Source organism: Danio aesculapii, chromosome 18 (assembly GCF_903798145.1).
Source record: "Danio aesculapii chromosome 18, fDanAes4.1, whole genome shotgun sequence".
Lineage (NCBI taxonomy): Eukaryota > Metazoa > Chordata > Actinopteri > Cypriniformes > Danionidae > Danio > Danio aesculapii.
Genome location: NC_079452.1, coordinates 10,909,179 through 10,981,267, shown reverse-complemented (window position 1 = coordinate 10,981,267; position 72,089 = coordinate 10,909,179). Strand labels below are relative to the sequence as shown.

The window sequence follows — 72,089 nt, the reverse complement described above, 5'->3', positions numbered from 1 at the left end:
ACACTGAAGACATCATTAGCCTACATATTTAATTTCCTTTGTTAAGCACAAAGATTTGTTTCAAAACTATTTCTTAACTCAGTTATAATTTCCAACAAACATATAAATGAACAATAATAATGAGGTGTGGTCAAAAAACGGAGTTATATCAAACACACATCATATACTTTTGCCCCATATGGTCCAAAAGCCGACAGGTGGACAAATCTAAACTAGTTTTTTTTTTTAAACAAATATAAATATGCTAATAATAAATAATACTACCAATAATAATATTATAATAATATAATATAATATATATAATTTGATTATAATTTTAATCCTTTAATTTTTTCATATGTAGAGATATTTGTGTATCGCTGTACATCCTGCGTGTATTAAGCAATGTGTAAGCTTTTGGACCCGCATAGGCGCATAACTAACATGCTCTGTGCTGGACTTTAGAACAGCTTTTAGTTGAACAATGGAGTGGCCTGTTTCAGTTTCTCAAAATAGCAACTTCTCAACAATGCGTCTCAATACACTTTTTTAAACCAGCACACCCATGAGTCCACAAAGTGGCACAAATGGATTCGCACCTTATTGCGCCTGTTGTATAATAGGGCCCATCGGTTTTAAAGTGATTTGTTGACTTTACCTTAAAAGTGAGCAAACATTGTCTTTAAAGCGATTAGTTGACCTTACTTTAAAAAAAGTGAGTAAATCCATTTGTTTTAAAATGATTAGTTCACTTAAAAAAGTAAGTAAAACATGTTTCTTCTAAAGCAATTAGTTGACTTCACTTTAAATAGTGAGTAAATTCATTGCTTTTAATGGGATGATTTGACATTACTTAAAGTTAAAGTTACATTGGCCTATAATCACTAGTGCCAAGTTTTGTGGTGTCATTGTAGTCATTTCCAGTCTATTTGTGAAATCTGAAACATATGTCAAGTGTCATTTAAACAAATAGAAAAGCTAACCGCTAACTCTCTCAGAGTTTTATAGACCTGTTTAGTCAGAATGTGACAATAAACTCTAAATACCAGTACATGACTGTTGGCTAACATTATTGTGTCTCCATTTGTGATCATGTTAGTGGAAAACAAATATCTGACCATTTGTTGAAAGTAAAAGAGTCCATTTTATCCGCCTGTTGACTTAACAACAAAAATCAATCTGTAATCAGTCCTAAAAAAGCAAGTAAACCCATTGCTTTTAAAGCTACTAGTTGATTTTACTTTAAGAAAGTGAGTAAAAATATTGCTTTTAAAGCGATTAGTTGACTTTTAAAAAGTGAGTAAACTTGTTGCTTTAATGGGATTAGTTGACTTTACTTAAAGTTAAAGTTACATTGGCCTATAGTCACTAGTGACAAGTTTTGTGGTGTCATTGAAGTCATTTGCAGGCTAGTAGTAAAATCTCAAACATATGTCAACCCAATTGAAAAAACTGGTCGACCAGCCTGGTTTTAGAGGGGTTTTGGCCATTTCCAGGCTGGTTTCTAGTCATTTCCAGCCTGGTCTTAGCTGGTCAGGCTGGAAAATGACCAGTTAAATTCAGCTAAAACCAGTCTGACCAGCCTGGTTTAAGCTGGACATAGCTGGTTTTGGCTGGTCAAGCTGGTCATCTCCCAGCCAAAACCCCTCTAAAACCAGGCTGGTCAACCAGCTAAAACCAGCTAACCACCCTAGGCTGGTTTAAGCTGGATTTTTAAGCAGGGAAGTGTGATTGAATTAAATAGAAATGCTAACCGCTAACTCTCTCCACGTTTTATAGACCTATTTAGTCAGAATGTGACAATACACTCTAAATACCAGCACATGACTATATTGTGTCCCTTTTTGTGTTCATGTCAGTGTCAAACAAATATCCGTCCGTGTGTTGAAAGTAAAAGAGTTCATTTTAACCACATATTGACTTAACAGCAAAAAATCTATCCGCAATCAGTCCTAAATCAATCATTAGAATTAGCATACTTGGGAATCAATAGATTGCTCTTGGCCACTTCATTGATAAATGGTTTATCAGTAATCCCAGGCATGTCCGGGTTTACTTTATCTAATCCCTCCACAACTGAATATTCATGCATTCTTTATAAATGTTTACTTTGCTCTCTGGCTAAGAAGAAACACAAGCACCGATTCAGCATTCTCTTTACTGAACATGTATTTACATCTGCTGAATAACCAACCTACTGACCGCACTGCTTATTATCAGAATTAGCATTTACTCTTTTATTATTGTCTGTCTGCTTCACATTATAAGCGTAGATGATATGCAGATGTGTTGTTGCTGGTCTTCAAACGGCATGTTAAATGTTGGTTAATCATGCAGAAGCGAAGCAGAGTGTGAAGCGTAGTTAACCGTTCTTTTGTTTATCCTTTTATAAATAGCGTGTCACAGCACATTAAACCAACGCTCATGTTTTCCCAGTATGGATTGCGGTGCGTTTTGTAATTAACTCTGTAAAAATCTCGCTGTCTTCTGTTCACTGCTATGAACAAGCGTACACACGCTGACTGGGCTGTACCGAGACTTGTTAGACAGCTATACATCCTGCCGAGACCCTAAGAAAGACAGACCCCCAGCAGGCTTTTAATAAACCTTACTCAGACCCCCTGCTCCAAGACACACATAACACAGAGTCTCTCCAGAAATGAGGAATAAACCTTTTATCACAGTCTTGTAGAGAAAAGAAAGGCTTAGACAAACAGGGCACATTTTAATAACCTTTCAGCTTTTTGTACAGCTCATTTCCTGTCCTGCACTCTGACTCATTGATTTTTAAAGTGGATATGTATTCAATTCTTTTTGCACTACTATTACTACTCATACTACCCACATGAAAAAATATTTTGTTTGTAAATGCGGTAGTGTTTTTGAACCATACTGTAATATCATACTGTATATAATATAGTATTTACAACACTTTGTTAATGAACGCTACAGCATTAACTACAGTGAACTGATGCTTTACTAGAAAACCTTAGGTTTTACAACAGTAAACTAAGGTGTGTGTATATACTGTACGTATATACAGTGCTCAGCAGATATGAGTAAACCTTACAAGTCTCTCTTTTACATTAAAATTGTCTATAGCATGCTTTAAAAAATACATTTGTGCATATATATATATATATATATATATATATAATATATATATATATATATATATATATATATATATATATACTGAAGTACTGAAGCCAAATCAGCTAATCTAACAAACTTATGATAAAAATTAGCATTACGGAAAAATATTAAATACAAATTTAATTTTAAAATTATTTTAAAAAGTTTGCAATATTTAGCATGAATTTTAATGCGTTACCTGTCTATTTGATGTATGATTACTAAAATATTATTTTAATAAATCTGTTTTATTTTTCTTCCAAATGCAACAACAAACAGCAAGGTTTCGGTACCAAATGTTAAATATTTTGGACTCAAGTGATCAAATACTTATTTGACATATTAATTTACAAATAAATTGTTAAAAAAATCATAAAATGTGATTTACTAATTTTTATTTTTAGATTCTGTCTTTCACAGTGGAAATGCACATATGCTGAAAATTGTAGACAACTCCATGATCTCTAAGTAGAAGATCAGTGGGTGATCAAATACCTATTGACCTCACTATATATATATTTATATATATATATATATATATATATATATATATATATATATATATATATATATATATATATATATATATATATATATATATATATATATATATATATACACACATTTACATATATAGTTAATACTTCCAGTATTAGGTTTTTTATTCTTTTTTTTTTACTAGAGATAATAATCTACCAGTGTAGAAGGATTGGAACATTACAAAGTTAGCTTTTAAGCTTGTGTCAAAAACGATCTTATTAAAGCACTTGATCTTGGTAAAAGCACGTGATCTATGAGCTAAGCTTCATAAGCGACTGCTTTTTGTATTTGTTTCGGGAACAGTGTGGTTTCTCCTAAACTAATGCTTAATTTCATTCATTCATTCATTCACGTTTTTTTTTTCGATTTCTTTAGTTTTGTATAGCAATAGACTTTTATAATTATAGTTAGACTAATCATTTAAATCTGAGGTTTGTCTCTTGTTTCAAATTTTTGTTCTGTAACAAAAATAATCACTTCTGCAGTGATTATGTAATAATAATAACACTAATGACAATAATAAAATATAATTGCATTTGCAACACAATTTCATATTACAATCACTTGTGAAACATGTTTCAAAATCAAATCCAGATTTGTTCATTTTTTTATATATAACCAACAACTTATCATGAATCCAACTACTAAAATAAAATATTTAAAATTAAACAAAATAAAATAAAATAATGCTTGATTGAATGATGTTCAGTTTTTTTAACAAAGTTTATAATAATGAAGTCTGTGCACATCAACCTGTGACGTGGCATTCTTTGAAATTTGTTTTTATTGTAATGTTTGTCCAAAAATGTCTCATAAAAGAGAAACATAAAAGAGTCTTTAATGTATTTATCAAGTTTTAAATGAAAGAAAATGAAACCCACAAGTTTTTTTGAATCTTTCAGAATGATTTTATATAATTATTGTAAAATCAAAGTACTCACTGAAACGGAATGTTGGTTGTATCGTCTTCTCCAAATCAATATAATACTGGATATGCGACAGAGCAAACAGATTGCATGCTGTGTTTGTATAAAATAATATAAAAGTAAATAATAAACTGTTTGCCAGAGTTTAAGACAGTGTGAAATGGCAACATGTACATTCTCAGCATTAATTTTTAACCATGGATAAATTAGACAGTTTAAAAACAATATAAAGTTTACCCAGGTTTGCTTGTTTACTAAAAGCCACTTTTGGCACCCAATCCACTGACTTTATTTGGTTATAGAGTCATGAAGATGGATTATTTTAATAAAAATGTATGTTTGTGGTTCACAAAGGGAAAAAAGTCCCATACAAATATATATTAACATTGCTTGTGTGAAATGTCCTTTTTCAAATGTGTCACTGTTTGATATACAGTTAGAGTCAGTTACAGTCAAAATTATTCGCCCTCCTGTGCATTTTAGTTTCTTTTTCAAATATTTTCCAGATTATGTTTAACAGAGCAAGGAATTATTTCCTATAATATTTTTTCTTCTGGAGAATGTCTTATTTGTTTTATTTCAGCTAGAATGAAAACAAATTAAATTAAAAGCCTTTTTAATATTACCCCCCTTAAGCTTTTTTTTAAATTGTCTACAGAACAAACCATCGTTATACAATGACTTGCCTAATTACCCTAATAATTAACCTAGTTAAGCTTTTAAATTGCTCTTCAAGCTAAATACTAGTATGTTGAAAAAAATTTGTAAAATATTATGTACTGTCATCTAGGCATGGGCCGGTATAACATTCTGACAGTATGATAACCTTGGATAAAAATACCACGGTTTCACAGTACGGTATTGTGATTGCTGCTCTAAAATATGTTCATTTTTTTAATTGTCTGGTTATTTATAAGTTTATATAAATAAGTTTTTAAAATAAGTTTTTCCCCATTGAACACAATATATTTTATTTTAAGAAACATTTTAAATATTTTGTAGCAGTAAACATGTCAGGCTAAATAATAAAAATAAATCATTGACTTCTGCTGTATTCATTAGTTTAAAAATCGCAGTTTTCCTGACAAGGCATCTTCGGATGTCTTGTTTTTTCTTTGGATATAAATTAAGCCACTGCACTGTTCAGGTCTATAGCATGTTTGAATGATGGTTTATAAGCTTTTTGTTTTTCAGATGTTTGCTGAGTTGTAGGCTGACCAGATGTGTATTTCCTTTTCTGCTTGAAATACTGTTAACAATTTCTGTAAATTACAGAGTATTTAACTGTAAAATGAACAGTATTTAACTGTAGGACAGTTGTGTAGAATGTCACTATATTTCAAAATGGCATTGTAGGAAATATCTTCTTTAATTTGCTGTAAATCGAAATACAGTAAAACAAATGAGAGCAAAACATAACCACACAATTACAGTAAGGGATTTTTTTCTGCCTAGAGAAAGAAAACAAGAAGCTTGCAGCTACAAGGTGTGTGCAAATGCTGTTATGTTTCTAAAAAGACTTTATATGTTCTTGGTTTAATTAATAAAAATAAATACATATAATAAGTAAATAAAAGGACATTTGTGCCTGTGCATCACTTGATGTGCGGTTAAAAGGCTAAAAAAACTAAATGAAGTAGTTGTTAAAAATTACATTACATACAGTTGAAGTCAGAATTATTACCCCCCCTTTGATTTCTTTTTTCTTTTTTAAATATTTTCCAAATGATGTTTAACAGAGCAAGGACATTTTTACAGTATGTCTGATAATATTTTTTCTTCTGGAGAAAGTCTTATTTGTTTTATTTCGGCTAGAATAAAAGCAGTTTTTAATTTTTATGAACCATTTTAAGGTCAAAATTATTAGCCCTTTTAAGCTTTTTTTTCCGACTGTCTACAGAACAAACCATCGTTATACAACAACTTTCCTAATTACCCTAACCTGCCTAGTTAACTTAATTAACCTAGTTAAGCCTTTAAATGTCACTTTAAGCTGTATAGAAGTGTCTTGAAAAATATCTAGTCACATATTATTTACTGTCATCATGGCAAAGATAAAATAAATCAGTTATTAGAAATGAGTTATTAAAACTATTATGTCTAGAAAATGTGTTGAAAAAAATCTTCTCTCCGTTAAACAGAAATTTGGGGAAAAAAATAAACAGGGGGGCTAATAATTTTGACTTCAACTGTATACCATAGGAACGGAATGACAGAAAAGTTTAGCGCTTTTAAAACCTTGACTGTTCCAAACTGCGGTAAACCTTGAAATCGGTTATCATTCCATGCCTACTGTCATCATGGCAAAGATAAAAGAACTCCGTTATTAGAAATGAGTTATTGAAACTATTATGTTTAAAAAAAAAAAATAAAAAAAAAAAAAAATATATATATATATATATATATATATATATATATATATATATATATATATATATATATATAGAACCGTTGAACAGAAATTGGGGGAAAAAATACTAATAACTCTGACTTCAACTGCACGTCATGTCAGCTGCCAAAATATATGATAATGAATGCATAGATGGAGTGTCTGAACCGCGTGGCTGATGCTGTAATTGAGTTTATTGGTCTGTAATCATATCCGCCAAGCCTTTGTTCAGTCTGGTCTGGCTCTGAGTGTGTTTTTATTGCTGTGTTTGCATGTTGCGATGGGAGTAACATGTTGTGACAGCGATCAGGTGCTCTTGTGTTGTCTGGCTGCTTTTTTTTGTGGTTGGGTTTTTCCGTGACCCTCCTCCTGACAGCTCACACACACACACACACTTTTTCTGCCCCAGGGAGCGATCCAGGTGAGACTGTGCCACAATGACGTATGTGTTTAGACCTCCTTTTGGGTCTGTGCAAGAAGTGAAGAATAAGCGTTTTTACTGTGCAGACGTGACATGAACACACACACACGGAAACTGTCCACACAGCTCAGCGAGAGTGAGTTTATGAAGTGTAAACTAGTGTGCTTTTAACACACACTTCATTTGTGTCATGATGTGTCACTGGTTTAAAGCGAGGGTGTCATAATCATCTCAGCGCCTGCTCTTTTAAAGTTAATCAAGCAATATATTCTGTTAAACTTTCTTTGGGAAATATTTGAAAATATATATATATGCATATATATTAGAGGTGTAAACCTACACTGGACTCATGGTTTGGTTCGGTTACAATTATCATGCCATTGATTTGGTTCAGCTCAATATCTCGGTCCATTACAATGCATTGACGATGCTTTCCATAAACAATTTGCTATTTTACTTCACAACACAACAATTCTTGTATTAAAATTTATAATTTATAAATATATTAATATCGATTTTGCAATACAATTTTGTTCTTTAATACAAGCAGTCAGATATACAATTGAAGTCAGAATTATTAGCCCCCCTGAATTATTTGCCCCCCAGTTTATTTATTTTTTTTCCCAAATTCTGTTTACGGAGAGATTTTTTTTCAACACATTTCTAAACATAATAGTTTTAATAAATCATTTCTAATAACTGATTTATTTTTTCTTTGCCATGATGACAGTAAATAATATTTGACTAGATATTTCAAGACACTTCTACGAAGCTTAAAGTGATATTTAAAGGCTTAACTGGGTTAATTAGGTTAACTAGGCAGGTTAGGGTAATTAAGCAAGTTATTGTATAACGATGGTTTGTTCTGTAGACTATTGGAAAAAAAAGTTAGCTTAAAGGGGCAAATAATGTTGACCTTGAAATGGTGTTTAAAAAATTAAAAACGGATTTTATTCTAGCCTAAAACTTTCTCCAGAAGAAAAAATATTATCAGACATACTGTGAAAATTTCCTTGCTCTGTTAAACATAATTTGGGAAATATTTAAAAAAGAAATCAGAAATCAAAGGGGGGCTAATAATTCTGACTTCTACTGTATGTAAACTGTATCTTTAATTTTACTTGCTCAAAGAAAGCACTCCTTTTGAATGTATGAAACAAAACTAAAGTACATGCACAGAACAACATGAGCATTTAGAGCAAATAAACAAATGTAAAATGAACAAATGCTTTTTGAGCGTTGTTGAGCAAGTTCTTAAACGCCTATGATTGATCACATGCTCAACAGAAAAGGCTATAATGCTCCGTTCACACCAGACGCTGAAGAAGTGTCAAGTGTGAGTGATTTACATGTTAAGTCAATGGAAAGACAGGAATAGACATCCTTTGGCACAATACACGAGAATGAGGCGGCGCGAATGACACGATTCATGCGAATGAAGCAGTGTGAGTTGAGCATTTTGCGAGATTGACGCGTTTGATGTCTGAATCGCTCAAGTTGGAAAATCTGAACTTCAGCGGGCATTCGCACCACGTTAACCAATCAGGAGCTTTCTCTTGTAGGGTAGTGATTATGACGTAGCACCTGTTGTTGGGGAAATCCCGAAGGGAAATCCTCCTGTCGACACCAGGCAAGAGTACATCAAACTGGGCTCGGCTCAGTCTGAAGCACCACTGAAAGCTTCCATGATATAGGTATAGTTTCTGGAGGAGTTGATGGGCTCACAGAGCTGGGTGCACCTCAGAATGGATTAGTGGACTCAGACACGGCTCCAAACAAATCAACACTGTTTTTCAGTCTTCCTAAAGTACATAAACACAGCTATTCTCTCAATAACATCCATGTTAGCCATTTAGCAACGAAGCTAGAAGCTATGGGCCGGTTTAAGACTCTGACGCTATGATAACCTTGGATATAAATATCACGGCATTGTAATTACTGCTCTAAAATATATTCTTTTTTTATGTCTGGGTAAAAAAACTAAAACTTTTTCCACATTTAAACCAATATATTTTATTTTTTTAAAGATTTATCATATTTTGTAGCAGGAAACGTCAGGCTAAATAATTCAGGAGAATCATTGACTTCTACTGTCTTCATTTGTTTCAAAAACACAGATTTATTTACAATTTAAAACGGCATCTTTGGATATTTTTTTGCTTGAGATACTGTTGTCCTAAAAAACAAACAAAATTTTTTTTTTATAAAACATCTTACACATACCTTAGGAATGGTATAACAGAAAAATTTTGGCGGTTTTAAAACCTTTACTTTTCCAAACCACGGTAGACTTTGAAAATGGTTATTGTTCCATGCCTACGCCCATGAAAATGAATCTGCATCTTTTGTGAAGTGAATTTGACGCGCAAATGAAGCGAGTAAACTCAAAATGTGATGCCGGGTCTGGTGTGAACACAGCATAATGGTCAGTGCGGCTCTTGCTCTGTTCAGCAAACAGTGACACAAACACTGATGTTTAATGGCCATGGCGATCAGCTGATCCATTATAGATGGCAACGCGGTGGAAAAAACTCGCTTTGCAAACATGTTTATGTCTGGATCCACAAGTAACGTTATTGTTGTGACAGCTGAAAGAGAAGACAAAACGTTACCTCCCGAACACGCCAGCAGGTCAAAGGGGCCACAGAGAGTGAGCGAGAGAGAGTTTACAGTTTTCATTTTTCCTAGCTGGGTTCTGTTGTGCTTCCCTGTCAGTGAAAGAATGTCCAGCAAACTCACAAGCAGTGAATTGTGCACAGCTATCTGCTTTTTAAGTAGATGGAGCATTTTCTTTACCCGCGGCCTCCTCCTTAGCCATAGTAAGCTACCGCCATATAACACATATGTGATAAATGATGTCAGTGCATAATAACTGGTTATGATTATTACTGAACCGATACAGAATTGTTCGCGCCTACATCTCGTAGGCCAGTCATGATATCAATTTTTTGTTGTACGATATATTGCACCAAAATATATTGCAATTAACAATTTTATTGTCATTTTAAGACAATAATATATGTATTTAATGCCAGAATGACATTATAATATCATCACAATGCAAGTACGCTCTTTCAAAGAACACATAAAATTTTAATATTTCGATTATTTCATTTAATTAAACACTTTAACACTTTAATAATTAGGGAAAACGAATATCCTCAGCTAAAAAGTTGCTAGAATTGTATTTTATATATGGGCGATATATATTGCATCACCAAAAATGACTAAGGTCATGTCCATGTGTTGTGCGATAAGTCGGTATATTGATTATTGTAACAGGCTTAGCATCGCGGTGCATGGATTTATATGTATATAATTTCACTCGAGGGCTAATAATTTTGACTTCAGCTTATATAAATTAAATACTCCAGAGTGTGTTTTCCACAATTTAGTGTTTGTAAGTTTATTAATGCAAGGAAATAGAACCCAAAGTCTTGTTTGACCACACAATGAGTCTTTTCATTTTGCTGACACTGAACTCATTTTTGTAAGCTGCAAAGTGTCAATTCAAAACTACTGACGTCCAAAATCCTCCAAAATGTGTTCCTACATCACTGTCAGCTTCATTTTGCAGCCTTGCGACACCAGTGTGAACTGCTGAGTTTGTTTCTTTAGCATCACATCACACATCACTGTGCTATCGCCATTCAGCGCCAGCAGTGCGCTTTCATTGAAAATGGAAAAGAAAACTTTATAATAAAGAAAACAAGGTACAACGTCTATCAATGAGATGGTGCCAGAATATACTTAATATGTTAATATTTCAGTCCAAGATAAGAAAAGTTATGCTTTTCATGTTTTGGTGTCTTCATGAAATGTAATTGACAAAAAACATGTTAATTTTTTAAGGCACAGTATGTAATTGTTACCACTAGAGGGTGCATGTTCATAACAAACAAAGATGTAGTTTAATGATGACATGACTGAGTGTGGAATCATGGGAGTTCTGGTCCTCATTACTGCTATGGCAACAATAATGCTCATGGAAGAGCTAAAGCATTCAAACATTATTAACATGGAAGCAAGACTTTTTTAAATCATACTTAATACATTTTAAGTTTCTGCTATAATGCTGCACATAAGTACACAAGTCAGCATAATATATAACACTGTTCTAGTGCTTTTTGGATATTTTTAATTACAAAATCTTACATACTGTGCCTTTAAACAAACTTTTATAAAAGTAAAATGCTAAAACATGAAAAGCAATGTACTATTTCTGTTTTATTTGTTAAAGGATGTAATAAAAGGCGCACAGCTACTTAATTGTACTTAAGAAAATAACTGCCATTTGGTTGTTAGAATTATAGTAGCAAAGTATTATGAATGGCAATTTATAATGATTTCAAATGACAATTAATTAGTATTTATGGACTTTACTGTAATCTTGAAATGATTTTTGTTCTGATTCCTGACAAGATTTTATTATATGAAGAGTTCAGATGCAAAAGCCGCTAAACGCCATTTCCGCCTAAAATGAGCTAATGACATTGAGTGAATACGTAGTACATTATCAACAAATAGATTTGCTTCAAATCATCTAAATCGCAGCGTCAGCCCATTCAGAAATAACAGTTTGTTTGCAAAAGCCTCTAAACGCCACTTGCCTTTGTCAGCAAAAGCCGCTATCTCCCGAGAACCAATCAGAAGGTGCGATTCGAATCATATGTTTTCAATATAGCAGCACGCTGATACGCCGGTTTTTATGAGGAGACTGTTTTATTCCGCTTCCGATTAAGATTTTTAAATGATGGAGTTTGATGAATTGGATGAGACTGTCCGACTGCCAATGAATGGCAAATGAAAACGTCCCTTACCTCAAAACTCTGTGTATTCATAACAATTTTTTTGCGCAGTGACCATAGAGTGTAAAATATATGGACGTAGTATCCGTGAAGTCACCCATAGGTTTCTGAACACTGCAAAAGAAGCTACAAGTAGGCGCGGCCAACCGTCACCATTTTGTTCGCGCGTCATCGCACCCACGGCGGGATACCAAACAAGGGCAAAGAGGCGGAGAGTGAGCGGAGCTACAGACAACTGCTGGCACTTTACTTAGACCTGGCTTAGACAGACTTTACTTTGGGAGAAACGCTTGATACTTTATTACCTGCGACTCGTTTGTGTTCTGACCACATGTGCTTGGCTGTACACTATATCAATAAAGTGTTTAGACTTTCAAAAACACTGTAGTAATACATTGAGCCACTAAACATTGCTTTATGATGTTTTTCTACAGGAGGAAAACGCGAATTACTTCCAAACACTTCAAATATAGTGTGTGTTAGTAAATGCAAGACTATTGATGAAATCCAGGCATAACACTGTATGATAACGCTTCAGATGACTGTTCTAGAGCAGCTAATCAATCTGTCACATTCTGGAGTGCTTTATGGGTCTAAAGAAAAATATTAATGATAAATGATCTTAAATAAAACAAATACACAGGGCCGGCCCAAGCCTTCAGGGGGCCCTAAGCAGGATTTTAGTTGGGGCCCCCTTGGTGCAAACAATGTGACAAATTGTCGTTGATCCTAGATTATTCGCACACTGTAAATTTAAAACATGCATTATCGATTTTATTTGCTGTAGTTGTGTTACTTAAATCATAAAATATGTTTAAAGACAATTCCAAATATTATACTGCAGAAACAACTGCCTATTGATCAACTGCCTATTGATCCCACTTTTTATATGACTACTTGCCACAAAACTAAACAATTAGACACAAAACATTAATCTAAGCTGTAATTAATGTTGACAGAAACAAAAACAGTTGGAAGTAGCCAATAGCATACTTATTATTATTATTATTATTATTATTATTATTATTAAGTCACAAAACGCTGCCAAACAGTTTAAAAAAATGGATTTAAAAAATGGATAAATGTTAACATAAATGCATTTTGTAGTTCAAATAGCTTAAAACTATTTACATCAAATTCAAATAAAATCAGGAAGCATTTTGTAGACATATTCGCATATAGCATATTACTAAATATCTAGAAAAAAAATTCAGTTTTCATAAATAACTATAAATTAAGTGAATTTTTTTTTTGTAAAGTGAACAAATTAATCTGCCAATGAGATAAGTAAAATAATCTTATTTAAAACCAAAAACAATATTCTTTTATTTACCCTAATTGGCAGATTATTGAGCTTTTTTTATGAAAAAAAAAAAAAAAAACGCACATAATTTTGACTAAAAATCTGTCTAGAAAATATTTCTTGGTTAAATTTTTTTTTTAGATATTTGGACTAGACAAAAAAAGAAGAAAGAAAATCATTTTTGCAGTGTATTTACCATCCATAGGTAATGGCTGTGTAATAAGAAATTTGAAACAAATGTATAAATCAGATGCTTATTTTTTATCACCAAGTTTATGAAGCGTTTTGCTGCTGTGCCGTGCACTGTTGCTTCAATCTAGATATCAGTGATTCTGCGATAAATCAACAGAAAACCAATCACAAATATATCATGAAAAAAATGCATCAAAAATGAAAAAAAAAATGTATAAAAAAATGCAAAAAGGAAAAAATGCATCAAAAGGTTGATTCATTTCTTTTAATGACAGCATGTTTCTAAAATTGCAACAATGTAAAACAAGCGCACAGCTGTCAAACAACTTAACAATGCTGATGTGCAAAGAGCAGTTTGTGATTGAAAATCACAATCATCTCTATCATAGCAGCAGAATCTCAATTTTGTGGAATATGCATTTAAGAAAACACTGTCAAAATAGTCAATTATTGCTTTCTAGTTGTCTGTAAACTTTAAACAACTTGATGAACCTATTTTATGAAAACATGGAAAGTTTTTATGCTTAGCTCTGGTTTATTTTGAATAAACAATCATGCAATAAATATTTGTAATATTTTTTATGCATTAATATTTTTTCCTTAACTGATCAGAATGCTCTGAGAGGTGAGAACAGACTCCTCTCATCGCGTATGAAGTTTTCAGCAGTGGAGAACATCAGTTATTTACTCATCTATTTAAAAAGATTTTTTAATTACCCTAATATTTTTAGCCAAAATACCATCTACAAGACTTTGCCAAAATCTGTAAGGGTTAAATAAACGCAAGGCCTTTTAAATTATATGTTCACCCCCTATTGATATCTTTATCTAATACATATTTTGGCGGAATTAAAATGTTTGAGCACATTTAAGTCACAGCACTGCCCGCGGGCACGCGCGAGCGATATAGCGAAGTGAAAGCGCGTCTGTGAGGAAAAAACTAGCGGAAAATTCGGGGTAGGTGGATGTCTGAAACACAAATACCTTGGTCCAGCTTGGACAGAAGAATGTCCGTATGCCTGAGATTTCCACCATTGCAATGGCTCACCTGTCAGTGGTTTACATGACGCCGGTGTGTCTCTGATGATCTGCTGTTATGGGAAGCGCCTGGTGGTGGCTGAGTGTACTGTATCTAAAGCGGTAATCTGTTGCAGTCAATGTGAAAGACTAATTAATTCATATATTTTGTAAATTTAGATTAGTATCGATACGTGGCGCCAGAATATGTATCGCGGCCGGAAATAACATGATAAATGGGCAAATGTTTTGTCCCACCCCTTATCCATAACCCAACAAACAAACATAAAATGAAAGTCACTTATTCATTTCGTGCACTCTTGGGGGCCCCCTGGTGGCCACGGGGCCCTAAGCAGCCAGCGAACGGCTCTGCAAATACATTTATAGAGATGGTATACAAGTATATAACTTTACTCACATGGGAAACGGAGGCCACGTGAATGGTTTGTGAGCACAATTAAATGCACACAGCATCCCATATCATCTGATAATTGTAATAAATAAGTTCAAAAGGCAGCTGACTGTGTAAAACCACATAAAACAACACAAAAATACGATGAATATGCCGAGATCAGTGGCTAATCTGCCGGATTCAGCTGAGGTGAAGTGACGGCGACCAGCGAGACCTAGCTGTCACTCAAGTGGCCACGCCCTTAATTATGCAAACTTAATATAACCTAATATAAAGGAAACGGATGAGTTATAAAAAAATTCACCCCCCTCACAGTTGTCATGGAGGCTAATAGTAGCTATATGAACCAAAATCGTTCTTTGTACCAGGCTGTAAACACCTTTTTTTCTGCTGTAAAGTTGGCCATTCTTACAGTGGACTCAATTGCAATTTGCTCTATTATGGAGCCAGGACTAGCGGAATTTTGATGAATTGCAGTTTCAGTTACTTCCGTATTGGCTTCCCGAGGGAGAGCGGGAGGTTGCCGCTTGGGAGTGACTTTGAATAAGTCCAATTTACTATACATTAACTGGCAACTCCATTTCACGAAAGACGAAGTTAAGATGCCGTTCGTTTCAGATGGATGCTATGAGGATAAACAAGAGACAAAAAAGAGACCAAGACATTGAGTGTAGTAAAAATGAACGAATGACAGCTTCTAAAAGTGTCTAAAAGACATCCCCTTTTTGCCCAGTAGGCCTATGCCTATACCAGCTATTTTTTTCAAAGATAACTATAATGTATAAAACTATATATTATTTAAACTACTTTATAATACCTATACATCTGATAAGCTTTTTATATTAATGGACAATGCACAGATAAGGATGTTTCATAATGTTTTACACTACATTATTTGAATCTAACAAGCTTATTTTACAATGTTTGCAATGTTTTCATTTTTCTACTTTAAATCTAAATCCCAAATATCAGAAATGACAACAGATTGCTAAGATTTAATTAATGTCAGCTTTAATGTTATTGATTAATGCACTTACTTGACAGATTTCATTCAATTATTTTCCTTCTGCTTTTTCTCTAGTTTTTCATAGTGGAATGAACCACCACTTGACAGATTTATGTGTTTTTATTACTTGGTGGTTTGTGTAATGTGTTTTATGTTTTATAAAATAATTTCTAATTGCATCTTTAGTGATTTTTCAACTAAACACACTGTCTTGTCCCAATAGGTGGATTTAGAGGTTTTTGCAAAAAAGCACAAGTGGATTTATAAAGTGAAAATTCTGAACCTAAACATAGGAGCATGAAGAACTCTCCATATACAAATTAGTTTTACACTGAATGGCATTTTAATTGATGTCTTAAAATGGTATAAATTAGGGCTGCACAATATATTGTTTCAGCATCGATATCGCAATGTGAACATCTGTAATAGTCACATCGCAAAGATATGCAATGTCCAATTACAGTTGACCAGGAGCTACAGAATTGCATTTAATGACTATATTTATATAGAATTTATATGATTTATGCAAAATACTATTCTTACTTTGAATTTCTGTCAGGGCGTCATGGTGATTGGCGGTTCATTCAGCTGTGGTGACCCCTGATTAATAAAGGGACTACGTCGAAAAGAAAATGAATGAATGAATTTTTGTCTTGTTTCTAGCGCAAATATGCACATTTCAAGGATTTAATCAAATATTAAAACAAGATTATTTCACTTACTGGCAGATAATTTACTTAAAAAAGCAAACAAACTGGTATTTTTCTCTTATTTCTTCTGACGATGAAAACTAAACAATATTTTTACTTGGTCTAAGAATATTTTTTTCAATATTTGGATTAGAAATGAGACAAAACAAAGTAAGAAAAGCATTTTTTTTTTGCATTTTGATTATTCAGCTTCTGTAACCTGTGGAAATATAAATTTATATAATCTAGTTTCAAACTGCTAAAAAAAACAAAGAATATATATTTTAAATTAACAATAATCTTTATATATCTGAAAAGTTATATTCCTTGCTTTTTATTAGCTCATTTCATTCAAAACTCCAACTAGGATGTGACATTAAACCTTTTGTTTTCTGATTACTGGCTGAGCCAAAGGCATGCAAATGCTATGGGCAGGGTCTCAACAACTCTTCCTTTGTCTTTGGGTGATACTTTCAAGCTGGTCAGGGCTGGTGAAACCTCAGGAAGACCCTAAAACAAGATCTTCAACTAAACTAGTCTTGCCCGTTTTCCATGTCTCCACCTAGCCACTCCCCTCCTCCCTAAAAACATATTATAGAGTCATTTAAGTCATTAGATAGAGACAAGATTAATTAAATATTACGTTTAACAACTATATTAAGGCGCGATCCAGCAGTATATCCTTGATAAACTGTCCGGCGTGCTCTGCTCTCTGGGGTTTAGTGCTCAAAGTGAGTGTGTGTTTTTCGCGAGCAGGTTGCTGCTGCGATGAGGGTTGGGTGGAGGATCGTGATGCCGGCTCAGGATGCTGGCTCTGTGATGGCAGTTATAGCATCATCTATCGACCCAACCCTAATGATTTTTGCTACTTGTTCTAACTAATTAATTTAATTGAACTGAATCAACATAATTATTTTATTTTATAGTTTTTTAGACAATTGTTTTATCTTCAAACAACTTAAATTTGTAAAAACAATTAAGTTAACTTAATTGATTTATGTTGGGACAACATGAATGATTTGTGTGGAACCCAGCATTTTTAAGTGTATACTGTGTTTTAGGGACCAAAATGTTACACTCTTTTAGTGCAATGTACAAATCTCTAACTTTTAAAAAGGCTTTGCGGCTCTGCAGCTTTTGAACATTTATTTCTGAGAGTGCAGATAGAAGTTTTAAACACTGACAGTGAGCAAATGATAAGAATTTTCATTTTTAGATGCCTATTCCTTTTGGGAAATGGAGCAGAGCTGGGACGTGAGGCTTCGAGGTTTTTCTTTTTTTGGGCCAAATGACAGTTTTGGCATTTCTTCCTAAGACTGTGAATCATTATGATGTAGTAGAGCCATATTCCTTTTATTAATGGGTTGAATACAGATATAATGGACAGTTTTATAATGCACTAAGCAAAACTGCAACTTAAACTGATGATCATCCTATACATTTTCACAAATGGAAAACAGCAGTGCTGTATTTTTAATAACAAATATTCAAACATCAAGTTGAAAAGCAACCATTATTATTATTATTTATCACAAAAATGAAGTTTACACTATCATAATTATTTATATGCATTCAAATTAGATATATTAGAATAATGAGCCCATGTGAGGACATGATTTATTAACAGCTTTACTGCTGATTTTCCAGAATACTAACTGTATGATTCAGTCTTACACATGTAGAGTTTAAAAAAACAGAATAATTGAAGCTATTATTTTAGACACTGGGGCAGCATGGTGGCGCAGTGGATAGCACAATTGAAGCAAAAAAGTCACTGGTTCGAGCCCAGTTGGCGTTTCTGTGTGGAGTTTGCATGTTCTCCCTGTGTTCGTGTGGGTTTCCTTCGGGTGCTCCGGTTTCCCCTACAAGTCCAAAGACATGTGGTATAGGTGAATTGGGTAAGCTAAATTGTCCGTAGTGTATGTGTGTAAATGAATGTGTATGGATGTTTCCCAGCGATGGGTTGCAGCTGGAAGGGCATCCGCTGCGTAAAACATATGCTGGATTGGAGTTGGTGGTTCATTCTGCTGTGGCGACCTCAGATTATTAAAGGGACTAAGCCGAAAAAAAAATGAATGAATGAATGAATTTTAGACACTGGAAGTCTAATTAAGTCTCATGTTTGCTTTTAGATGCACATATTATCACACCGATTGCTTTCAATGCGCAAAAGGCTGGCATTTAAATGTGTAATTTATTTCTTATTAAATGTTAAAACACCTTAAATGTTTTGACAAATGACATCTTATATGTATATTCTAACATATTCTTATAATTCTAATTTATGTATTACAATTGTTTTTCTTTTGGATACTTAAATCTACTGAAATATTCTTCTCATATTCATATCTAAAGGTTTTTCTTTAAGGGCTCTAGACAATCTTAGATGCATTTTAAAATGCTTCTCATTGTTAAAAGTGTTATCTAGAAGAGCATGAAGAGTGCTTTAAACACCTTTCCCAGAAACAGCTCAAATGATAATGATACCTTTTCACATGAAAGAATTTGTGTGGCACAGGGTAATTGCTACTTTCTAATCACTGAGAAAAGACTTTGGACATTTGTCAAGTCTGCAGCTACTTTGGGGGTTGCTTTTATTTCAGCAGTAGAGTGAATGTAATGAAGAACTTCTTGAAGGGTGAATGTAATGAAGAAGTATTTGGGACACATTTCTGACGCACACTCAAACAGAATTAGTATATCTCTTAATTAAGGGAACAGTTCACCCAAAACTGACAATTCTGTCTTCCTGTCCTCATCCTTCACTTGTGAGAAACATGTTTTAATTTTTTTTCTTCTGATGAGCACAAAATAAGATATTTTGAAAAATGACGGAAACCTGTAACCATTGACTTTTGACTTTGTCATGAAGACGTTGTTTTCAAGACTTTGCTTTTCATGCTATTGAAGCCAATGTTTACACATCCTTCACTTGTCACCAACCTGTTTGAATGTATTTTTTTCTAATGAACACAAAAGAAGATATTTTGAAAAATGTTGGAAACTCGTAACCATTGACTTCCATGGTATTTGTTTTTCCTAATAAGTTAATGATTACAGGTTTCTAACATTCTTCAAACTAGCTTCTTGTGTGATTAACAGAACAAAGAAACTCATAGAGGTTTTGAACCCCTTAATGGAATGATTAGTAAATACATTATTTTTGGGTGAACTATCCCTATAATGGCTTGTGATTTATGAGTATTTTTCATTTATTTACACTTTCAAATTGCATTGTGGGAGCCTTCTTCTGTTCTCCACCAACTTGTGATATTGATACATTTGCTAAAGTAAATTTTATTGACATTGTTGTAATTTTTAGTGAACAGTATTGTCTAGACTGGTTGTAAATTACAGTACAAAAAGGTTTTTAATTTATAAACAATATTTGTATTTCCACATGTATCGTTTCCTATACATTACATTGTTTAAAACTACTTAAAATGTTGTTAAAAGTCAAAAACAACATTTTCAGATGACCTCCTATCTCATTCACCAGTGAGACAACATTATAGTACATTATGAATGTAAAGATCATATTTATGCCATGCAGTTAACTCCAGTGGGGAAAAACTAAACCATTGTGCAGTATGTAAGTTTGACACCCAGTGTTTGAACTAGGTATTGCATTCCTGGATCAAAACACACACAAGCGCAGGGTGCCAGATTGAAGACCAATGAGCGCAAGCCTGACAATCGAGCCTATAGGCTGATTTAAGGCTGATTTAAATCAGGTTCTAAATAAAAGCAACGGCACGCAATAGCAGGGATATTTTCCATATTTCGTTTTTTCATATTTTCCATATTTTTGTTTTAACAAACACCTCAAATTTGTATTTTAGAAATGGCTTCTATTTCTTGCAGCTGAACAACAAAAAAAACTGACAATTACCTCAAGTAAACCTCATGTGCTTTATTCAGTGTTAAATGCTGACAATGTGAGTTTGAACTGCATTTTACACTACATTTATTGCCATACTACTGAAAGCAGCAGCAGATAGTTCACCTCAGATCTTCAAAATAAAATAAATCCTTTGAAAATGGAACTTTAGAACTGTGACTCAATGCAAACCAACACATATCAGTGATTCAACATCTACATTTAATAATGTTAAAAAGGTTTGATGTGTATTAATTAGATTATAAACCTTACCATTTTGCTGGAGTGCAGTATTCTGTGTTTCTGAATGACTGTATTTAAATTTCTGTTGTGTTTTGTCTTGTGCAAATAGCTCAAATGCTTATCAAATTTCATCATGTAGCATGTTGTTAGGTTGTTACAATATGATCTGCTCACCTGTTGTTTACGTTTGAAATATTTATATTATTTGCTAATTAATAACCTCATGTGGAACTCTGAATCTGCATCTCATTTTGGAGTCTGCTAGTGTCCACCAGAGGTCCGTTTATGGTTGTGGACGCATGCTTTGAGAGCCTTTCTGAAAGAATGAACGAAATACACTGTTTTCCACCAAGGCAACCCGGGGTACTGAAATATAATTGGTTAAACTGGCATTGGGCAGGAATAAAGAAACAAAACAAAGACACCCGATTTTGCACGTGATGCACATTTTCAAAGCAGAATATCTGACTCCAGCATTGTTTGTCAAGTAAACAAGAATGTTTACTTGGCATGTTTCTTAAATATCTGCAAACATATTATGGTAATTTTATGCTTTAGAAAAGTCAAAAACATACAATACCTTTAAAGAAACTCTCCAAAGGGATCACTTTTATCTTAACTTAGCATAAATCATTGAAGCTGATTAGACCATCAGCTCGAAAAAAAAAAAATCAAGAATGTTCGATAATTTTTCTCATTAAACTTGACACTTATGTTGATACATTGTGTACTAAGACTGACAGAAATGCTTTTTTATGACTCAATATGCCTAGGAACTACTCTTTTGGTCTCATTCTGGCATAAGAATCAAGGAATTTTGCTTAGAGTTTAGTTCCTAGCCATATCGGCATAGAAAATAGCAACTTTTCATTTTTTCTCAGCCTTAGTATACATTGTAACTACAAAAAAAGTCAAGCTTTATGTAGGAGAATCAAAAACAATTTTTTGAATTTGCTAACGGTCTAATCTGATTCAATGATTTATGCTAAGCTTTATGCTAACTCAACTGTGATAAAACAAAAAAGTGCAGTGTTCCTTCATAAAATATCATTCTATTCTTACTTTCAGAGTGGTCACCTGCTTAATTTTCTGTTGCAAGACAACAGATGAGATTTTGAAGTACAAAATGCAAAAATCTTTACATATGCTTTAAATCACAATTAAGCTTGTTTTCTGTGGCTGGTATTAAACTCAGATTCAAGTGAGAAGTGAAATAATAAGTGTAATAATAATAATAAATGACATTTTTCACATTTTACCAGATTCTGTACCTCTTAAACTTGAGCAGCTTTGAGCAGTATATTTTTGTGCAGTATGTATAAATGTCTGTTTTATTTTTGCTTTGTTCATACATTGTAATGTTGTCTCACTCGTAAATGAGACATGAGGTCATCTGAAAATGTTGCTTTCGACCATCTGCCATCATGGTGATTTGAAGAATCTGCTTAGTAAGTAGAAGTGATTTTAACTACATTTTAAGTAGTTTAAAGCAATACAATGTATAACAAACTATACATGTAAAAATAAATGTATTTCTAAACAAAAACGTACTGGCAACCTATTACCCCACTTTTTGTAATGTAATTTAGGACCATTCTAGGCAATACTATTTACTAAAAATGCCAAATAGGTCATTAAATGTAACTTCAGTAAACATCAATATCAAAAGTTGGTGGAGATGACATAAAAGTCCCACAATGCAATTTAGAAGTGTAAATAAATTGGAAAAACACCCATAAATTGCAGAGAAGTCAAGCTTTATGAACGAAAATAATCAAAACTCTATTTTTATTTTTTTGAGTGAGATGCTAACGGTCTAAGCTGATTCAATGATTTATGCTAAGCTAAGCTAAGCTAAAATATGTTCTAAAAAGAGTTCCTTTATAAAATATCACTCTGTTCTTACTTTCAGAGTGTTCACCTGTTTCAATTTCTGTTGCAAGACAACATATGTGATTTTTAAGTACATCTAAGTGAGACATACGTTTAGTATTAAACTACATTTTTCAAATTTTCCCAGGTTCTGTACATCTTAAACTTGTATCTTTGGTTGAGTTTGGCAGCTTTGAGCAGTATATTTATGTGCAGCGTGTATAGATGTCTGTTTTATTTTTGCTTTATTATCATTCATAATGTACCATAATGTTGTCTCACTGGTGAATGAGACATAAGGTCATCTGAAAATGTCCTTTCGACCATCTGCCATCATGGTGATTTGAAGAATCTGCTCAAAAGTCAATAAAGTGAGTTTTATTCACATTTTAAGTAGTTTGAAACAATATAATGTATAATAAACAATGTAAATCTAAATGCATTGTTTTTAAATAAAAATAGTACTGGGAACCCATTACCCCACTTCTTTTTGTAATGACCAATCAAGAAAATACTATTTAATAAAAATGTCATTAAATGTAACTTTAGTAAACATCAATATCAACAGTTGGTGGAGATGACATAAGGGTCCCACAATGCAATTTAAAAGTGTAAATAAATGGAAGCTTTACAAAAGAAAATGATCAAAACTCTTTTTTTTTTTTGTAAGTGAGATGCTAATGGTCTAATCTGATTTCATGATTTATGCTAAGCTAAACTAAAAGATCAGCTGAATGAATTAAAAAAATTATAAAACTCATCTGTGGTAAAACTAAAATTTCCAAAAAAGTGGAGTGTTCCTTCATAAAATATGATTCTATTCTTTCTTTCAGAGTGCTCACCTGCTTAATTTTCTGTTACAGGATAACAGATGTGATTTTGAAGTACATCTAGGGGAGGCATACGTTTATTAGTATTAAACTACCAATTTATTGGTTTAAATTTGCTTTAAATCACCTTTAAGCTTGTTATCTGTGACTGGTAATAAAATCAGACTCAAGTGAGACGTGAAATAATAAGTGTAATAATAATAATAGTAATAATAATAATAATAATAATATTAATATGACATTTTTCACATTTTACCAGGTTCCGTACCTCTTAAACTTGTATCTTTGGTTAAATTTGGCAGCTTTGAGCAGTATATTCATGTACAGTATGTATAGATGTCTGTTTTATTTCTGCTTTGAGACCATCTGTAGTGATCATCAATGTAAAAAGCCCTTACTGTGAAAATGATGGCTGGTTATTTTCCCCACTGTAGCTAGAACATGACAGCTGTGCAAATAGTCTTTTTTTGCAGTAATGAGAATTTGCAGATAAATGCCTTTAATTGTCAAACTGTCAAAGAAGATTTTCATGGCAATTATGATTCATTTCATCCATTTTGACTTGAAAATATGCTTCGGGAGTTTCATTCAGAACACTGAACATATCTATACCTTCCTATCCCCAAGACTTATCTGCCAGAAACTCAGTAATGATAATTCATTTATTTCTGGTTTACAGAAATGTGTCGATCCTCTTAGGAGCGCCTTCTGTTTGTAAAAGCAAACCCCATCTTGTCTCTCGATCCGTCTGTTTTTTTCTGAATATCATATCCAAGGATTCCCCACTGTCCCGTACAACATTATGAGGATGTTGAATCCTCCTGAAGTGTCTCAGAGCAGAAAACACTCAGGAATGTGTGAACGCAGAGGATGTGGAAGAGAGAAAGCGTAACGGCGAAAAAACGAGCGGGGATGAAGACTGCATATAAATGTGGCTTTCTAGAGCTGGGCCTCTCTGGGAATTTGCCACAACTCTATGTGGGGAGATGTAGTGACCACAGTATGTGTGTGTGTGTGTGAGAGAGATGTTTTAAAGGGTGTGATTCTTCGAGAATGCCTGCTAAAAGCAAATGAAGAGCCACTTGTGCTAACAAAGACAGGAGAGCGCTGCCTCACAAACAGCCATCTGATTTCTGTCTCACATCAGACCACTCAAATTAGGCCCATTTAAAGCCCCTCGGGCCGCTTTTGGCTTTTAATGCATGTGGCGCTGTGCTGAACGGGACATCGATTGGTTGAGATTTCAGTCAGAGGTCACATCAGTGAAACGGCATGTCCAAACACTCCTATCTGGATAAACTCCAGAATCACTGAGGATGAATGCATTTGTCTTGGAGGAATGTGGGATTACCCGGAGCATGTATCTACCTGTGCTAGGATCAAGAAAACTTTTATGAAATGCAGGTTAAATGCGTTTGGTTTTAATAATAGTTGTGGAATTATCGTAAATGCCAGCTATACTGCTCAAAATGAGCTGGATTACTAAGAATTGCTAAAGCTACTGGTGTGAAGGACCAAACCTGCACAAAAAAAAATCTATAATTATTTAAATAATTATTAAATATTAAAATAATAATAATTATTATTTATTTATTTTCATATTTATTTGTTTATGTTTATTTATGTATTCATTTACTTATTTTTATATTAATTTATTTTCATATTAATTAATTTATTTATTTGTTTATATGTTTATGTATTTATTTTTACATTTATTTATTTTCATATTTATTTATTTAGTTATTTAATTGTTTATATGTTTATTTATGCATCTATTCATTTGTTTTTTATATTTATTTATTTTCATATTTCTTTACTTATTTGTTTATATGTTTATTTATGTATTTATTTTATATTTATTTATTTTCATATTTATATGTTTATGTATTTATTTATTTATTTTTATATTTATTTATTTGTTTGTTTATGTTTATTTATTTATTTTTACAGTTATTTATTTTCAGATTTATTTATTTGTTTGTTTATATGTTTATTTATGTATCCATTTATTTATTTTTATATTTATTTATTTATGTTTATATATTTATTTATTTTTACATTTATTTATTTTCCTATTTATTAATTTGTTTATATGTTTATTTATGTATTTATTTTAAAATTTATTCATTTTCATATTTCTTTCTTTATTTGTTTTTATGTTTGTTTATTTATTTATTTTTATATTTATTCATTTTCATATTTATTTATTTGTTTATTTATGTATTTATTTATTTATTTAAAATTTATATATTTTCATATTTCTTTCTTTATTTGTTTTTATGTTTGTTTATTTATTTATTTTTATATTTATTCATTTTCATATTTATTTATTTGTTTATTTATGTATTTATTTATTTATTTTAAATTTATATATTTTCATATTTATTTATTTGTTTGTTTATATGTTTATTTGTGTATTTATTTAGTTATTTATTTTTACATTTATTTATTTTCATATTTATTTATTACTTTATTTATATAGTTCCATAGTTATTTCCATATTCATTCATTGTTTTTCTTGGATTTTTCTTTAGTCTTTTTTCTTTCAGTCTGTAACATGCAAATGAAGAAGGCAGTCAGAACAGTCAGCTTTTCTGAGTGATAGAGATAACGGCGGAAAGTAGAAATTCATAGTCTAAAGTGCTATTTTTAGTTTTATGTTTATTATGGTTTTTCTACAATTATTGTTAAGCTATACAGGTTACAAAACCATGGAAAGTTTTGCAGTCACTATGGATTTACTTCAAACACCATGGTTACGTTGTAATTGGTTTTTAACATAAATACGTGTTTTTTTTTTTTACTTTCAGGGGGATTCTGACTTAGAGTCGTTCAGTCATAATCCCACAGCTGGTAGCTTTGCTCTTCATCCAAGCATGTGCACTAAATGTCTAAACCTGTGGTTCCTTTCGTACTGAGCAGGATTACTACTGCAACAACATGGACATCATTAAGGTAAAACTAACCTGTCTCATGATGGTCTAAATCCATCTCCCTTACATTATTAGTGGACAAACACTTCTGTGAATTCTGCTTCACAATAATAGTAAGTGGAAGTTACATATATTCTAAAGCAAAGTTTCAACAATTTAAGTAGGATATTTAAAAAAAAAAAAAAACACAAAATTAAACATTTTCAGATTCCTCCCTGTTTACTGATGCTTCTCGTGTCACTTTTTCCTTAAAGGGTTAGTGAAACATATAAATTACATTACTGATTACTCACCCTCATGTTGTTCCAAACCCCTGAGTTCTTCGTTCATCTTCAGAACACAAATTAAGATTTTTTTTGTTTTGTTTTAAATCCGAGAGCTCCTTGATGGTCCATAAAAAGCAATGGTCCTAAACGACAAGTTTATTCAACAGCTTCTTCTCCTCAGTGTCAGTATATTGTGCACATTCATAAGGTGAACACTGATCTACACCCCATATGGCTCCACTTGAATTCCTTCTTTTGAAACAAAGCATTTGTTAAACTTTATCTATGAGAATAAACAACGATACAAAAACTGAACCGATCTCACCACCATACCATCTCCAATGTTTTTGTATAATTCTGCAAACACATAGGGCTGCACAATACTGGAAAAAACTGACATTGCAATATTTCATTTTTCTGCTATATATATTGTGATAGGAATATTTTCACGGGATGTCTCTATTTGGAAGGACAGATGAAAACAATAGAATAAAGATAAAAATGAAATAAAGATCACTTCATGGTTTTGGTCAAATCTAATAGCATTGTCGTACAGAAATTCAATAATCGAATGTAAAATAACACAGTACACTACCTGACAAAATCTTGTCGGCTATCCAAGTTTTAGAAACAACAAATAATAACTTGACTTCTAGTTGATCATTTGGCATCAGAAGTGGCTTATATGAAAGACAAAGGCCTTTAGATTGCGCATATTTTAGCAAAATAAAATATGATCATGCCTTGATTTGTAATTATTTAATTAGAACAGTAAGGTCTGACTTTGCTTAGACACAAGTCTCACTTCACAGAAATAATGTACAGTATAGATTATAAAGTCATGGTGCAGAGCAAAAATAATTCCAGTTTTTCCCGGAAATCTCCCGTATTTCAGACCCACTCCTGCCACCCTCCCGTTTTGTTATTTCTCCCACAAAACTCAATTTCAACCACTCCCCAGTCCTCAGCATTCTGGTACGTGAAACCCCTGGGTCAACATTGGTCTAGGATCTGATCGCAGCGGCGGCCCGAAACACAATTCATAGTAGTTACTAACACCACAGTACCCGGTTGTCAACAGTGTTATTATTATCACTGTTATTATCCGGTCTCCCGGATTTTCAGGGACAAATGTTGGCAGGTATGAACATAAAGAATATAAAGTCATGGTGCAGTGGAAAAAGAATTAATATTGTGTATGACTAAATACACACATTGAATCACAAAGGTCTTGTCGTCAATCCCAGTTGTAAGAGCAACAAATAATAGCTTGACTTCTAGTTGATCATTTGGAAAAGTGGCAGAAGGTATATTTTCTGATGAATCATCTGTTAAACTGCATCCCAATCATCACAAGTACTGCAGATGACCTATTGGAACATGCATGGATCCAAGATTCTCACAGAAATCAGTCAAGTTTGGTGAAGGAAAAATCATGTTTGGGGTTACATTCAGTATGCGAGAGATCTGCAGAGTGGATGGCAACATCAACAGCCTGAGGTATCAAGATATTTGTGCTGCCCATTACATTACAAACCACAGTAGAAGGTAAATTCTTCAGCAGGATAGTTCTCCTCCTAATTGTACGTTTCTGTATTTCTGTAAAGTTCTGTAAAGTGACAAGACTTTTGTCTAAGCAAAGTCAGACCTTACTGTCCTAATTAAATAATTAAAAATCAAGGCATGATCATATTTTATTTAGATAAAATAAGCATAATCTAGAGACCTTTGCCTTTCATATAAGCAACTTCTGATACCAAATGATCAACAAGATGTCAAGTTATTATTTGTTGTTCCTAAAACTTGGATAGGCAACAAGACTTTTGTCAGGTAGTGTAGAGTCTTCATCGTATAAATAAACACAATTAATCTTTGTTAAAGTGACAAAAAATATTGTGCCCAAATGGTTAAAATTCGCTTAAATTTGCTTGACATCCTGACAAGATGTGACTATTTCAGATTTGCACATATCGATGCTAAAACGATATATTGTGCAGCCTTACATCTAAGCAAATGTAAGCCATCTATTTTTTTGTATACAGCTACAACTGTCTAACATAATTGTTTTCACAAACATCAGGAACTGACTGCAAATGCAAGATTACATGACAGAGTTTGTCCTCAGATGGAGATCCCGAGTAACCTGACACTTGCCTGATAATGTTAATCAATAAAGTGTAAATTATACCTGATAAAAGCTATGCTAACATGGTATGCTATCCAGCAAAATCATCTTCATGGTTCCAAACAAGCATTTGTTTCAGATTTATGGCTCCTACACAGATTACTGCTGTCTGGAGGAGAGGAACCGTTTTGATGTGACACCTGCATTATTAATAGCTCACATTTAAAGCTTTAAGATTCGGGATGTTCTAGCACTAAGCATCCATTGTTCCCTCTTCACATCCCCAAGCTTGTTTTTGCCTGTGTGTGTGCAGAGGCTTAAATTTGAGGTGAAAATGATGATGAATGTCAGACTCAAGATGCTTTTGTGTTCATGTTAAACGGTGAGAAATGACTTTTATGCGTGTACATCTGGAGTGTTTGGTCAGACTCCATTAACCAATGCTTGGTCTGCAGGTACAATGACAACACCATGAATCAAAGCACATAAGCCTGGGGACTCTATGTGTGTGTGTGATGGCAGCGCCTGTTGAAATATTTCTCTGCAGGCTGGTGTAATTACAGTTCATGTAAACCCCCTTTACAGAAAAAAGCTGTGATTTCTCGCCGTTTAAGCTATTATTTTATCATCATTCAGTTGTGAATTTCTAAAACCTTTACAGACTTTAATGTTATTCTGTATGAGGGAAGTATTTCGATTCTAAAAAAAAAAAAACTATAAACCTTTGGTGAACGGTTAATGTGACCTTTTTTCAATTATATATGGTTCCCTTTACAGGCATCGATGTTGTAATTTAATAAAAATATATGCAGTAAAATAGATTTTAGCATTAATTTATTTGTTGAAACCTAAAACGAGATGAAAAGCCGTTTACGTGCCCATCAGGATCATCAGGGTGGTACAGAAACTCCATTAAAAAATGTAGTTTTGTTGTGACGCTCAATGGACAGATGAGTCTTCGCTGAGGTCCAGCTTCCAGCCTCCACTGCTGAGACTGCACCTCTGCACAAGACGTTTGGCCAGCGGAGAAATTAAAATGGTCTTGCCCAACTGAGTCTGGTTTCTCTCAAAGTTTTTTTTCATCGCTTTACCCAATTAGTGAAGTTTTTTAACTCTCCGCTGTCGCCTCTAGCTTGCATGGTTTGGCATCTACGCATTAGAGCTACGCATCGTTCTATTTACTCTTGAGTGTTTGGACTCTCAGTAGTGATTTTTATACCACACTGAACTGAGCTAAACTGAACTTAAACACTACAAACTGAACTACACTGTTCCAATTTACTATGAGCTTTTGTGTGAAGCTGCTTTGACACAATCTACATTGTAAAATCGTCATATTTTAAAGACGTGCCACGGAAAAATGGAATTTAGTGCAGTGCTTCTTGTACATTCTGAGACCCACTTTATATTGTATATCAATCAGGCAGTGAATATCCTTGATTTTTGAAGAAAACCGACCGTAAATGCAGTGCGAGGGGAGATTGAGCTCAGGTTGATCTCAAAACTCCCCCGCTGCTGAGGCTAAGGTGAACTTCCTGAGAGTAAGACATTAGTTTAAATTAGCTTATTTTTATCAATAATATAGAGCATATTTGGATGGTGGGAGGAAACCGGGGAACCCCATGCGGACATAGGGAGAACATGGAAACTCCGCACAGAAATACCATCTGGCCCAGAGAGGACCTGACGCCATTGGTATTCTTGCTGTGAGGCAACAATGAGAGTCACTGGGCCACTGTGACTACCATTCTAGATAAAGGGGAGAAGGGGGTTTCTTCCAGACGAAGGTAGTGGTAGAAAGAAAATGAGGATATATATACAGCTGAAGTCAGATTTATTAGCCCCCCTTTGAATTTCCTTTTCTTTTTTTAAATATTTCACAATTGAAGTTTAACAGAGCAAGGAAATTTTCATTGTGTGTCTGATAATGTTTTTTTTTCTTCTGGAAAAGTCTCATTTGTTTTATTTTGGTAAGAATAAAAGCAGTTTAAAATTTTTTTAAATCCATTTTAAGGTCAAAATTATTAGCCCCTTTAAGCTTTTTTTTTTTTTTTCCGACAGTCTACAGAACAAACCATTGTTTTACAATGACTTGTCTAATTATCCTAACCTGCCTAGTTAACCTAATTAACCTAGTTAAGCCTTTAAATGTCACTTTAAGCTGTATAGAAGTCTTGAAAAGTATCTAGTAAAATATTATTTACTGTCATCATGGCAAAGATAAAATAAATCTTTGTTATTAGAAATGAGTTATTAAAACTATTATGTTTAGAAATGCGTTGAAAAAAATCTTCTCTCCATTAAACAGAGATTGGGGAAAAATAAACAGGGGGGCTAATAATTCAGAAGGGCTAAAGCTGCGGTGACACTGGGCTTTTGTCGCTATAGATTTCCATTGACACGCACGCGAATGAGTCAGACCGGAAACACAGGGTCATGCGTCACGTTTCGCAGCTTGGTGAACTCTGACCTGCGAAAGCTGCGGTCACATTGGGCTTTTCCTCCCATAGACTTCCATTCATACGCACGCGAATGCGTCAGACCAGAAACGCAGGGTCATGCGTCAAGTTTCGCAGGTGGCTGCAGTGCAAATTTCAAGCTTGGTGAACTCTGACATGCGAAATCGCATCACTTGACTGCGTGAGACCAACCGAGGATCAAAACAGGACCTCTCTGGGCAGAAATTTAAAACATGGAGCAATCGCTGGCTTTTTAAAATGTCTAATCATCTTGTTTAAGCCCACCCCTTTTCGCAGCGCCGCATGACAGAATTTCGCACACACAAACTCCAGTGTGACCGCAGCTTTATTCTGCCTTTATAGTGATCCTTTGATTGGAGGATCGTGATTACCTAATGTGGGCCAGCTGGGTCAATCATGAGCACGTGCTCCCCTCAAAAGTTTTTTATTACTTTTTTCAGTGTAAATAGCATTTTTTAAATTAAAAATATACAAAATGTTCAATCTTTTGTGTATATAAAATTGTAATTTAGTCTTAAAACCAGTCTTTTCAAAAAATAAAAATTGCAGTCTCAATTTAAAGCACTACAAATGTAGCCATCAGTGAACTACTAACAAATGTGCATGATTTTAACAAATTAACAAGCTGTCTACTGCGCGCAATACTTCAATTATTCTTAAAAGGTGTGTTAGTTTCAGATCTATTTGTGTAATAGGTTGTTAAATATTGCCTAAATTGCCCTCAAAAAAAAAAGAAAGAAAAAGAGAATAAAAAATAAGATTTGTTTTTTTAAAGAGGGTCCAATATGTGTTGTTACTTCCCAGTACTGGGTTGCGGCTGGAAGACCATCCGTTGCATAAAACATATGCTAAAAAATAGTTGGTGGTTCATTTCGCTGTAGTGACCCTTGATAAATAAGGGTTGTTAAATGTTAAGGGGGTTAAATGTGTTGTTACTTATTTTTAAAGACATTGTTCAGTGTTTAGGTGTAAAAAAAATGTGTGCTAGTGCCATGTGTTTTTATGCAGATACCTGTTTTTTCAGTGTGAAAATGAATCATATATCCCAATTCTACACTGTAAAAAGCTGTAAATTAATAGTTTTCTAATTGGTGATTCATGGAGTCACTCATTTATTTATGTTTTGAATTGCATTATGAGACTTCAATCTTTTCTCTAACAGTTTTTATTTTAGTATGTTTAATTGTTTGAAGTGATATATTTAACACAGTCTCATTGTGAATACGTAGCTCCGTATACGTTTTCTGGAGAAAGCAAATTAAGTAGCCAGAGCTATCTATAGCTGCTATTCATTTTTAAAATTAACACTATCGGTTGGGTTTAGGGAAGAGATGGGCGGGTCAATCGATGCTTTTGAAAACACTATCGGTTAGGTTTAGGGAAGGGGATGGGCTGGTCAATCGATGCTGTTGAAAACACTGTCAGTTGGGTTTAGGGATGTGGGTGGGCACTGGTCAATCGGTGTGTTTGAAAACACTATCGGTTGGGTTTAGGGAAGGGGATGGGCGGGTCAATCGATGGTTTTGAAAACACTGTCGGTTGGGTTTAGAGAAGTGGGTGGGCACTGGTCAATCGGTGTGTTTGAAAACACTATCGGTTGGGTTTAGGGAAGAGATGGGCAGGTCAATCGATGCTTTCGAAAACACTATTGGTTGGGTTTAGGGAAGGGGATGGGTGGGTCAATCGATGCTTTCGAAAACACTATCGGTTGGGTTTAGGGAAGGGGATGGGTGGGTCAATCGATGCTTTTGAAAACACTATCGGTTGGGTTTAGGGAAGGGGATGGGCGGGTCAATCGATGCTTTTGAAAACACTGTCGGTTGGGTTTAGGGAAGTGCGTGGGCACTGGTCAATCGGTGTGTTTCAAAACACTATCGGTTGGGTTTAGGGAAGGGGATGGGCAGTCGGTCAGTCAGTCAGTCGACAGCAGCCTCTGGTGGATTTATGCAAGAACAGCAGGCGCGACTAGCAATCGCGAGAGAAATTTGATATCTTAATAAGCATACACAGCGACCTCTAGTAGTCGCGAAAACAGAAACTGCAAAAAATACTTCCTGGGATGTATTTCCAGTAATGTATCAATAATGAACCTGGGTTGGTGTTGTAAATTACAGTATAAAATCCTGGTAATAAACTGCCAGTACTTTTTCTGTTCTTTTACTGACTTAATTATACGCTGTAAAAAATATCTGTAAATGAACAGTTTTCCATGTTTTGTGATGTTTTTATTTTAAACTTTTTCAAAAAAATTTACGCCTTTTGAATTGCTGTTTCTGTGTGGAGTTTGCATGTTCTCCCTGCGTTCGCGTGGGTTTCCTCCGGGTGCTCCGGTTTCCCCCACAGTCCAAAGACATGCGGTACAGGTGAATTGGGTAAGCTAAATTGTCCGTAGTGTATGAGTGTGTCGATGTTTCCCAGAGATGGGTTGCGGCTGGAAGGGCATCTGCTGCGTAAAAACGTGCTGGATAAGTTGGCGGTTCATTCCGCTGTGGCAACCCCAGATTAATAAAGGGAGTAAGCTGAAAAGAAAATGAATGAATGAATGAATGAATGAGTTGGGTTATGGGACCTTGATGTTTCTTACAACAACTTTTAACCTTGTAAAGTTAGAAAAAAAGTGACTTTTATGAAAATTTTTAATAGTTTAAAGTGATATATTGTCTGGGTTGGTGTTAAATATTACAGTACAAAAAGCTTGTAATAAAGTGCCAGTACATTTTCTGTTATTTTACAGACTTACTTGCCTATATATTATATCTTATACATTATATTAAACTACCAAAATGACAAAAAAAGTATTTTTGTTAAACTGCAGAGTTGAATTTTCAACATCAAACGTCGATAGAGCAGAGACCAACTTTACATGATTCAATTCATAACCAAAAAAAAAAACAAAAAAAAAAAAATCCATGAATCCAATAAATGAATACAACAGCTCTTAGTTAACATGTTTTTTTTAACAGTAAAAAGGTAGTAGACAATGGAGTGTTTCACTTTATCAATTACGTTCTTAACTATAACTAAGCGTATTCTGTGGCTCTTGAATTTACCAGTCCAGACATGTCTGACCTCAACGGTCGACACACTGGCCAGTACTGAAATTCTAGAGAAGTCTCTCATACTATCTTGGATACCTGATGCTATCAGTGTGTGCATGTGTGTGTGCGCATATGTGTGCGTGTGTGTATGTGGCTGTAGTCTGAGCCAGTGAAGCAGATGTTGGGTGCTCAGCTTACAAATGACTTTGGAGGATTTCCCAATGAGATGTGGAATGGCTTATTCTCCACCGAGATTTCAAAAACAAGGGTCTAAAAATAAAGCCTGTGCTAAGTCTCTCATCAGTGAAGAAAAAACATTCCAAAGACTCAGCATACAGAAGGACTGTAAGCACGCATTGGGGTTCAATGACCATTTGCAAAATATTTAAATTTGAGAAATTTGAATTCAAACCTGCTTCAGTTACAGCTTTTTTTATTTTATTTACTCAACATGTTCAAAGTGGAGCCATGGCATGCTTGCCGTCAATGAGATGTGAGTAGTTGACAAATAGGCAGTAAAAAAAGCTTCTTTTTTTTTGGTAAAACACCAATTTTGAAGAAATAAAAATATGTATGTAGTTTGAAGTCTGACGTTTGAGAACATATAAGGCGTCTAAGACTTTATCAGTTCTTTCACTGTTGTTTTTAAACATTTTAATGCTACGGTTACACTAAAGCAGGGTTGCCCAAACTCAGTCCTGGAGGGCCGGTGTCCTGAAGATTTTAGCTCCAACATGCCTCAACACACCTGATCGGGTGTTTCTAGAAAGCCTATAGTAAGAGCCCTCCAGAAGACACCGGCCCTCCAGGACCGAGTTAGTACACCCCTGCATTAGAGTTTGTGCATGTGAAATTCATGTGAAAAGGGGTGGGATTTTAGACATGAAAAAAAGTGAGCAATTGGTCCATATTTTAAACTTGTGTCCAGAGACGTCATGTTTTGATCTTCACCAAGCTTGAACTTTCTAACAAAGCGAACTGCAAAAGTTGTTGCATGAATAGTACGCATGAATGGTAATCTATAGGGCGAAAAGTGTAGTGTGACCGGGGCTTTACTAACTTGTACAGTAAAAATGGCATATGATGTGACATCAAAATGAAGACAATGTTGGACACATCTTCATATAGTGCTATTCACTTCATCTGAAATTTAGATTTATTTTTTTTTCTCAGTGACTTGTCAGACATTTTTAATAAGTAGGGGTGTCGCACTGCAGGACAACAAAATGTAACAAATGGTTTGTTAAAAAAGTGAAATATGTAAAAAATTCTGAGACAAAACCTTAACAGGTACATCATGAGCTTCATATGTCACATGTCACATGACCTTGAACCCTAATTTATGTTTTCTTAGTTTTCCTAGTTTTCTTTGGAATTGCTCAATATAAAATAAGCATACCCAGCAGGCACAGGACGTCAACATGACAGCAGATTGATGTTGTACCCCAAAGTGGTGGGATGTTTCATTTTGTTTGGAAATGAAAATCGGGTTGACGTCAGAACCAACTATCAATCTGACATCAATGTCCAACGTCCAACCTAAAATCAACCAAATATCAACATCTAATGATGTTACAGCTTGATGTTGTGTGGACGTTACCATTATGACATCTATCATAATATCTGCCATACCTGATGAATAATTGTCAGTATTTGACGTCAATATGACGTTGGACTTTGGTCACTTTCCAACATAACCTAAAGTCAACCAAATATCAACGTCATTTGACGTCATTATTGGATGTCAAAATAACATTATCCTAATGGGGGTTGCACACCAGATGTGCTGCTCAATGACACGCCACGCTACGCATTTTAAAATTCTAAACATAGATTTCTATCAGGGTATGCACACCATTTCCGCAAGTTGACAGCTGTCCACGGCACCCAGCTATGACTCAAGTCACCGCTTATATTTCTGCCGCGCCACAGAGTGCCATTTAAACAGTTTAATTTTAAGTAACATTCGAATGTGCGTGTTCGGTGTGCATTACTTCGAACTGTCATGCGCGTCGCAGTGCGGAACTGAGCAGCGCATCTTGTGTGCGACCCACTTTAGACGCTGGCCAGACATTGAATTTTGTTCAACTGATGTTACAACCTAATAATGTCTTATGACATTGTGTGCCTGCTGGTATATTGTATCACACCAGATGATATGGTTTTAAGTGACAAAATGTATCAAGTTCTTATGTTTTTTAGAAACATATGGATGAACAAAAAGCCCCTTGTAAGGCCTTAATGATTTTACAATTGATTTTAATTTTATTTATTAATTGCGATTTATTGAACTTGAGACAGTGACACCATATGACAGTTTTGAGATTTGCCTCAAAAATGTAAAAATATCAATTAAAAAAAGAAATGTTTAACCATTTACTGCTTTTAAAATGATGACAAAACTCATTGTACTATACTAATGGCGTGCTCAGCATAAATGAGTATACCCCATTTTGAAAATAAATATTTTTATCCATGTCTCAGTGAATATAGGTAATACAGTTTGGTGTATTTGAACAAAACAGATTTATTGAACTTTATTTATTATAGATTTATTTATTAAATTAATATTGTATATTAATTTATAGTATATCAATTGTATAATAATATAAATTATAAAATTAGTCACTCAATATGTTTAGGAAAAAGAAGATACATACTACATATAATACATTTAAATAATACATTTAAATTCATGCAAAATATTGCAGAAAATTTCCACCAAATATTATCTATTTTTTGTTTCTCTTGATTTTTCGATTTTTCCTATTTTTAAAACTTTCATTTAATATTTTTCAATAACATATAAATCTGGGCTATAAATTTTTGAACTGTTATCATAAGTTATTTTGTTAGATTTTCTCCTATCTTGGCTTCAGTACTGACTAATCCAATGTATATGCACAAATATAATATTGTAAAGCTTCCTATAGAAAATAATAAGTTAAATAAGAGAGATTTGTGAGAGGTGTACTCATATAACCGGAGCACTGTACATTTAGTCCGATAAATATTTGGTGTCCCATGTACACTTATTTTAATCAATTTACCAGTGTGTGTGTAGGAGCAGTATCATAATTGTTAAACAAATATAAAAAGAAAACATGTTCTGTGCAGTAATATTTTATTTCAACTATACATGCCGTGTTAAAAAAAGTCAACAAAAATATTCTTAAACAAGGGACTGTAATTATTTACACTTTCACAGTACAGCTATACAATATCTACACAATTATATATTCCCGAAAAAGAAAAGCTGTATTCCAACTGCCAATGTTTGCACAGTATTCAAAAATAAAAGGTAGACCAGTCTGGTTTCTTTGCACATAGACCGAACAGTAAAGGCTTGAAGTCAGATTGCAGATTTATATTGCAATATACAAGGCAGCTCAACACAGGACAACTCAAACCAGGGCATGGGATCAACTCTCTCTCTCTTTCATTTAATAAAACTAATCTTTAGCAGGTGATGATTCATCAGCCTCCGTTCAGCTGCTCAAATACAATCAGAACATGTAAACAAACAGGGAGTTTTGGGCTTGAACAGGCAAGTTTCACTTTAATATACGGAAATTTCGAAGTCTCTAATCTTAGATGATCCTCTCTAAAAACATCTCATTTAAACCCATATTAAATGCAACCCTGGACCACAAAAAAAGTATTTTTTTTTTTAATTTATACATCACATGAAAGTCGAATAAATAAGCTTTCCAATGAAATATGGTTTGTTAGGACAGGATAATATTATACTATTGAAAATCTGTAATCTGAGAGTTCAAAATACTGACAAAATCTTTAAAATTGTATATGAAGTTCTTAGCAAGTCTGAAGCTCTTTGGTCATTACTAACCAAAAAGTAAGTTCTGATATATTTACCATACAATATATGCAAAATCTCTTCATGGAACATGATACTTACTTAATATTCTAGTGATTTACGGCATTAAAAAACCTTAAAATCTGCAATTTTGCCCCATACAGGGTATTTTGACAAATTATCAAACATTTACTCCTGAATAGTTTGTGGTACAGGGTCACAAATGCTGTGAAATATTGTGAACTGAAAATCAGATGATACATAAATGAAATTATTAATACATTCAGTACATGGCATCTCATCATTGCAAATTAGCACCTTCCAGAAACGAGTACAGACACAATGGCAATAGGATAAATGGCTAAGCAGTTATTATTATCTTTGTCTGCATTCGTGAAACTCATTTAAAAGAAATAAATATCATGGTCACATCATGTTCTCCCCCATCCAGAGGTGTAACCACCACAAGCATCGAGTTTAATGATAAGGTTTTCAATCATAGATTTTTAGATTAGTGTACCTTTGGGTTGCATCCCTGCTCATAGCCAACTAAAACAGTACTCGTTTGATCACTGTCCAAAACCAAACTAAGCTCTTGTGATTTTAATAAGGCACACAAATACACTTATCCAGGTAAACTTGCCTTAAAAATGTCCACACTTAAATAGTTGTATATTTACAATAACGCTATCACTGGCACGACTCTGCAAGACACACTGGTAGGTATCAAAGTGATTGTACACTTATTGTGAGTATGCACTTGAGGCCTCTGTTATTTGAAACAAGCAGAGTGAAGCATAGCGCCCAGATGGGTGTAGTATGGAGCTAACCCAGCAAGCATTTTCTGTTTTTAGAAGATGTCTAATAGATGTCTAATAGACGTCTAAACACAGTCGTCTCGCCAAAACAAGGCTAAATTTGAGCTGTCAGTGAAAACCTAATAGATGTCTAAGATTAGGCCAAAACTAAACTAGTCATCAAGTAGACAGAAATTAATGATTACACATATAAAGTCTATCTAATCTGTCTATTTGATGACTAGTCTAGTTTTGGGTTATTTTTAGATGTCTATTAGATTTTCACTGACAACCCAAGTTTAAGCCTTGCTTTAGACAAGCTGTCTACGTTTAGATATATATTAGACATCTTTTAAACACAAAATTGCTGGGGAGGTTAGGTTTTGAAGTAAGAAATGTGCTGCTTGCACTTCTATGTAATACTATGACCAAGAACTAAGCTCTGTGAAATGGTCTAAACTGAAAGATTATTGGAGCAAGAACTTCACAGACCCAGCAACAGTAGTGTTTGGCATGTAAGAAAGGAGAGAGGTTGATCAATGATCTGCATTATGTCATAGCTGAAAGTTGTCTTCATGGGATTACAGGATTCCCAGTGATTTTCTGGAACTAAAGATGAGCAAACAGAACATTGTACGTTTGACCAGTGTGATCCTGTGCTGAGCCTGTGGGTTTAAAAGCTTGACGCAGCTTGACACGCAGAACCGCCGCATGAAACGCCACACTGGAGTCTGTTAACATTGTCATCGTCTACACTTAGCAGCACAAACGTTCAGGGAAATGTTACCCTGTGAGTTTTAAAATCAGTAGTCCAAGTAAAAGCCGTGGACATTTCTTTTGCACGCAGACATGATTAATTACCTTGTGGACGTCTGTGTCCTAACACATCTGATGTTAATGCACCTTAAATGAGGTTTAGTTTAATGACAACAATGACTCAAGCTCATTCTCGGTTTACTGAAAAAAAAAAACAATGACAGTGAATGCACACTGGTTAGCCCCGGAGACTAATCAAACACAGACTCGCAACACGTCCCTTTTACTCTGTCTTCTGGAGAGATATCCAAGCAAGAATATCCGATTTTCCCAACAGTCTAACAAATACAGTTCACATTGATGGGGAGAACAGTGCAGGGGGAGCATTTGCTGCCCAATCGACACAGCAACTACGCAGCTGCTTTATGCTGCGTGTCAGCTGTGTCCTATGACCTCAGGCGTCCCTGCCGCCTTCAAGATCAGAATCCATCATCTGTCATTCAAGCATGACGTGACAACGTCATTGAGAACTAGCACAACTACCCGAAACAGAAGCTCTGGCATTCCGATTCATTTCCCTTCAAATGAAACGGACACTTGCACGCCATATCTCTGCGGGGCAAACGCTTTTACTCCTACTGTCCATTCATCGAGTAATATCCTGCTGAGCATTTCAGTAGCTATACTTGTTCACTGGCCTCATTTGTGCAGTCTGTGGTGCAAAGCCGTTAGGTTTGGGTGGCACATCAGGCTTTAGCGATGCTGTCCTTTTAATGGATGTTCGTGGCAAAGACCCATGCCCACTATAGCTGCTCTGTCGGGATACGGAAGGCGTCATTGCCATTGGTACCCCATGAGAGTCTAGTCTAGTGGGTGGGGTAGGAGTGGGGGGCATGTACCCGCCTCTGTTCATACTAGGTTGTCGGGACACTATGGCCCCGCTAGGTGAGTGCAGCCCTTTGGGTGGCGAGGATATGGAGTGCCGCTGGGAAGAGCCTCGGTGATATCGCTGTCTCTCAAGAGTTCCCATATGCCCTGTGGGCGATGTTGGCGTTGTCGGCACATCCACTCTCTTGGTCGGGCTATTTCTTGGTAAAGAGGACGAGGGAGAGTACAAGGAGGCCTCGCGGCTTGGGACTTTGGGTGGAATCTCTGTTGGACTTACAATGGGTTCCAGCATTAGGTGCTGTCGGGATTTGGGCATCTCTACCATGATGGCCTTGGGGTTGCTATCATTTAGATGTTTCAAAAGGTCGTTTAACGTATTCCTGGCATCCACTGTTCGCCGCTGGTCTTTTCTTCCAGATTTGGAACCATGCTGATCACTATTCTGGACCTTCTTTTCTGCTTGAGGCCCCTCTGGTGTGCAGAAGCCTGCTTTGTTTTCATGCGTGGCGTTAGGCAGTACCACAGCACTGGGTATGTGTGGATTGATTGCAGAATGGGGAGGTGGACTAGAGGGAAGGTACTGTGGGCTTTTGGGTGGCCCATCTTTGCGGGAGCCACTCATCTTTCCATGAGCTCTCTCCCACTGGTTCTTAATGGGTTGAAGGCTCTTCTGTTGCAGCACAGGTGTAGATTCAGGCGTAGGCAGTGCTGCTAATTCTGGTGGCTGCCCACTCAGGAGCATAGTCTTAGTGTCTCCAGTTGTTGGCACCTCCCTTCCATTGCTCAACAGGTTGGTGTAGAGTTTGGGAGTATCCATATTAGGCTGGTACTCTTTGACAGGACTGTCAAACAGACCGTTAAGCTTGGCAAAGCTGCCAGTGGAATCAGTGCAGGATTGTGCAGACTCTGCATCTTTTTGGATTTTTCGTGGAGTGCGAAGAAATGCATCTCTATAGCAGTAAACAACCATGCCAGCGATAAATGCACCAAGCAGGAATGCAGCTAACACACAGGAGATCAGGATGTTCATGTGCACCATCTGGTTCGATTCACCTGCTTGTATTTCCCAAACACCTGCAACACAGATAGCCAAACAGCATGTTAACACACTTGCAAAGCTGATCACTGAATAAGTCTTTCTTAAAGCAAAAGTCCTTTCCTCCCCAGAGGTGTCCCACCATTTGGTGTGAATTAAAAGCATACAACTATTATTTTCTGTTAACTGTAAGGCTTAGATAAATACATCTAAAAAGAATTTCTGGAAAAGAAAACAGCAACAAGTATTCCTGACATTATATTAGGGAAGGAGGTTAGATCATTTGATTGCTCATTGGTTGCAGTTAGTATGTTGTGATTTGCCATGGGTTTCCCCAAAGAGAATTAAGCCCGCTGTCTTTTTTTAGTACCCGAGAGTGAGTTTTGTTAGTGTCCGCAGCTATACGAAAGAGTTAGTCGTGAATAAAGTTGCTCAAGGAATGCTTAAAAGTGTTGCTTAGTGGCAAGGCCTTTGGAAGATTCCCTAAAACTAAAAAACAATGGACAGAGAAAGAAAAGGATGAAAGAAGATAAAGATGTAGCCATAAAAGATAGATTGAACAAAATATGCCACAGAAAATACACATCAAATAAAGCTAAGAGTGAAGAACAAAATAATAGAAACATAAAAGAGGAAAAATAATACAAAGCTTTATATGCTGATGGAATCTGAGTATAGCTGCTTGTATCAGTTCAATACTCTTAAAGATAGTAAGGCTTTTCGCTGACCTGAACGTTTTCAAGAGCACGTGTCCTAGGAGTCTGTATCTTTGCTAATGTAGTGTGACTGCCTGCAGAATTGCTTATCACGCCATTCTTATAAGGAATGGGCTGCTATCAGCAATGTATGTACTATCTCAGGTGATTAGCATCACAAATTGCAGCTATTACCCAGAATTCCATGCAGCAGCGCAGACAGCTATGGTCAAGGCCTTACCCTCCAGCACACCTTGTATATGCTCAACAGAATGTGAAGTGGCTGGGTCATCGTGGAGCTCAAATTTCCGTGAGCCAAAGAGTTGTGGTGTCTGAGTGGGGATGGTTTGGGGTGATTGTATGGGTTCAGAAGTCGCGGGCACTGTGACTGACGAAGATGGCAACTCCATGTCTGTAGCGACAAACAAACTGTTAAGAGTCGAAGATCCCAAGATAGACGGATCGTAACGGTCGGGGTTAGTGAACACTGACAGGACGACTGTCAGTTTATACGATTGACTGAGGTTATTTTTGGACCATTACAGGGAAGTAATGGTTGTGCAGAGTCTCAGGTAAGGAAATTTTTCAGCCTGAGAGGAGGGAAAGGATGAAGACTGTCTCTAATAGAAAGAGACGACGACAACATAGTCCAGGGAGACGATAAGGTGGAGGCAGCACATATTTCATGCAAGAACGGAAGAATGAATGGATGAAATGATGAAAAAGCTGGTGCTGAGAGATCAGGTGCATCTCTTATTGATAATGATGATGGCATGATGAAAAGCACAGGATTAAAAGCAGGTGGCAGCAGTAGAGGAGAAAAGAAAGGGATATTTGGAGAATGATGAACTCAAGGAAGGAAATCAGTGCAGTACAGGAAACTAACCAGAGGTTGGGTCGCCATATGATTTGAAATCTGGCGCTGATGTAGTGGCCAAAAATTCTAAAAGAATTAAAGGAACAGGAAATCATTATAAAATAACAAAAAAGAAAAGTTAGAAATTATAAAACTGTAAAACTGCTGTTTTGTTTAGCTTACAAAAATAATAACAAAAAAGTGTTTTCCTCTGGTTTATGTTGTAACGCTCGTTAACTGCAATATTCAGGCCTAAACAATGTGTGTATACATGTGTAAATGTCAGAGGAATTAGTATGATGTGCGTGTGATGTGTTAATTTCCATCAGCTGAGAGTGTGAGGTGGGTTATTCACATGAGAACTACTAACTAATGTTTTTTTGAAAAGAGGTGTGTGTTGATAAGCTTACCGTGGCAATCCCCGAGGTGAGCAGTGTTCCCGTATTCAACATCTTGCTCATAACTACTTCTGCAAAAAAGGATAAAGAGAGAAGAAATAATTAATTATTTATTAGTTAAATCCTTACATTTATATAGTGCCTTTTTGGAGACTCAAAGCGCTTTACACATTGTAGGGAATCTCCTCATCTACCACCAGTGTGCAGCATCCACCTGGATGAAGCGACGGCAGCCATATTGCGCCAGACCGCACACCACACACCAGCTGATTGGTGGAGAGGAGACAGAGTGATGAAGCCAATGGGTAGGAGGCCATGATAGACAGAGGCCAGTGGACAAATTTGGCCAGGATCCCAGGGTTAAACCCCTACTCTTTTTCGAAAGACGCCCTGGGATTTTTAACAACCACAGAGAGTCAGGACCTTAGTTTAACGTATCATCCGAAAGACGGTGTTCACTTAGCAGTACAGAGTCTCCGTTACTATACTGGGGCATTAGGACCCACACAGACCACAGGTCGGGCACCCCCTGCTGGTCACACTAACACCACTTCCGGCAGTAACCCAGCTTTCCCATGTGGTCTGCCATCCAGGTACTGACCGGGTGCAGCCCTGCTTAGCTTTAGTGGGCAACCATGTGAGAGTTGCAGAGAGCTAGCCGCCAACTAATTGAGTTACTCATTGAATTTTCCCCCTTATATTTATAGGTAAATCTGATTAAAATAGTAGGACTTACTGCATAGTTGCAGGAATACGTTCACAAGCTCCGTGTGACATCCATCCGCAATATGGGTCTCTTGAAGCAATGCAGGACCTGCAATAAAAAACATCTCAATATTAAAAATGAACACACTATACAATAGTTCTACAAAAATAAAAGCGATTTGAATTGGCTGCGCAAAATTCTGCCTATATATAGCAAAGCTACATTCAGAACTCACTTATGACAGGAACTGTGTCTTTCGCAGCGGCTGAGTGGTATTCTGACCACACAGCTGGAAAAGGCCACATAGAGTGTGTGAGTGTCTTTATCTAGGTGGAAAGACAAAATTCGCCTATCGTCCTCATTGCTGGATAAACACCTGGGAGAAAAACAGAACAGAGGGAGGGAGAGGAAAATCCGATAAATCACATGTTATCAGATCTGTCCGTCAGTCAACACTTTCCTCAGTCAGAAGAAGAATAAAACAACCACACAGTGCAGAGGGAAAAGTGAAAACCATGCTCTTTCACATCAAATAGATCTAATCTAGATCTCTGATGATCCAAAACTTTCATTCAGGTCACAAAACAAGACAATTTGAGACTACATCATAAAATGACTCAGATTTCTCCCACAATTAAATAAGTTTCCCACAATTAAAGACAAAAGAAAATGCGTTTTGAGACTGATCATAGGATAATTATAGGATGAGAACATACTTGGCTTGGTTGAAAACGTCAATTTCCTCCAGCAGGATGCTGTCATTCAAAGACAGCGGGGATGTCTTGGCCAGAACTTTTAGCACGATGCCTGCTTCTGAGCCGATGAAAACCACTGTGTAATTCTTGTGGGGTCCTGCAGTGTTGTCAACTGCAAGTGCTGTTAGTCTGTACCTACAAAAAAAAAAAGGAAAAAAGCTTGAATGCAGGACTGCTTTTCAGTTACAAGGAGACGCCTGAATTACAGCAGCTTAACTTGAGCTGACACAAGACAAAACATGTTGAAACGTGACACATCTATCAAGACCTGAACTAGTTAAATTAGGCGTACCAGTTGTTTAGAACATGAAACCAAAGCTCTTTGCTGGACGGGTCATAAATGATGCTTACTTAACAGCTGACACTGAGTCTAGATAGAAAACTCTTCACTGTCTTAAGTAATTAGGTTTTATGCATTAAAAAAGTAATCTGTGCTAGCATTAGATTTCTTTCTGATTATAAAAGACAACCTGGGCTGACGTTAGATAGTCTAATCCTTATCTTGGAGAAGCGCCAATCAGCTAAAAGACATTTTATGTTTGGAAGTTTCTAATAAGTCCTAAGATATTTGCAGTGTCCAAATTCCCATATCCATCCAAAATAGTATTCAAAATAGAATTAGTTTGTCCCAAATCATAGTATGTATAAATGAGTATTCCAAAGTTACCTTTATGGTCAACTATTTCTGGTAGAAATTTGAAGTGTTGGTCTGTACTCTAAAGGATAATATTCTCATTCAAGATGATTGAGAGGGCACACAACTAAGCAACATAACAATCGATGAGGATGTAGTATGTCCCAAATCATGCACACTCTTCTATTACACACTTAAAAGCATGTACTTTATCTTTACAAATATTTAGGCAAAGTACAAGTAGGCGAATTGGGACACAGAACTTAATTAGCTGGTTCAGTTAATGTTTATTTAGGGTTTGCATATACAATCTGCAAGAAAATGGTCCTCCAGAAATCAATTTAGACGCCCCTGAAATACTTTTGGTCACACTTTATTGTAAAGTACAATTGCTATTAACAAACTATTAACTAAGACTAGCTTAATACAGTTCTAGATAGCTGCATATTATTAGGTAGTAACTGGGTTTAGGCATTGGGTAGCATTATCCAATAAAAAGCGAATATCTTAATAATAAGCAGTTAATAAGCCAGTAGTTAATGGTGGGAATTTGTACCTAAACTAAAGTATTACCATACTACTGTCAAATTGGTCAGATTTGCTTTAGTCACCTTTTGCGAGAGCATCAGAACGAGTTTTTGAGACTAGGCTGAATGGTGGCATTGTGCCTATACCTGACTCTTGTTTAGGTGGACCACGGATTGTCTCCAATAGAAGGGACCGAGATGTAATAATAGAACTGGGATTGGGCCTTTATTTCTGAAAGTTTCTTATAAGTCCTAAGACTCTTGCCATGTCCCAATTTGCATACTATTCATCCTAAATAGCATTCAAAATAGAATTAGTTCATCTCAAATCATAGTATGTTTAAAAGAGTATTCCAAAGTTACCCAGATGGTCTACTGTTTTCGGTGGAAATTTGAAGTTCAGATCTCTAAAGGATGATATTCTCATTCAATATGATAGAAAATTAAATTAAATGACTGAGTGGGCACTTAACTAAGCAACATAACAGTCAGTTGATGAAGATGTAGTATGTCCCAAAACATGCACATTCTTCTGTTACACACTCAAAAGTATGTACTTTATCTTTACAAATCCTTTTAGGACATAGTATAAGTAGGCGAATTGGGACAAAGAACTTCATTAGCTGGTTCAATTAATGTCCATTTAGGGTTTGCATGTACAATCTACAAGAAAGTGGTCCTCCAGGATCCCTGAAACACGTTTGGTCACACTTTATTTTAAAGCACAATTCTTGCTATTCACAAACTATTAACTAAGATTTTTAGCTTAATACAGTTCTAAATAGCTGCATATTAATAGGTAGTAATTGGGTTTAAGCATTGGGTAGTATTATCCAATAAATGGCCAATATCTTATAATTAGCAGATAGTAAGCCAGTAGTTAATAGTAAGAATTAGTACTTAAACTAAAGTATTACCATACTTGCTTCCTGTCAAAGTGGTCAGACTTTGCTTTAGTCAAAAATCATGTTTAAGTCAACTCTTGCGAGAGCGTCAGAACAAGTTTTTGAGACTAGGCTGAATGGTGGCACTGTGCCCATACCTGACTCTTGTTTTGGTGAACCACGGTTCATCTCCAATGGAGGGGACCGAGGCGTCCATGAGTGGGTGTGACTTGATGAATTGAAGGGTCTCGTCTGGAAACTCGATGGAGGTTTTGTAGGACTCCGCTGAACCATGTCCTGCACAGCAGCCGGGTCTGAAAAGACAAAACGCGCACACATGCAGTTCCGGTTGAGAGAAAGAGGGCAAAGAGCCATGTGCCACATGCCTGTAAATCTATACCCGCCTCCATATGGCCACTGCACACACAGGTTAAATATGCAGCATGTCCAATTATCGCTTGTTAATTATTAATCTCTCAATGATTAGCCCGTCATGCACTAGTGCGTGCACCAACCTGGGCTTGGGCAGTTTCTCCTCTGGAAATGGCGTCCACACTGAATCTGGCGTCTTCTGCTCTTTGAAACGGCCACGGAATGCTTTCTCAATATCCACCATGGAGAAGGCACACACCGCAGATCCAGGAATGCTGAAGGAATAAGAAATTCACCACTATTCAGTCTGTTTCCATGTGGAGATTTTATGGAAGGTCACTGTGACAATTTTTTTTACCTGTTCAACTGAGTGGTAAAAACTCCAACCACAGAAGGCAACCCATTAATGTCGATGATATCCGTAATGGCCTGAAGGACGTCAAAGTAGAAAAACGATTCTCCAGGAACGGAACAGTTCAGCCGAGCCTTAACAAAAGATGTCCAGTGTTTTTCCAGCACCCGCTGAGACCCTCCCATGTCATTTTTACAGATTCGAGCCACTCTGGAGTAAACCGCCTGCAGTGAGAGAAAAATAGCGGGAAAAAAAGTCAGCATCGCTCTCTAAATAATAGATCTATCTCCCTGGTGGCAGAGTTAAATCTAAATATACGCAAGAAACCATTCTCTTTTAGATAGTACCAAACTGCAGCGTGCTGGAGGGCTTGAATTAGCACCTTGTAACCATCTTAATAATTTACCACTGTAAAATCTGCTCTTAGTGCAGGTGTTGACTACAGTAATAACTAAACCTAAATATTCATTCATCTGTGGTACGAAGAAGTTGTTATGCGGACCAATTTAAAGCAAATCCTGAGGCAATGGATGATATATTGACCCTCAGGGAAAAAACGCTTATCTCTAAATAAAATACTATGAACACTGTATTAAAATACAAATCAGAAATACATTATTACTCTTCAGGGTGTTTTATTAAAGTCATAGTTCACCCCACAAATTTAAATCCAGTTACTCACCTTCACTTGTTCCAAATCTTTATTAAGTTCCTTTATTCTACTGAACACAAAAGAAGATATTTTGAAGAAACGTGTAACAATTGACTTCCATAGTATTTATTTTTACTACCATGGAAGTCAGTGGTTACAGGTATTTAGCTTTATTTAAATTATCTTCTTTTGTGTTCAACAGATTAAAGAAACTCGTAAAGGTTTAGAAACACTTGAGGGTGAGTATAAAGTAAGTAAAGTTTATTTTTGTGTGAACTATGCCTTACTTTAGCATCAGTAGGAATATTAGCATAGTATATCTTGTATTAATAGGAATATTAGCATTGTGTATCTGTTAGCATTGTGTATTGTGAACTGTACCTTTCCCAAGTTGTTGTGCTCGGCTGCAATTTCTCTGAAAAAGAAGTAGACAAAATCCCCATAGTCCACAGCATGAAGAAAATGTGGCTCTGGAAGAAAAAGAGAAGCAAGCATTAGCATCTCCGCCGCTGACCCCAACTTAAAATTTGATGCGTTTTTGTTGGCTGAGTGGAATGGCAGAGTGTTGACCTAGATTGTGCCACAGGAAGCTGAATTTTACGTCAACACCCGCCATTTTCTCTTCTCCCACACTGACCCACTTCTTTTAAAGTATGGTTAGGGGTTATAGGTTGGGTGTGCATTGGGTTCAGCAAGTTGACTAATGTTACCATAAAAACAACTAGCATTTACATAAAGCACACAAGCAAAAGTTTATGTACCTTTCAACCACTTGGAGTCATACTTGATGGTGCGAAGGGCAGAACCATCCCCCATACTGCGATAAATCACAGCATCGCTAGCCAGGAAATCTGCCACCGTAGCGGAGTACAGCTTACCATCTATGACAAATAGGTGAGATTAAAACACACTTTACATACAACTCACACAATGTACTTGGAATTCAGCACACACTCAAAGAAAACTTAAACTGTAATCACATTAATAATTAAACTGAAATAATTGAACAGCGAAAAACCAGCTTCAACCAGCCTAGGCTGGTTTTAGCTGGTTGACCAGGCTGGTTTTAGAGGGGTTTTGGCCATTTCCAGGCTGGTTTCCAGCCATTTCCAGCCTGGTCTTAGCTGGTCAGGCTGGGAGATGACCAGCTTAAACCAGCTTGACCAGCCTAGCCAGGCTGTGAGCCCAGCCAAAACCAACTATGTCCAGCTTAAACCATAAGGGGTTTTGAAATGGCCAAAACCCCTCTAAAACCAGGCTGGAAAACTGGATTTTTCAGCAGGGAAAGAGTCTATTTAGTCCAAACAAGAAGGTTAAATAAAGTGACACTCTGCAAAATCATATTCTTTGATACAACATATTTGTGAGCCTGTAACCCTTTGTGATATTTTGCAGAGGTATATTTTTAGTCAAAATTATGAATTTTTCTTTTATGCCCCCCAAAAATAATTAAAATAATAAGTAAAGATCATTTTCAATTAAGATATTTTGTACATATCCTAACAAATGTTTCTAAATTTAGCAAAATCTTTCAACTGAACATAATTAAAACAATTTTAAATAAGATTTTCTCAGTATTTTGATTTATTTTATTTATTTATTTCATATTCCAGAGATTCAGATAGTTGTATATCAGCCAAAGATTTTCAAATCCGAACATAAAATGAATCAAAGCCTATTACTTAAATCTCAATTTTAAAAAATATATATATATATATAATTAATATATATTAGGGCTGCACGATATTTGACAAATCTGACATTGCAATATTTTATTTTGCCACAATTTATATTGTGATATGAATACAATTTCAGCAGATGACTTGAATAGCTCTATTTGGAATAAAATCATTAACTTAGATAGATTGGAAAAATCTTGTAGAGGAATGAATCAAAGAAATTGCAAGAACAAAATAAAGATAAAAGTGAAATAAGTAATTCAGGTACAGAAATATGATACGATACAATATTATCATGATATTTTGCCCTCGATAAACCCATCCACAATATATCATGATATTTGTTAATGAAGTGGGAAAAATGCATCAAAAAGTTATAAGAAGTGTTTCTTTTAATAACAGCACATATATTTCTTAGAATTGCAACATTGATATGTATTCGATCCGCCGTTACGAGAAGCACCAACTCATGCATATTACAATATTATATTTTGGATTGCCCCTATTAATGAATAATCAAATGTAATGTAAAATGTAAACACTGTAAATTCTTCATTGCTGATCAACAATAGTAATCCCAACTCTACATTGCAGATACTGCGATGTAGGGGCTGTGCAATTCTTCGAAATCGAATTACAATAGCGATTTGAAATGTTGCGATTAGCTAATCACGAGACTGCGATATGAAATATATTTGTATAATTTCCCCTGCCCAGAGCAAATGCGTGACTGCCGTCTGTGTGTGATAGTCTTACTATCCAATTGAGCGTCTTGCTCAAATCAAGTGTCTTGCTAAAATCAACTGAAAGTATTGCCAGTGACGCTCAATCTAGTAGCAAGCAACAGCAAAACACAATTTCAGAGTTGTTTCAGCCATGTTAGTGTGCTGTTCTGTATTTTTATAATATACACTATCTCCCTAATTTGAGTTCAAATAGTTTAAAGAAAGGTAAGGTCATTTTATTTGTGTTTATTGCTTGCTCTATAGAAAAATGAGTGTTTCATTTCTGAATATTTTAAAATTAATTTGAATAATTGTTTAAGTAAGTTAACATCTTTTTAGTTCCTTTTTTTAACCTACACTCACTGCATTTAAGCAGTAAGAAGCTACAATACAGAACCTTTTCCCCAAAACGCACAGCCCTACTGCAATGTGACTATTGCGAATGCACACATTGTGATATCGATGTTGAAACGATATATATTGCCTTAATATATAAATATATATATAGGGGATGCAGCGGCGCAGTAGGTAGTGCTATCGCCTCACAGCAAGAAGTTCGCTGGTTTGAGCCTTAGATGGGTCAGTTGGCGTTTCTGTGTGGAGTTTGCATGTTCTCCCTGCGTTCACGTGGGTTTCCTCCGGGTGCTCCGGTTTCCCCCACAGTCTAAAGACATGCTGTACAGGTGAATTGGGTAGGCTAAATTTTCTGTAGTCTATGTGTGTGAGTGAGTGTGTATGGATGTTTCCCAGAGATGGGTTGAAGCTGGAAGGGCATCCGCTGCATAAAACATATGCTGGATAAGTTGGCGGTTCATTCCGCTGTGGTGACCCCGGACTAATAAAGGGACTAAGCCGAAAAGAAAATGAATGAAATGAATATTTATTTATTTATTTATTTATTTATTTATTTATTTATTTATTTATTTATTTATTTATTTATTATTTAATTTAGTTTTTTTTTATTTTCACATTTGATCATTTAATTTCCAAAAATACAAAATAAAATTATTTTTAAATTAAAAAAATCCATCATGCACAATAATAATACTTAAAAAATGAGATTAATTTACTGACTAATGTTTACAAATTCTGTTTGTCCAGATTGATTGGGATGCACATGTTACATCACAACGTATTAACTCTCAAGTTGTGCTGTTCCTCTCGCTATAATAACCGCAATTGGCACAAAGACAGGATGTTCATGCGGCATCTGATTTATGCGCAACATCAGTCTGGGCTCTTATTGGAGTGTTAATTTTAGCCAAAACCTTAAAAAATCATGGCAAAGTTATTCATCATCTTCCTCATTATCCTGACAGCTCTCATACCGGCAAACAGGGCAACGTTTGTCTGCTTGGCGTCAAATGGGCATCGGGCCAAACCGCTGATCTCTTCCCCATCAAATTCCAGGTTATCCAACTAAAAAAGAAAGCCGGAAATAGAGTTCTTATCTTCATTGTACTGTAAAACTGCTCCCACTCACATTAACCAGTCACTTATTAAGAGCAAAACAACAGACAGACAGTCACGTAGAGCATATAAACAGCACGACCTACCCTGTAGTAACGGCACATGGGATTGAAACCATTTGTTCCGCAGATGAACACGAGATCATCATTTCTCGGAACCAGGACTTTAATGAAATTATGGCACTCGTCCTGAGAGGAAGACAAGACAGTGAGATTTATGGCTGCTTTGGCACTGTAAATAATACAGAGCATGCTGAAGAGGTGGAGGACGTACTCTGTGTTTTCCCTTCATGGCGCACGTCTCTCTGTCAGCCTGCCCTGACCGCCACGTCAGCTTCTGTGACAACACAAAGCATCATTATTAGTTTCCCACCAGCACACTTATTATCAATAAACTACACTGATTTATAATCAGGCATGATGCAATAGGTTTCCAGCCATCAACAGCCTTACGTGGAGGATGACAGATATACTATCAGTCTGATGTTGGAATAATAAGTTTTTTGGTCCCACTTTATATTAAGTGGCCTTAATTACTATTTACTTACTTTAGAAAATATGTACAATGTACTTATTGTGTTCATATAGTATTCCACAAAACTTCTCATGCTCCTGAGTTGCATATGGGTATGGTAGTTGTTAGGTCTGGGGGCTTGGGTAGGTTTAAGGTTGGGTTAAGGTAAGGGATGGGTCAAGAGTGTAATTATAAATGTAATTACAGATGTAATTACAAGCAGATCATTTAGAAAATATTAGTACAATGCAAAAACATGTTCACACATAAGTGCATTGTACTAAATCATTCATTTAAACGAAATGCATAGTTATTAAGGCCACTTAATTTAAAGTGGGACAATTTTTTTATGCTTGAAAGAAGTCTCCAAAGCTGCATTGACTCAATCAAAATATCATATCATGTTGTGAAAAAAATGTCTGTATTATAACTTTTTTAAATATTATTTATTTCCAGTGAATCGCCCATAGAAAAATCTGATATATGGTCTTATATAAACATAGATAAATAAACGTTGGAGATATATATATATATATATATATATATATATATATATATATATATATATATATATATATATATATATATATATATATATATATCAGATACAGACATACATCAGATAGAGTATATATAAGTATACTGTGCCGTATCACTTATATATATGCGCAACATCACTTTAGATCACTCGCGTATTCTCAGTAGCCATATCTGTATAGGCATATTTGTACTTATATATCAGTATATATAAGTACACCCCTCACAAATCTATCTTTTAAACTCATATTTTTGATAGGAAGCTGTACAATATTATATTTGTGCATACATATTGAATTAGTCAGTACTGAAGCCAAATCTGGAGCTTATGTAACAAAATAACTTACAATAACTGTCCAAAAACTAATACATTCAAATTTAAATGTTATAAAAAAATATTAAATACAAATTTTAAAAAAGAGGAAAAATCAAGAGAAGCAAAGAATTTTTTTTTTTTAATTTAGTTGAAATTTTCAAGGTTGTAATTTTTTTGCCAATATATTGCTTGACTTCAATTGTATTATCTTTCAATTTCTGAAAATGTTTGGTGACCAAATTATTAATTTAATAAATATATCTGTTTAATAAATGTGTTTTATTTAAATGCACCAAAATACATTGTCTATATTCACTGGGAAATGGATAAAAAAATTAATATTCAAAATGGGCTGTACTCAATTATGCGGAGCACTGTATCTATACGGTAAAGCTGGATTTTCCTTCAGGTCATTTTAAATTGGTGCTTAAATATTATCACTTATTATGGATTTTCATGCAGACCGTAATACATTTTCAGGCGTCTTTAGCATACAGAAAAATTTTCATCATATTGATTGGCTAAATGCATCTAGCTGAATAATAATAATAATAATAATAATAATAATAATAATATCATCAAAACTTTTTCCTTATTTACAAACTTGAGAATAGCAATACAGTGGTCCCTCACCATAACACGGTTCACCTTTTGCAGTCTTAGACATAACTTTTTTTAGTATCTTTTTATTTACATTTCATTCCTTGTTTCCTGAGTTTAGCATACATGAAATTAGTATGGTAGAATGATTTCCCAAGCACCATGTGACATTGAAAACTGAAGAAAGACTTCATTAACTAAACTGTACTAATACTTGTTCGAAGTATTATTGTATCAAATAAATACATCTTTAGCTATAAGTGATTTGTTTTCACATTACAACAATATATACTAGCTAAAACATACATTTAAAATAGTTTACGTTTAGCCGAAACAGAAACCTAGTGATTGACAACGTGCTGCCATGACTAGAAATGAAACTCAGATTATCAGAATTGTTTTTATAGCTTGCCACTTTACTGTGCTACACCTAGTAAAGACGAGTGTTTAGGTCATAAAATGATTAAAAGTGAACCCACCCTGTATGGAATGATCTCGTTCCTGTAGGACTCCCTCAGACTCACCAAATACACTTGATCCCTTTGAGAAAAAAAGAAAATAACAGTTTAGATCTAAATTTAAACATTCCAATGGAATAAAAAATATCATGCAAATCATACAACAAACTAAACAAACGGAGTAATTGAGCAAAAACTGGTATTCATGTTTACAGAGTCTAAGTGTTTTGAATTAAAACAACTTTAGGTATAACTGTATTTCGAAAATTTTCATTTATTTAGATAGATTGGGATGATTGTCCTTTTTCTATGCGGTGCATTTGCTTAAATTATAATAAATTACACGCATATATAAAGATGACAGAGCAAAAACAAGTAAAAAAACAGCCTGTTGTGGTTTTCTGGAGAGTCTAAAAGTATTCAGGAAAAGAAATTGAACGATCAAACCTAAAATAACATGGTCATCGTTGTATAATTTGTTTAAAAATAATAATATTTATTAATAACTTTATCCTATATTTTTTTATAATTAAACTAATCCTGAGATGTGACTATTGCAGATACACACATTACGATATCGATGCTCAAACGATATATTGTTGCAGCCCTAATCGCAACTAAATATCACAATGTCAGGTTATTCCAATATCGTGCAGCCCTAGTGACAATCCAATTGTCCTTCAACCCGGAACAGGTCAAACGGTCAAAGATCTTCATTCCACTTCCTGTTTAAATGCTGACTTACCTGCCCGCGATGAACAGCGTATCATGTATCTGGGTCATCAGCTGAAAGTCCAGTCTGTGCTGAGATTCGTTACCAGAGGGACGTCCACGAAACACCGGGTATTGCCGTGCATCTGCGGAACAAACAGATGCGCTGTTATTCAGTATTAGCGTCAACGGAGATCGATGTTGCTATTGATTGGCTGTGGCAACTGCATGTTAAACTGCCCTGAAGAAAGACTTTGCTAAAGTAATGAATATTACACCAGCAGGCCGCCCCATTGACGTCTGGCCACTGCACTGTCAGCATGCTGGGGTGTTTTCTCACTGCGGAGCACAGCAGCACTAATGCAGCCACTATAGATGTTGATGACTTCTTCTATTGAACATGGACGGCTGGTTTTGTTCAATGAAAGGCACTAATTGACTTTTGTTGGTTTAATTGGGCCCCAAACAGAGACTTAATTAACAGAGACTTAATTGTTAAATGTTGAAAAGGTATTATTTATAATAATAATAATAGATATTATTAATAGTGTTATTATATTATAATATTTATATAAATTATTATTAATAATTAATTAATTATAATTTAATTCTTTTTCTTCTTCTTCTTCTTCTTCTTCTTCTTATTATTATTATTATTATTATTAAATGCAAGTAAAGTGTCTACAAGGTTTTAAATATAAATAAAATATTAAAATAAAATATATTTTAAAAATACAATAAAATATTGTTTCTATAAATATTAAAACATGATTTTTTTTATATTTTAAAAACCACTTGAGGATATTTATATATATATATATATATATATATATATATACATACATACATATATATATACACATATACACATATATACATATAAATAATAACTATCATACCTTTTTTCTCCATGAATTATAGAAGACACCTCCTGAAATCTCCTTAAATCGCTACATTTACATATATATATATATATATATATATATATATATATATATATATATATACATACATATACATATATATATATGTATATGTAGCGATTTAAGGAGATTTCAGGAGGTGTCTTCTATAATTCATGGAGAAAAAAAGGTATGATAGTTATTATTTTTACAGAAAGATAAGAAAATATTACACTATATTATACTGTATTATACTTTTAATGCTTAAACTGTGAATAATCATTTAAATTGTAGAATGTATTTTGTATAGATTTTCTAATCAAGCAGTCATTTTGTTAAACTGCTGCAACACTTGTACAATTATTGAACTATTTAACCATGTTATTCATATGTGACTACAATCAGAGTGAACTTAGCACTTCATGATTTTGTCAAGTACAATGTGATCCTATATTAACCACTTAGTTGATCCTGTCACATCATTATTGTTAGTAAATGTAATCCAAACCTATTCCCTACCCCTAAACCCAACCATAACTGTAAATTATTTCCAAAATCAGAGGGGAATAGTTGGATAACAATCGTAGATTATGCGTAGAAGTGCATAAACCTAACCGTAAGTCTAAACTTAACATAAACTGTAAACGTATTCCTTAATTCTGATTGGCTGATTGGAATGTTGTTCCAGCATCAACAAAGATGTTACTGCAGGAACATGTCCTATTTAGTGAAATCAGGCTGGTGGTAAACTTACATCAACATTTATGGCAAATGTAATGAACCAGTGAAAGTGTAAAAAAAAAAAAGTTTATTTTCTAAAAGCCTGCAGGGCCCAAAGTGCCCTTATTTGATTAAAAGAAATGCATTTTTTTCTAAAGAACTTGATAGGATCTTATGTAGATGGGGGCAATTCAAAAACAGTCTGGTGTCTGCAGTCTCTTACAGTGTCTGTCCACAACGTCTAAAGGGATGTTGTCCTCAGGAAAGCTCACAGCATCCAGACGGGACGCCACCAGCAGGAGTATCAGCAGGTCAATCGTCAGTTCTCGCCACCCCATCGCTGGCACAGAGGACAAACACCTCCTGTACTGCACTTATGTAGATGTTACCTGCAACACACACAAACACATATAATATAATATAATTATAATAGAACACCTCCCAGTTGTGTTTTTGTGCATGACCTCTGTAAAGATTTGCTTTGTAGATTAGAACTCCTGTTTTTTTTGCATGTACATGAGCAGGTTCACTCCTGACAGACCATTTTGGCGTGTGTGTGAGTGAGCGTGTGCACGCATTTTGGGGCCAATACCATGATTGAAAATCTGTCCATGTAAGGAAGGTCAAAAAACAGACAGAGAGGGGGTAGAGAGCATGCGCTTGAGACACAAAAGTCAACGATGTGCTATCAGCAAGCTCCTTCACACATGCACACTGTATTTTAGGACGTCGTTTAGGGTGTACTTCTTTGTGCGCTTGTGTTTGGATTGAGTAACAGAGCATGGCAGGGTTGTTTCTAGATTTTTTGTGACCCTAGGCTACTATTGTGCCTAAGTAAAAAATAATGAATATAAAAAAGAATGAAGGGGAGTACCATTGAAGGCATTCATCTAGTAATTTATTATAAATACTACAGTGTTTTTGAACCATACTAGTAAAGTACTGTAATTAATGTGTTGTGGTCATTATACTATGGCTGTTAAGTAATGTAAACACACTGTAAAAAGCAATTAGTTACTTTTCTTTAAAAAGTGAGTCAATCTGATGCCTTAAAAGCATCACGTTGATTAACAAAGTAAATCCACTGATTTAACTTTTATAATTATGCACAGTTTGTTTACTTAATAATTATTAGCCAATAATTGTGCTCTTTTTTTAAGTCAACGAATCGCTTTTGACAGTGCAAATCACCCAACACTTTCCTAAGTTTAACAAGTATATTATTTATATAAAACCACAATTTACAAAACTAAAAACTAATAAAACCTATACAGTATTCATTACAGTTTATCAGTTGTAATCAGACCACGCAAGGTGTCAAAACTATAATATATACAATATAATACACTATATTACACTTAGAGTATTTTTCAAAGGAATCGCTAGATTAGCAATAATAACATTAAGTGCTTGATAGATAGTACTGTCTATAGCAGAACAAACACAACAGTTTGAAGCCTATACTCAGGGTGCTCTTCTCTGCTTATCAGATGCTAGAATCTGCAGCGTTGAGCATACTTGTTAGAGCACCAGTCTCCCATACCAAAATTGCAGGTTTGCACCCTGCCTTAGTAAATAAAGGCTGGTTTATACTTCTGCGTCGAGTGATCGCCGTGACCCATGGTACCTGCCTTGCGCGTAGCCATGCTGTTCTGCGGGCTGTTTGTGTTGCTCTGCATTAACACTTCCGAAACACTAGCTGACAGTAGGTTATGTTAATCTGTATCGAGTTTCTTTGCGGGTGTTTTGTTTTGTCTGAATGCTACCTTAATGTACAAGAAGCTAAAATTCGCTCATTCAGAGGTGAGAACCAGTGGACGTGCAACAACTTTAATCATAAGGTAAACAAAAAACAATACTTTGCATCTGGAGCTCCTTCAAGGGACTTGACTCGCGGCTCTCAGAACCGCACAAACTTTTCAAAGCTACCAAGCCGACCAATCACAGAGCTTGCGCTATGTGTCGTTGCGATGGGTGGTTCCATTTTTTTAAAGGTGCACATCAGTATCGGCGTCAGCCACGACGAGGGCTGCATCGGACCATATGCGTGCTTGATGCAGAAGTATAAATCAACCTTAACTGTCAAAACATAGGGGTACAATTTTTGCACAATTATAATTTTTTTATCCCCTTCAAAATGGCTCAATAGATGTTTTGTTTAATTACGCTCTAAAAAAACTGGTTGCTTTACTCTCTGTGGGGCAGGGCAGTGGGCGCTCATTGGCGCCATAGGTGACCGCCTAGTTCGATTATGCCTAGAAAGGGTACTGGAGGCAGGGGTGTGTTTGCTGTGCCTGGCACAGAAGTCTTCAAACAGACCTTCAAACAGGAAGATTTCAGAGGTCTGCGTGTTGGGGTTGGGGTCGTGTCCTGGAGAGACAATCATCTGTGCATATTAACAAGGAGTGTAAAGTCAAATATTTATAAAGCTACAAATTATTCATGCCAGCAAAGCCCGAACGGATATAAACAATTTACATGGAGACAACAAACAGCTTGGCAGAAAGAGAGAGAGTGAGTGAGTCAGGCCCAAACCACTTCCTGAGAGTGTCTCGCCACACATGCTCACATACAGTATTGACATTTTTGCAATTAGCGGCCCTGCGCACCTGCTCCCATGCTGTAATATGCATATGCTGCTGGAATCATCCTGCTTCTATTGATTAGCTGTTGATTGATCAGTTCGCAATTGATCAGCGGGATGGGACAGGACCTGAGGAAATTCTCCTACTGAAATACAAGAAGGGGAGATTCTCTGCTCATCTGTTGCCATAATGGACCTTCATTTCTACAGGCTGATTGACTGTAAGATATTCTGGGCTATCATGCTTTGATTAGATCAATAGAAATGGCTCTTTCTCTGGCCATTTTTAGGTGAGATGAGAAGAGAGAAAAGATTGATGATGATATAAGTCTGAGAGATGACACCGCACAGAAGAAGAGAAGGTAAAAAAACATGCGATTAAAATTAAGATGAAGATGAGAAAAAGAAGACAAGAAAAGCCCAAAGTCCAATGATAAGACAAATCAGGACTCATCACACTGGTAAAAGCGAATTGAGAAAAGAAGAGACAAGATGAGACAATCGTAAGATGGGGGGGAAATTAAAAGTAAAGACAAGGCGGGACGAGAACTGAGAGGAGTGGCAAGGAGATGAGAATTGAATGTTTCAGACATGAAACAAAAAAATTCAATAAAAATAGAACAAATTAAATGAGTTACACATGTCCAATGTGTTGAGAACAGTATGAGAAATGAGACCAGAAAAGGAGAAGAGAGAAAATGAGAAGAAAGGACAGGAGATGAGGTGACAATTGTATAAAGAAGACAAGGAATAAGAATATAGAAAAGAAGAAATGGGAAAGAATAAGGACACAAGAGTCTAGAGATGAGAAAGAAATCTATTTAAGTACTAAATGACAAATATGAGAAACAAAATGAGAGAAACAATGAGACAATATGAGTCCAGACTAGAGGGAGAGACAAAATGAGAAGAAAGGAGTCAGAGAATTAAAGAAGCATGGAGCAAAAGGACAAGACAAGTATGAGACACTGAATGACAATAGTAGAGATGAAAAGATGAGTCAAGACAAGAAATGAGACAGGGACATGAGACAAGAGAGCCTGAGACAAGACAAAAATAGATGATATGATACAAAAGAGATGGATAGACAAGATGTGACCAGACTAGAGGTAGAGACAAAATGAGAAGAAAGGACTTAAGGTCAAGACAAGGATGTGACATTGAATGAAAACAGAACTGATATAAGAAAAGTAGAGATGAAAAGATGAGACAAGATAGGAAAGGGGACAGGGACAAGAGACATGAGAAGTTGAGACAAGACAAAAATAGATGATATGATACAAAAGGGAAGGAGAGACAAGATAAGACCAGACCAGAGGTAGAGACAAAATGAGAAGAAAGGAGTTAGACAATTGAAGAAGCAAGGGGCAAAAGGAAAAGACAAGGATGAGACATTGGGTGAAAACAGAACTGATATGAGAAAAGTAGAGATGAAAAGATGAGACAAGACAAAAAAGGAGACATGAGAGGCTGAAACAAGACAAACAGATGATATGATGCAAAAGAGAAGGAGAGACAAGATGAGAAAAGGAGAGTAAGAGAGACTAGACCAGATGATAGGAAAAAGAAATGAAAACAGGAAATAAAGATGGCATGAAGTGAGAAAAGAAAAGGTCATAATGGGACAATGAGAAAAAGGGAGACCAGATGGAGAAGGACAGATGTATAAGTCAAAAATAAGATGAGAGGCAAAGTAAGAAAACAAGAGGAGAAGGAGAGACCAAGACGACAAGACTGGAATAAAGATTATGTTTTTTCTTGCCCGCGTGTGTGCTTGAGCGATTAAGAGCTTTAATGTTTGGACACTCAGCGGAAGTCAAAGGTCAAGGGGTCAAAAAAAGTGTCTATCATAACGAGGCAGCTCCAAATGAATTTCTTTCCCAAGCACATCCCTGATCCGTACAGAAGTGCACACCTCAGCAGAACAGCACTCTCGGTGGGGCCGGGGGAAGACTGTATGGATTAAGCGATGTGTACAAGAGGAGCCCCAGTTTAATACAACACTGAGAGTCTAATCACAGCTTCACAGCGCTGTATCAATCCCTCCGCCTGGATATTACTTCAAGAAATAAAAGAGGGATATTTCCAGCACCCTGGAACATGTTTATTGTCAATGACAGAAATTCCTCACAAGCTCAAATCATTATTCATAGAAACACCACAGGGAGTTACACAGACACGCTACAATACCATAACAATCCCAGCATATGAAAAAACACCAAGCTTGGGCAAAGAGAGCGAGAGAAACCTAATGCAAAACAGAAACAAAGGACACACAAAGGTCAGCCGTCTAGAATTTCTTTTCAATATACAGCCAGCGCAACGTGTTTTCTATTGAACGTCTTGGTTTGGTTTTCCATTCTTGCCCTCCGGTGTATGAGCCTGGACAGGCCCTGCGTGGAAAGAGGCGACTAGTCACGCAACCTGTTAGTGTTTAGCTACTCCCCGGCCGCTCTCATTACAGCTTCTCTCTGAGCAACGCAATCGCGTACTCACTGATGTTTTTGGCTGCGTTTCTCGGGATGCTGGCACGCCGTTTGAGTTGGCAGGTCATTCCAGTAAAATTGCCTGCAGCGGATCCACCCAGAGCCTGCCTGCTAGAGTCCAGCTGCAGGAAATGCGACAGTGCAGGTCAAAAGAACAAAGCCGGTTGGTAGGGGTTTGTGGATTCAGTTGACCTAAACGTTCCCCAATGATTGCATTGATGAAAATGATTCGCCATGAATAGTTTCATTCATCTTGATGCAGGACAGAATTATTTAACTTAACGGAGGAGTTGCACTTATATCGACTTTATATTTGCTTTAGTATTACATGGACCCTGCAGGTCTGCCTGAGGCCTGACGCTGAGAAAGAAGGTTGAGGAATAAATCAAAAGCTATATCACATAGTAGCAAAAAATGTACGAGCTAGTCAAAACTTCTGAAAAATACAGGTGGGTATGAGTACTCAGGAGTGCTTTATGCTATTTTATGCTATTTACATACAAGATAAACAAAGAAAACATGGAAATGCATGACAATAGACTGGGGTGTGGGCCAAACAAGCACAAAACTTGTTTTCAAGGGTAGAACTTGTATTGAAGGTACTTTGTAGGAAAGCAAAATAGAATTTATGAATACCAAGAGACATTGTCAAGGTTCTGCTTTAGTTTTTTGGTTCATGGGTGTGTTTATTTTACATTACCCTGTACTGTTTGTCAGAATTTTCATTCTGAAAACTGTTTTTTTTTTTCATTTAAATGTTTTCTATAAAGTCAAATTCATTATTTGTTATAAATAATACTATTAAAAATAATACTATTTTTACCGTTTTTAAACTAATCTGACTCTGATTTAATAATTAGTTAATAAAAATATGCTAATTTAAATAAGACATACATATCTTTTTTATATAATTAGTGATAGTTTAGTTTGTGTCCATTAAAAACAAAAGTTCCATTAATTGGTCTCACTTTACAACAATGTTACATTAGTTAATGTATTTACTAACAGGAAATATGTTTGAACGCTCATACCGCATTTACTAATGCGTCATTAAAATCTAAAGATGTGCTTGTTGACATTAAAGTACCATGAGTTAATAGGAATTAACAAAGAACTTTATATACATTAACTATTGTTAACAAAGGTTAATAACACTGTAATACTGTTCATTATTCATTCACTAACTAAAATGGAACCTTAATGTGTTACTCATTAATGAATAAAAAGAATATGGCAAGTATATATAAATGGAAAATGATGTTGCGAAATGGCCCCTCAGATGTGTGTTCACAACTCAACAGTTGTGATATGTGTGGTTTCAGACACTCACGCTGAGATTAGAGCTCTCCCACACAAGAGCACTGAAATCATAAAGTTGTTTACAGTGGGATTACAGCTGAGGAGTCACAACTTGTTACTCCACAGCTGTAAAACAGATCTCTACCCCACCTGTGCAGCTCCACTCCCAGCCCCCATTCCCCCAAAAGCCCCTTCCTGCAGGTGTGTGCGTGTGTGTGTGAAAGGAACAATAGTGAGATCGGGGTCCGTTCAGTCCAGGCCAGCGAGGAGACCTCCATGCTTTAAAAGGTTAAATCAGTTACTCAAGCCTGACCGAGGCTGAACACTAGACAGCAGGACTGGCGTGGGTTTAGTGGACACAATTGTGGCCAGCTGTTGTGAGTGACTTTATTCACACACTCACATGAAAAGTGCTGAAACTGCTTTACGGTGAGGTTTCAGAAGAGGTAGATGTTTATCAGGCGCTCTCTGAAAGAGGGTTGACAGGTTCAGCAGAGATAAGAGGAGACGCATGGGGGCTGCACACTCTTGCGCTGTGTTTATAGTTTCACACAGACAGAGCTCTTAAACTCAATGTCACACATTTGTGAAGCACAAATTAACAAAAGCGTGCATTAGGATAACAGTGTTTCTAATTAACTTCCATATGGTCAAACAGGAAGTAATGGGTATTGAATAGTAGAGGCGGGTGAGTTCTAACATCATTTAACTAATTTAAAAATGAATCATAGGCTGAAATTTATATTAGCCTACATGAGCAGCCTCATGAGGTGACAGTTTCTGGAGAGGCTTTCCATAAGGAAATTATATTTTCAATGCCTGACTCTTAGGCTGACAATGACAAGATGTCTGTCGGTTTCTTGGATTTTAATGAAGACATTATTTGGTTTGTTCATTAAGCAGTTCACCTCATTGAAATCTTTGTCTGCTTCAAACAAAGTAGGTGATTTTATGTTTACTGTACTTGTGGGGACATTAGGTGCTCACAATGTAATCAAAAGCTCAGCACAAACATGTAGCATTAGCCTTTGTTGTTTAGCGTATGTTTTATGTGTTTGTCACCCATTATGTTTACCTTTGTGAATTACTACATTAAAATAAAGCGGGGTGAGGCCATAAGAAATGTTTGGAAAATGTTCCATCGACATAAAACATGTACTAAATTTAACCTTATGTTTTCAATCCGTGACAAAAGTAAAAAACAATGGGGGAAACGCCGTTTAAATTGGCTACACGTGTTTGTTACCTTTATTTTAAGTCGTGTTTTGCTATTAACATTTACCTCAGGTTTCTGCATCAGCACGAGAAAAAAATACATTTAATTGTGCTTGTACATTTTCACTCACTGATCCATTCATTCTTTTGACGGCTGCCACTCAGCGTAACACCTAATTTATTTCGCTTCATTTGCTACATGTGTTTATCAAAGCGCATCTCGGTTGTCACTCAACAGTTACGGATTCAGTAAAGGAGAGCAGAAAAAAGCATCTTTAAACAATACTCTCTCAGATCGGAACCGGACCCGAAATCCGTCTCAGAAGGAACATGTGAATCAAAGTGTTCACGCTGGAGCCGAGCTGTGACGAATCTCTTGAGTTGCAGTAAATGCATAAAGACAACAGAGTGTTCGGTCGGTAATGGCTTCTGCTGGGAAATTGATTGTGTTAATGCATGACCGTGGGCTCCAACAACAGCAGCGCAACTCCCTCCCTCCACGTTGGACCACAATACAGGCAGCAGAAATATTGTGGTTTAAAAGTTACTATCAGTTTGAATGATATCATATAACTCCCAGGCAAAGGTTAGATGAATTTAAGGCACTAAATCTTCCTTGTATATTATAATGCGAACTTCGATCCCTCATCATTACGGGACAGGGGAGTCTAAAGTGCATCTCTTTCATCCAATGTCAGAAATTAACTGGGACCGAATTTGAGGGGCATTTATGTTTACAATTTTCTAGCATATCACATGCATGTGCTGTCAATTTAAACAAAAACATTTAAAGAAACGAACAAATTTTAAACAGAAAGCCTGTCCAATAATCTCCAAATATATGTAGCCTATCATATATGAATGCCATTATTTAAATTTAAAATGCTTTGTAAGCATATTGCCTTTATATTTGTAATAGTCAAGACATTTTCCTTTTTCTTTCTTATTTATTTTTATTTTTTGCCAGTCTCAGCGTAATATCTGCCTTTTTTTTTTGTTAATTTATATTTTTGTTTATAATAATACGGAAAAAACAACAACAATACAAAAGGAAAATAACATTCCCAGAATGAATACACTGTATCAACAGGATGTGACAGTATTGCACTGCCTTCTCTCATTAATGCTAAAAGCAATGCTACTTTCATCCAGACGTTTTAAATTAGTCTAATTAAAAAAATAATAATAATCATAAATAAATAAATAAATAAAAACAAGAAAAAAGTTGCACACAATATTATAGCCGACTTCATTTAATCTGTGCGACAACAAAGTGTAAAAGGGAAAACAGAAATCCTACCTGAATGTTCTCCAAACGGGCATGTAGACTACAAAACACTCCCCGGTTATATTCCAAAGTGATTTACGGTATTAAATCCAGTGTAGATAGACAGCATGTGTGCAGCTCGATCCAAAAAGCCAGAAGATCCCCATGTGTTTGTTTTATCCGAAGCACGCAAAACAATTCCCAGAGCCCGAAGAGCTCGTCCAGCTCGTCCTCGGGATAAAGCTTTGTGATCTTCAAAAGCTCACCGATCAAATAGCACCAAGACCCTCCCTCTCCTCTAGTACCATCCCCCCGTCATTCACCAAACCAAACCAATACAACTCAAACCAAATAAAAACCAACTAAGTAATTACCTCAAGAGATCTACTCTTCAGAATGAAGAACTTTACGCGCGTGCGCCTCTCCGCTTATAAACAATCCGAATCGGTGTAAACGGGTGAATAAAAATAGCTCCAGTTCTATTTTTGCGCTGCACCTAGAGTACTTCTGATGTTTTGGAAATCTTTTCCCTGCCGCTTGTTTTCGTTTTCCCCATTTTCCTAACCTCACGCGCTCGCAACGTCACATTTTCTCCACAAAAAACAACTCACCTCATCTGAATCCGTGATTCTCTTTACGCGATTTTGGATCGCTACAACTCTGAGTCAAGCTTGAAGTGTCGCTGTCCGTTCTGAGCGGAGAAAAACAAACTAATGCACGGCAAATGGTGTAACTCGATCCATCCCGAGTCCATCCATCAGCAGAGCCAACCACAGCCTAGCCTAGAAACTGATCCCTCCCCATTCCCTCTCTCTATCCCTCTCCCTCTCCTTTTCTCTCTTCTCCCTCTATCCACTCCAGCGCTAGTAGATGTGGTTTTTGGCTGCTTTCCCTTGCTCGGCTTTTTTTTTTCTCCTGCCAGAGTGCGAAACCTTTATTGTCTGTATGTGTGTGCATATTTATGTATATAAAGATATGTATAGAATATTTATTAATGCTTTTGCAATGTAAACACTTTTTAACACACCAATAAAACATCCAGAATCTCTAGTGTGTGTATAAGTGAGAGGCCCTCACATCTTGGTGACCCTGAGGGGCCCCCCTCTCTTCCCAATCCCTTCCCCCAGCAGTAAGCTGCTTGTTAAATCTTTTCCACAGAACTGTTTTGGGAAGGGAGGACAGCGAACCACACTCCTTGGAACTGCTCTTTGGAAGGAAATCTTGACTTTCAGCTTGAGGCAAAAAAAGGAAGGAGCGAACAGAATTTATTTTGACACTGCGCTCCCATGCATTTTCACCATCAACCTTTCGGAGACATTTTCAATAATGAAAGACACATACTGAAAACATTCAGTTATGAGCTGTACATCAAATGCAGCTGCGATCAAAGTTTTCTCAGTTTATTGTTGGCATATGCATGTCTCCTCAGATAAAATCCCAGCTTGTGGTATATGTGTGGTATTAATATATTTTGGAGTTGTTTGTTGATCAATTAAATATTAACACAAGCTGCTGTGTGAATTAGTTACACATTCACTTTTCGCTTTATTGTGTACGAGTGTGAACATTAACACGTCCAAGCTGATGGTGAAACAAAGAACGTGGCAGAGTGTTAAAGGATTTGGCAGCTGTGCAGACACTGCAGTCAACAGCATTTAGTATTGCGGTTCTTATAAGTGCATAAATGTTGTGAAAATGCACACAAGCGTCTAAAAGTCAATATTATCTCCGCTTTCGGCAGTCTGTAGCTCACTCTTTGCTGCAATTGGAGTAGATATAACGATTAGAACATTAAATGCATGTATAACTTTGGGGATCTGACTCAAAATTCTAACACATCTTGTAGGTAAATGGACAGACAGAAATTGGGTGCACAGGTAATAGTTTGAGGATTTGTTCCACTGACCTAGATGGGTTTAATCAATTCATCAGCAGATGACAGAGAAGTAGAGCACATAAAATAAATTGAATAGTGAACATTGTACCTCCTAAGATCTCCCAAAGGGTTTTTTATTGTTCAAAGCTCTTTTTAATAATTGAAGTCTCAGTTATGTTTTATCAGAATGTATGTTTTTTTTCGCCCAGAATTTTTCTAAATTGTCTTTAGAGGAATAAAGAGAAACTATTAAGTGAGTTGTTTTTTGTTTATATCATGCATTAGTAACAGAACACATCCATCACTCATGGTTGAGTCATATGAATTAGTACAGTATTCACATGTTTTCAATTTGCTCATGCCAAAGTAATAATCATTAAAGTCAACATTACAGTCATTCATTTTCCTTCGACGTAGTCCCTTTATTCAGGGGTCGCCACAGCAGAATGAACCCACAACTTATTCAACATATGTTTTACGCAGCGGAAGCCCTTCCAGCTGCAACCCAGTACTGGAAAACATCCATACACACACATACACTACGACCTATTTATTCAATTCACTTATGGCTCGTTTCCACTGACTGGTACGGTACGGTTCGGGTCGGTACGGGTCACCTATATCAACCTTGCGTTTCCACTACCAAGGGTACCCTTTTGTTGGGCGTGGTGTACGACAGAAAGTTTCAGTCGACGTCATTCTCGCTCGAGGAAATGTCTACAATAAAGCTGTACAGGTCGCTCACATATCATATGAGAAGCCCTTCTCACAAAACAGATGCTTTACATGCATAAATACTTGTGTCGAAATGTTTATTACTAACTTTTCTATAAACATGAGTTGATTATAACTGCAGATCAATGACAGTGCAAAATAGCCTACTGTAACATCTGTAATTATATTAAAGAAATAAATAAATGAATGAACATATATAAACACATACAGCCCCTTACATTCTCCGATATGTTACCAACTACAGAAGAACTATACACAGCAGACGTTTCGTCCGTATTTAGGTTCAAAAACAACCCAAAATATAGCCTACAGTCAGTGTAAACCTCTCATCTGTGTCTGTAATCTTCAGCAGCACATGTAGCCTCTGTTAGAGAACAATTCCATCATTCTCAGTTCATATTAGTCCAAAAGGTGATAATAACAATAATAGTAAAACATGGCATTTTGCTCATGTTTCCTGAAAAATAATGTGCTCCTTTTTTTCCGGCTCCTCCCTTGTTTTTTTCGCGCTTCACTTTTGTGCTTGTCAGTGTCTGACAGGATCGGGTTTCAAAAGCACGTGGCACCACGCCCACCAAAAGGGTACCCCTGGTGGTGGAAACGCAAGCTTGATAAAGGTGACCCGTACCAAACCGTAACGTACCAGTCAGTGGAAACGAGCCATTTCTTGTGATTGGTACCCTTTCGAAAGGGTGCCGAAAAAGTGGTGCGGTACGGTTTGGTTCGGTACGCCTTTTGACAGTGGAAACGGCCATAAAAGCGTACCAAACCGTACCACTCAGTGGAAACGGGCCATTATAGCGCATGTCATTGAACTGTGGGGGAAACCGGAGCACCCGGAGGAAACCCACACGAACACAGGGAGAACATGCAAGCTTCACACAGAAATGCCAACTAACTCAGCTGGGACTCGAACCAGCGACCTTCTTGCTGTGAGGCGTCAGTGCTAACCACTGAGCCACAGTGTCACCCTAAACGTTACATGTTCATACAAAGGAGATTGTTTAAATGAATATAGCGAAATGTAAAATGGTTGTTTTCTTATTAAATCAGTTTGGTAATCAACAGCAGTTCAGATATTTTATTTTTAAACAATTTCTCAAGGCATTTTGTAACTTTATTAAATTGTGGGCAATTAGTGGCTAATTAATATCAATTTGTGCATTTAAATGTTTTCTTGTAATCTGGAGTATAACTAGGCTGTAAAACATGTATAAAACTGTTTGTAACTATTTTATATCATAGAAAATGAGTGGCCAATTGTTGCATTTCCATACAAACTGCTCATTCCCCAGGGACAGTTTGCTTGAGCGTTCACGCTTTTTTCTGAGATTTTTTTTGTCAAAATTTACTTTAATCATTTATGTCAATTACCAAAGACTTGTTCACCACAATGTAACAAAGTTAAATCTTCCAGTCAGATAAATTTGATGACCTTACAGAGAAATACAATTCATGTAGATAGCAGCTTAAATTAGTTATCTTTAACCCTTATGTGTTGTTGGGGATGTTTTCATACTCTCTGGAAACATCAGTATGAATGATTTCAAATTTGAGTCAAAATTTTGCCATAACTTTTTTGCAACCCAGGCTCATTCTGAGAACGTAGTCCCGGGGACATTTCTGGAGACCGCGAAATACGTAGCCGGGGGTACGTACGGCTGCATTTCATTTTTTTAAGCGAACGCTGCGGGGCGGTGTGACGCCGTTCCCTTCTGCGCTTGCCGGCCGGCCAGCCGGCCGCTCGCCTCCGTGTGGAGGGCTTTCCCGCTGCAACCTGTTTGTCCGGTCAGCTCTTCGTGTACTCTGGCGGACTCGAGGCGCAGAGAGGGGCTGACCACGACGACGACGACCGGGTTCGAGTCCGGGGAAGAGCGGTTCCAGAAATCAGGTAAGAAAACAAAATCCAAAAAATTAAGCGAACAAGTTCGTCACAGGGTGAGAATGTGGTCAAAATCCGAAAACGTGGTAAAAATCAGATGAGGGCTTTTCTTTTTCTGGACGGCTTTTGTGAATCGTCGTTGGTTGGGTTTAGGGACGGAGGAGGTTGGGTCAGCCGATTGGGCCGGTCGCACGGTCAATCATTCTGTCATCCAGGCAGACAGGCGGAAGGTCGTTCGACAGCGGCCTCTAGCGGGTTTACGCGAGAACGGCGCGGGAAAAGGCGCGCACAGCAGCCTCTCGCGGACTCGTGAAAACAAAAACTGCACAAATACGTACCTCCTGGGACGTATTTTGCGGTCTCCAGAAACGTCCCCGGGACTACGTTCTCAGAATGAGCCTGGGTTTTTGTTTCAGCTAGCAGAATGATTTTTGGTGACAAATCTTAATTTTTTATTTAAAAAATTCAACACTTATTTACTACTGTTTTGTTATGTTCGGGATGAAAACATCCATTAAATTAAACTGCTGTAAAAATGCATCAGATAAATATTTTTGTTTTTTCAAATCTTTTTGCATAAATCCGTTAATCAACCTCAGTCCTGATGAAAACTACTAAATTGCTTGGAAAATTACAGGATTTTAACTCTTTAATTGCCAAATTCTTAAATGATGTTACTAATTAGGTGAAAAAAACACACCAAATGATGTATTTTCAATATAAAAAATAATTGTGGACTGGATTTTTTAAAATATTTTTTAAACATTTAAGTCTTGGACATGTGAAACAACATTGCCTTTGATGCATGGTTTTTGATTGATTTTCATTATTTCTTCTTAATTTACTGTTGGTGGCTGTTTCTGCCCCATTGACTTTCATTATAACCACATTTTTTAATTACAAAACCATATAATCATGCATTTTTGATTGTTAGTGGTTTTCCCTGTTGGGAAGAGGTCAAATTTGTAATTTTTACTGTTGATCATCAGTTGACACTGTAACCCTTTAGATAGGCCTGTGCAAAAAATTAAAAAAGTTTAGTTTCTGGATTTTATATGAAGTATAACAGCAAATTAAAATGTGTCTGTGAGTGTGTGAGAGAGACACACCTTGATGTGTCTGAAAAAATCAAAATATGCAATTCAGCTCTCAGAACTACATGGAATAAACAAAAACAGACTGTGCATTTTTGCACCATCAAATGTGGTTATAGTGGAAGTCAATGGTGCAAAAACAGCCACCAACGGTGAATTAGGGAGAAAAAAATGAAAATCTAATGCATTGAAGGCAATGAACTAATCGTTCACACGTCCAAGATTGTGATAAAAGGAAAAAAAATCCAGTCCACAATTACTTTTTATATTGGAAATATGTCATTTTGTTTTTTTTTTCACCAAATCAGTGACATCATTTATGAATTTGGTAATTACAGAGTTAAAATCCTGTAATTTCCTAAGTAATTTAGAAGTTTTGATCAGAACTAAGGTTGTTTAACAGATTTATGC

The 72,089-nt window shown here is 35.8% G+C and overlaps 1 protein-coding gene across 6 annotated transcripts; it reads right to left on the bottom strand.

Annotated features, from left to right (window-relative positions):
• Nucleotides 1-39,238: 39,238 nt before the first annotated feature.
• On the bottom strand, nt 39,239-66,808 carry sema6dl (sema domain, transmembrane domain (TM), and cytoplasmic domain, (semaphorin) 6D, like). Of its 6 annotated transcripts, none has more exons than XM_056477962.1 (19): nt 66,703-66,808; nt 57,464-57,629; nt 55,653-55,764; nt 54,929-54,989; nt 52,757-52,819; nt 52,570-52,671; nt 52,342-52,432; nt 49,371-49,490; nt 48,991-49,079; nt 47,964-48,181; nt 47,749-47,880; nt 47,392-47,547; nt 45,150-45,323; nt 44,669-44,809; nt 44,464-44,541; nt 43,740-43,798; nt 43,360-43,416; nt 42,715-42,885; nt 39,239-41,816 (listed from the first exon to the last, which is right to left on the bottom strand). In XM_056477962.1, the coding sequence occupies exons 2-19, from the start codon at nt 57,576-57,578 to the stop codon at nt 40,528-40,530; spliced, it is 3,228 nt and encodes a 1,075-aa protein (XP_056333937.1). In that variant the 5' UTR covers nt 57,579-57,629; nt 66,703-66,808; the 3' UTR covers nt 39,239-40,527. The 6 variants fall into 6 exon arrangements, with proteins under 6 accessions (XP_056333937.1, XP_056333939.1, XP_056333938.1 ...); XM_056477964.1 differs by having other exon boundaries at nt 42,727-42,885; XM_056477963.1 differs by lacking the exon at nt 66,703-66,808 and adding an exon at nt 66,125-66,358.
• Nucleotides 66,809-72,089: the final 5,281 nt, after the last annotated feature.

Bases quoted from the DNA above. Each gene is read 5' to 3' on its own strand.
- sema6dl (XM_056477962.1), bottom strand. From the start codon at position 57,578: ATGGGGTGGCGAGAACTGACGATTGACCTGCTGATACTCCTGCTGGTG. The intron at 44,542-44,668 runs GTGAGTTCTGAA...TTTTTATTGCAG, and splicing joins AGACACAGTTCCTGTCATAA to GTCCTGCATTGCTTCAAGAG. The intron at 41,817-42,714 runs GTAAGGCCTTGA...TCTGTGTTGCAG, and splicing joins TATACAAGGTGTGCTGGAGG to GTGTTTGGGAAATACAAGCA.